The 71075-nt window shown below is 37.1% G+C and overlaps 7 protein-coding genes across 19 annotated transcripts; 2 read left to right on the plus strand and 5 right to left on the minus strand.

Moving 5' to 3' along the window:
• Positions 1 to 29: 29 nt before the first annotated feature.
• Positions 30 to 4271, minus strand: LOC126790619 (pentatricopeptide repeat-containing protein At3g20730). 8 transcript variants are annotated; one of them, XM_050516937.1, is made up of 8 exons: positions 3448 to 4271; positions 2339 to 3340; positions 1730 to 1802; positions 1424 to 1484; positions 1222 to 1276; positions 799 to 1123; positions 540 to 662; positions 30 to 456 (listed from the first exon to the last, which is right to left on the minus strand). In XM_050516937.1, the coding sequence occupies exons 1-3, from the start codon at positions 4130 to 4132 to the stop codon at positions 1795 to 1797; spliced, it is 1695 nt and encodes a 564-aa protein (XP_050372894.1). In that variant the 5' UTR covers positions 4133 to 4271; the 3' UTR covers positions 30 to 456; positions 540 to 662; positions 799 to 1123; positions 1222 to 1276; positions 1424 to 1484; positions 1730 to 1794. The 8 variants fall into 8 exon arrangements, with proteins under 8 accessions (XP_050372894.1, XP_050372895.1, XP_050372890.1 ...); XM_050516938.1 differs by having other exon boundaries at positions 1730 to 2911; positions 3086 to 3340; positions 3448 to 4269; XM_050516933.1 differs by having other exon boundaries at positions 2080 to 3340; positions 3448 to 4269.
• Positions 4272 to 4587: 316 nt separating this feature from the next.
• Positions 4588 to 11278, minus strand: LOC126790620 (uncharacterized). The gene is made up of 16 exons (XM_050516940.1): positions 11111 to 11278; positions 10859 to 11002; positions 10389 to 10480; positions 9544 to 9640; positions 8891 to 8934; positions 8355 to 8443; positions 7717 to 7808; positions 7487 to 7633; positions 6939 to 7086; positions 6732 to 6808; positions 6284 to 6355; positions 5983 to 6045; positions 5780 to 5907; positions 5525 to 5684; positions 5127 to 5337; positions 4588 to 4857 (listed from the first exon to the last, which is right to left on the minus strand). Exons 1-16 carry the CDS (start codon positions 11222 to 11224, stop codon positions 4811 to 4813), a joined length of 1725 nt encoding a protein of 574 aa, XP_050372897.1. The 5' UTR covers positions 11225 to 11278; the 3' UTR covers positions 4588 to 4810.
• Positions 11279 to 15112: 3834 nt separating this feature from the next.
• Positions 15113 to 26650, plus strand: LOC126792070 (probable polygalacturonase At3g15720). The gene is made up of 11 exons (XM_050518569.1): positions 15113 to 15336; positions 15760 to 15895; positions 23150 to 23290; positions 23483 to 23611; positions 23705 to 23872; positions 24310 to 24339; positions 24497 to 24704; positions 24778 to 24859; positions 25025 to 25136; positions 25225 to 25338; positions 26393 to 26650. The coding sequence occupies exons 1-11, from the start codon at positions 15113 to 15115 to the stop codon at positions 26648 to 26650; spliced, it is 1602 nt and encodes a 533-aa protein (XP_050374526.1).
• A 10492-nt stretch (positions 26651 to 37142) lies between these two features.
• Positions 37143 to 38519, minus strand: LOC126792071 (aspartic proteinase nepenthesin-1-like). The gene has a single exon (XM_050518570.1). It carries the CDS (start codon positions 38517 to 38519, stop codon positions 37143 to 37145), a length of 1377 nt encoding a protein of 458 aa, XP_050374527.1.
• A 3666-nt stretch (positions 38520 to 42185) lies between these two features.
• Positions 42186 to 43960, minus strand: LOC126792926 (uncharacterized). The gene is made up of 4 exons (XM_050519441.1): positions 43600 to 43960; positions 43404 to 43560; positions 43070 to 43270; positions 42186 to 42592 (listed from the first exon to the last, which is right to left on the minus strand). Exons 2-4 carry the CDS (start codon positions 43512 to 43514, stop codon positions 42557 to 42559), a joined length of 348 nt encoding a protein of 115 aa, XP_050375398.1. The 5' UTR covers positions 43515 to 43560; positions 43600 to 43960; the 3' UTR covers positions 42186 to 42556.
• Positions 43133 to 49328, minus strand: LOC126792925 (RNA-binding KH domain-containing protein PEPPER). Of its 4 annotated transcripts, XR_007671968.1 has the most exons (8): positions 48939 to 49328; positions 47070 to 47328; positions 46596 to 46744; positions 46232 to 46498; positions 45376 to 45570; positions 44690 to 44914; positions 43404 to 43480; positions 43231 to 43270 (listed from the first exon to the last, which is right to left on the minus strand). XR_007671968.1 is itself a non-coding variant. In XM_050519440.1 (7 exons), exons 1-6 carry the CDS (start codon positions 49284 to 49286, stop codon positions 44699 to 44701), a joined length of 1434 nt encoding a protein of 477 aa, XP_050375397.1. In that variant the 5' UTR covers positions 49287 to 49328; the 3' UTR covers positions 43133 to 43270; positions 44690 to 44698. The 4 variants fall into 4 exon arrangements, 3 of the variants coding, with proteins under 3 accessions (XP_050375397.1, XP_050375396.1, XP_050375395.1); XM_050519440.1 differs by lacking the exon at positions 43404 to 43480 and having other exon boundaries at positions 43133 to 43270; XM_050519439.1 differs by lacking the exon at positions 43231 to 43270 and having other exon boundaries at positions 43287 to 43480.
• A 16625-nt stretch (positions 49329 to 65953) lies between these two features.
• LOC126790500 (protein CHLOROPLAST IMPORT APPARATUS 2) lies at positions 65954 to 69639 on the plus strand. 3 transcript variants are annotated; one of them, XR_007671736.1, is made up of 3 exons: positions 65954 to 67708; positions 68497 to 68647; positions 69233 to 69639. XR_007671736.1 is itself a non-coding variant. In XM_050516750.1 (3 exons), the coding sequence occupies exons 1-3, from the start codon at positions 66623 to 66625 to the stop codon at positions 69293 to 69295; spliced, it is 1305 nt and encodes a 434-aa protein (XP_050372707.1). In that variant the 5' UTR covers positions 65954 to 66622; the 3' UTR covers positions 69296 to 69639. The 3 variants fall into 3 exon arrangements, 2 of the variants coding, with proteins under 2 accessions (XP_050372707.1, XP_050372708.1); XM_050516750.1 differs by having other exon boundaries at positions 68492 to 68647; XM_050516751.1 differs by having other exon boundaries at positions 68492 to 68647; positions 69238 to 69282.
• Positions 69640 to 71075: the final 1436 nt, after the last annotated feature.

The following is a 71075-nucleotide window of genomic DNA, read 5'->3' on the forward strand; positions in this document are numbered from 1 at the left end:
AAAGATATTACGTAAGGATCTCGTGTGTATGTATATATTCTCTTTTTTTATTAATTAAATATATTCATTCTGACAATAATGTCGTTTTTTTCAATAATTTTCAGGCACAATTATCAAAATTTGCACAAACTTGACGAAAACTGCCAATTGCATGCGTTCTGTTAAATTTAACATTTCAATCCAAATGAGTGTGTAATATGGTAAATCCAAAGAGTGGTATATCTTTTCTTCCTGACCTAATTCATCAATGTTCTTATCTCCTAGAATAAGAACTTAAGCAATAAGCACAAAGTTATAGCATATCCTCTAAGGACTATGATTGATAACTTGCGCCCGAAGTCATGTCTTGTACAGAGGGAATTCACAAGTCTGATCCAGCCACACAGAAATTAAGCTTCAGAACTCGATGCATTAGCCGTCCTTGATGGTTAAGCTGCCGTTCTGAAGTTTAATAAACTGACAATTAGGCTGATGTTAGTTATGAAAATGACTAACCTCAGAAAGCGTTCAAGTTTATCAGTCTAGATAGAAGCAAGCACCTTGATGGCACTTTTCTGGAGTAAGACTATCAATACGTATCAGAGAGCTAACTACATTGCAAAAAGTAGGGACCATTCATCTTGGAAGAACATCTGAAAAGAAAAAATCATGGAAGGGTGGATCTGCAAGAAGGTAATAGTGAAAGTCATGATTAAACAGGTGATAGTAAAATATCGACATATAGCCATGTAGTATGCATCTGTTTTTACAGACATCGAGAAAAATGTCATCTCGTGAATGGGGGTACTGTTTGCTTACCCAAAACTCTTGGTGGCTTAGGGAACAAGAAGACCTCAGACATGAATCGAGCAATGCTAGCCAAGACAAGCTAGAGACTCTTCCAACACGACTCAGGTTTGTGGGCTTAAATCTACTCTGCCAAGTACTTAAAGAAGATGTCATTATATGATGTAAATTATATGCCTCCGACAAATTGCTCATCCACCTGGAGAGGTGTTTCACACGGTGCCAAACTTCTAAAGCAAGGTTTAATATGGGTAGAGGGAGATGGGAAAAAAATGAAATTCTGGACACACTTGCCTTCCTATTGGTACCCTCCTTCCACAGGCTCTTTCAGGTACTTCTATGGATATTAATGATACTATCAGCCAATATAAAACTCAGCAATGGTAATAAGTGATAACATATACCAGACAGAAGCAAATTCTGTTTTATCCTTACCTAGATGAAAGGCTTTCAAACAGGAGTAGCTGTAAACTCTCACAGAGCTCACAAGCTGCATCTTTGTGCGATCCTCCACCCCCACCGTGCTCTCCAATAGCCCAGCACATTTGTAATGCCAACTCTTCCTATGATAAGTTAACTGATTTAGCAATAAGTAAGATACATGTCCACATTAGAAAAAGGGAGAAAATCAATTGACCTTTTCAGGGCTATCACAATCTAGTCCACTAAGCTTCTGCAAGCCTGTCCATGTTATGCTTCTGCAAGGATTGAAACAAATTGGAATTCTATCAATGAAGAAAAGTAGACAAAAGAAACTTGAGAGTAAAGGACTCTATTCTTATTTTTGCCCCTTAAACCGTGTAAGGTCTGAACTAAGACCAAAAAGAAAAATTCATTTCTTATAAGCCTTGAGTACCAAAGCAATGGTTGTTAATAGTTGAAAGCAGCACATATATACTATAAAAATTGAAACATATTATTAACATAAACTTTTCAACACTACCTTCAAAAGCGCAGTAGAATCTGGGGAGCACCTGAATGGCGACAAGCATGAATTCTTAAAGCCTCTCATGGACCTACGACAAAATTTATATTTTCACAGAAACAAGAATAACCTTGGAAGCTCTCATATGATATAAATTTACGATGATGACCAAAGTGACTCATAACTGAATAAGGGACCAAGTATTTTATGATCAGCTTTTATAGCATTTAGCAAGAAAATATTGTGAAATATACGATACTGACAATATCAATATGTCAAAGTTCAGTGCAGACTTATATGAAGCCCCTCCTGGAGCAGAAAAAGACACACGAATACGGAACTGCACAATTTTGAGGAAGTATATATACCTGATTGTTCAGAAATAATGAAACAGCTCCGCGTCATCAAAGAACAATAATATCCTAAGGGATACACTAACTCTTCGAGCATAGACAGAGGATCCACATGATCAGAGGGATAATAAATCAGTGCCCCTCTTTGCAGATTAAAAAGTAATTTAGCTAGTTTTACTGTCTTAAGATGGCTGAAGGAGCAATGATTTACAAGTTGTGGACTGTAAAAGGCTGTGTGCAGGTTCCTTTTTCATACTTCTCTTATCTACCATACCTCGTGTCTCCAAAGCATTGTCCCAAGCACCAGATGCAGCATAGATGCTTCCAAGAACAACATAGTCAACCGATTTCTCGGGATCAATATCACGAAGATGCATTGCTGCCACTTTTCCAAGTGACTTATTGCCATAGGTGCTACATGCCCCAAGAATGGCTCCCCAAAGTGAAGCATTAGGCTTGATATTCATATCCTGTATCAAATTATGAGCATCTTCTAGCAAACCTGCACGTGCACAAAGATCTACCAAGCAGGAGAAATGCTTAGCTCGAGGTAAGATGTTATATTTGCTAAGCATAGTGTTGAAGCATTCCCAACCTTCATTTGTCAATCCAGTATGGCTACAAGCAAAGAGAAGAGACAAGAACGTAACATCATTAGGCTTCAATCCCTCAAGATCCATCCTTTTATACAATGCAATAGCCTTTTCTCCACGGCCATTCCTTCCATATCCAGAAATCAGCGACGTCCATGAGATGACATTCTTTTCCTCCATCTCCTCAAATGCATGGCTGGCATCTTCAATTTCTCCACACTTTGCATACATATCAACAAGAGCATTTCCCATGGCTACATCAAGACAAGGTTGGTGTTTCAACATAAGTGCATGGATTTGTCTTCCCAAGATCAATGAAGCAACATTTGCACAGATACTAAGCATGGAGCACAAAATGACACCATCCAGTCTCATGTTCATAACAGTTAGTTCTTTGAAGAGGTCTAGAACAGCAACGCTGTAGTTACCTTCTCTTGCATATCCAGTAATTAGTGCAGTGCAACATATAATGTCCTTTTTTATCATACTCCTGTATATTCTATGAGCAGACTCTGCCTTCCCACATTTTGCATACCCATTGATCAGCGATCCACTTAAACTCTCGTGTGATCCAAAACCCAGTTGCATTATCAATCCATGCATTTGACTAATCCTCACCAAACCACTGTCTCCGGCCAAGACTCTCAAAACACTCCCAAAGGTGAAGCAATCAGGAAGCATGCCTAAAGGTTACACAAACGCAAATCAATAATATCAAACAAACAGAAAGAAGAGCACAAAAACAAGACTACCAGATACTGAAAACCCAACCAAAAGCATAAACATTCACCTTCTCTCATCATTGATCGAAACATTCGCAACGAGTCCTCACTAAAACCCTGAACAGCATACCCTCCAATGATTGCATTCCAAGAAACCAAGTCCCTCTCCGACATTGCCTCGAAAACACTAGAAGCATCCTCCATCTTTCCACACTTGGCATGTAAATCAACTAATGCACTTGTCACAAACAAGTTCTCAGCAAACCTCCCTTTCAAAACACACCCCTGTATCTGCATCCCTACTCTCAAAGCCCTCAAACCAGTGCATGCCTTCAATGCACTACCATACCCAAACTGATTAGCCCTCAACCCCGCCCGACGCATTTCCAAAAATACCCCCAAAGCTTTCTCATATCTTCCACTCTGAGCATACCCAGAAAGCATAGAAGTCCAAGACACCACATTTCTCTCAGGCATTTTATCGAACACTTTGCCTGCACTAACCACATGCCCGAATGTGCAGTAAAAGTTGATCAATTTGGTGTTCAAATGCAAACTTGAAGCAAACCCATTTGTTATCACATGGGTGTGAACCAAAAGACCTGGCCTTTCTACCCGTTCATCGATGCAGAGTTGCAGAATCTTCATGTACAAGCCATAGTAATGGTCTGAGTGAGTTGAGTTGGACTGGACAAGTCCCAGGGCTTCTTGAAGGTGACTCCTTTTCCATAATGCTTGCATAGTGTGTGACATTATGTAATTGGGTTTGTGTCACAATGGCTTTTAAGGGTTTTCGATGCTATATTTGAGTCTGACCATCTCACTTTTGGGGTTTTGTCTCCTGTCATGTGTCGTCTATTATATCTAGTCATGGTGCAAGTACCCAAAAGGCAAGGCTCCTAAAATAATGAAAATATGAAGGGCTTCACGGTTTGGCCTCTGAACACAGCTCTGATTCATCTACACAGATATTAGTGGCAACTGGCAAGACTCGATGCATTTGACGCCATTCCGAGTCACTTTGACTCCGATATCAGTTGTGTTCCATTCACTTTAAAAATTGAAGATGACCATTCTATGTCTAGATAGACCCAAACATGCTACGTTGTTTACACTTTCCTAATATTGTCACTCGGGAATTCATTAATCAAAGAACAAATCATGAAAACGAATACAGACCCCTCATGATATCTACCATTCACAAAAACAATTTCTTATTTCCTTGTTAATCGTGAAAACATCAAATTGAGTACTACTTACATCAAGGTATATGTGTATACAGCAAGTAATGAATAGGGATTAGAGAAGGTACTTTACAAGTTAAGGTACCAAGGCGCTTTACAAAGATAATGTACAGCACAGTATTATTTTGTAAATTAGGACTACCAAAACATACTAAAATTTCAATATGTTGCAAAATTTAGGCAACATTCACCTTGGAAGAATGTCTGAAAAGAAAAAATCATGGAAGGGTGGACCTGCAAGAAGGTAAAAGTGAAATTTGTGATGAACAGAACAGGTGATTGGCGAATATCTTGTAGCTGACTTGATGGTGAATAAAACTAGTACCACATGCTAGCTAGGATTCTTTATTTATTTCAGCATATAGTAAGGGGTGTATTTGTTTTCAGTTAGGTTGCAAAACCTATTAATCAGAAAAAGAACAAAGAAAAGGTGACATAGCATGTAGGATGGTTCCACTAATGAAATTAAGTAAATTGAAAAAGTTTTGATAAAAGATCCAGACCTTCTTGTTCACCAAGGATATAGAATGGAACATGTGCAATCATCTTTGTGGCGCCGTCGCTCCACTTGACAGTACCAGGCTTCTGCATTTGTCCATGTGATGGTCGTGAAGGCCCCAAAACAGACGAGGAAATTGCGGGTTCATTTATTAAACCCAAAAAATCAGAAGCTCGTCTCCAGACCCTCACATCTGATATCCGAGACCTAACTACCTGACGATACACAATTATGCATTGACTGTTGGTTAATGACAGATAATGTCAGCGGCATTTTCACTTGAAAAAGAAATTTCAACCCCCTCTTTAAACACACTAAAATTTGTATCTTTGTAGCAGAAAATATAGAGGCATTATTCAGGTAGGGAAAAGTTAGAGCTTGTGGTCAAAACTATGAATCAACCTTGCTCAAGGAAAAACGTGCCCTGGGCAACAATTCACGGTGATTGGTCGCCAGTTTTGCAATGGCCGTAATAACAAAACATAGAAGCCTTGATTGTGATGACTTTCTTGAAGTTTGATCATCTGAGTTTAAGGCAGAATCTTGCCGCAGGCCTACACGACTTCAAAGAGAACACGTGAAAAAAAAATCAGCCAATACACAACTCAGCAATAAAATAACATATACTAGACAGAAGCAATGTTGTTTTATCCTTACCTAGATGAAAGGCTTTCATACAAGAGCAGCTCTAAACTCTCAAAAAGCTCACGAGCTGCATCTTTGTGAGATGCACCACCCCCACCATGCTCTCCAATAGCCCAACACAATTGTAGTGCCAACTCTTCCTATGATAAGGCGACCGATTTAGTAAAAACGAAGATATGTGTCCACATTAGAGAACAGGGAGATTATTGACTGACCTTTTCAGGGCTATCATAAGCTTGCCCACTATAAGCTTCTGCAAGCCTGTCCATTATAGGCTTCTGCAAGGATTCAAATAAAATTGGAACTCCATCAATGAAGAACAATAGACAAGAGACACTTGAGAGTGACTATTACTTTTTTTGCCCTTTAACCATGCAAGGTCTGAACTAAGAGCCAAAAGAAAAGGGTATTTCTTACAAGCCTTGAGAACCATACCAATGGTTGTTAATGGTTGAAAGCAACACATATATACTAAGACAACTGGAACATATTAACAAAATAAACTTTCAACACTACCTTCAAAAGCGCAATGAAATGTGGGGAACGCTGGAAGGCAGCAAGCATGAATTCTAAAAGCCTCTTACGAGCCTACAACAAAATTCATAATTTCACAGCAATAAGAATCTCTGAATTGTGGAAGCTCTCAAATGATATAGATATATGATGATGATCCAAAATGACAAATAACTGAAGAGACCAAGACTTCTTGTGACCATTTAGCATTTAACGAGAAGACACTGTGAAATATTGGTATAAAATGAAGTACAATATACCAAATTCTGATTACTTTTACAATTGGATCATCATTCTCATCATCTTCCAGATTTGAAAGACATAAGTTTTTTGCACTCAAGACAAGAACAGATACTGGGTCCTATTTGAACATATATATATGAAATCAGAAGTATTACCACAAAAACAAACTCGCAGAAGAACACATAAAACAAATATTTAAAATACACACCTCATAAGAATAAACTTTGTCAGGGAAAATTGTACCATTCCTAGACATGAGTAGGGGAATCAATGCGCAGATCAAAGCTGGCATGAGAAAGAGAATTAAATATCAGGATACGATATAAATTAAGTAAACAATGAATTAAAAGCAGACTCGGAACTATATACTTCTAATTTCTTTTCCTTTTTCGGTCTGCGAGCTAGATTAACTTACAATTATTGACATCACGCAATGCTATAGCAAAGTACAGATCAAGAAGCCTCGGTCCCATCTTAAGTATATATTTCAGCCTATCAGATAGAGGGTTATTCATTGCAGCCTGTAAAGCTGCAACTATCCCAGGAGAGGTCAAGTGGCGCTCCTGAAATATAACAAATGCAATTTAGCATTTTTTAGAATATTTATGTATAAAATAACAATCCCATCACTGAGAAAAGCATTTGTATCTTTATTTGGATATTTCTGGCTGCTTCAAATGATGGGGACTCCCCTTTTCAACATAGTTCACAGTTTCACTCCACATTAAAAGTTGCATATAAATCCCCCAGCAAAAGTGTTAAAGATGTTCAGAACTTGACTGAGTTCCATTACAACCCATGATCTTATGAGACCATCTTTTATTTAAATTATGTTGAAATCATAAAATTAGTGTAAAAGATCATGTCCGAACTTTCATTAATTCCTTGTCAATACAAGGCAAGCAGATACAAATAGAGGCAATGCACTTTTGCTATCAAAGAGAGAAGAAAAACATATCTTACAGCAATGCCATCATTTTCATCCTTTAAAAGGTCGAGGAACAGAGGGTCAGCAACATCTATCGCATTGGTGTCCTCTGATTCAGAGTCTCCCCCTCCATCTGCAATTGTTGAACCAGTATAAGCTTCATCCATAAGCGCCAGCAGCATCTGCATCCGATAGGGGCAGGTTTTGTTAATTGCATCATTAATATGGGTGTGGAAAATCTCATGTAAGTTTATTGGTCACTAACCTCAGGAGCTGAACTCTTCTGCATTGAAGCTATACTATTTCCAACTAATGATCCTGAGCTCCTTTCTACTTTTTCCAATGCCACTACCAAAACTACCATAGTCGAAACAAAAAATCATGTCTGAAGTTTCTTAGAAAACTCAAGAAAACTAATCTATCAAATTACACCAACCCAAGACCAAAACAACAGGACATGCTGATTCGTTAGAGCTTTATCTTTTAATAAAAGGGAAGATAGAACCAAAAATTAAAAAGAAAAGTAAATCAATCAAATAACTGTGATCGAAAAGATATTTATACTAACTAAAGCACCTGTTTTTCATTATAACTAACAGCACTTGAAAAATCATAAGTTATTATTAAAGAATCAGAGTTGACAACTTTGTTGATGTATCTTAAATTTGATTGCCAAGATTTCTTTCATGGCCAGTATTTTGATCCCCTGCTAATAAAAAAAAGAACAGGATAAATGAACCAACTAAATCCACAAATTAGGGAGAAAGCCAACAAAGAATATATGCATTCATGATTCAAGCTGAGTGGAAGCTGTGCTAGGTAGAAAGTCAATATATGATGCACCTTCAAAGAATAACAGGAACCACCAAAGGATAAATGTGTAAGCAGAAAAATTAAACTCACTTGGCAAGTCCACTAAAGATGGAAATAATGGAAGAAATGACCCTGGAGACATCATTCCTGGAAACACCTTCAAAAAAGATTTTTCTAATCTGCAAGGCAAATCCCATATTTAAGAATTATTGGTTTCTCTTTCTCTGGATTTTTACATAGATAAATCATCTGTAAGCACAATTACTCCGCTGATTTCGTATTCACTAAACCATACAACAACTAGAAAGTATATTTGCAAAACATGCGTTTATGCATATGTCTGAGTCTATGTGCCATCAGATGACATCTTGGATCATATCAGGAGATGTGACACAACATTATCCCAGAAAATAAATTAACACACACACACACACTTACTATAACTATAACTACATGTGTGTGTGTGGATGTGGGTGTGGGTGTGGGTGTGTCTACATTCTAGAGAGAACTGTGAAGGAAATCTCTCTTGTAGATGTCCTCTTCAGAACAAGCTGTATGCAATTGTGAGTGTAAAACATAATATATCTTTCAGCACTAAATCAAATTACATATACAGACGAACTCACCGTTCCCCATTCCATGCAATCAACTTAAGCATCAAGGGAAAGAACTGCATTTCACAAGATTAATGTTAGATACATAACATCACAAAGCTATTTAACAATTTTCAATCCGGTACTTGCTGATACTTAAAGAATCAACGTCAACAGATCATAAAATACAAAACAGAGTTATTCTCGAAAAGTAAGCACAAATTAGAACAAGGAAAAAATATAAATGGAAAAGCACATGCAAGTGAAATATTTGACTACAGTGGCTTTGATGCTGTTTCAGTATATTTGAATTTCGAGAAGACTTACAATGATGAAGTTAATGAAAAGCTGCAAATATAAGGAACTATGCAGACCCTGAAGCAAGACATGTACCAATACATACAAGTCATGTTTATCAAATTTTACGACGGAAATTATGACAATGGTGATACAGTTTGTGTCATATACTCTCAAGCAATTGTGCATATATACACTTCAACTGATGGTTAATATATGTATGACTTGCCAGTAGCTGAAAAACGACTATGCAAATGGTATTTTTCATCCACCAGCTTTGTGTGGTCTCAGGAGATTGACTTCTTCATGCCTATATCGTAAGTTATCTCATCGGTTACATATGATACATATGTACTACTTTCTCGTACCCAAATGGCTAGAAATCATACCTGAGGCAGTAAGGTAGGGAAAGAAGTTGAGAGCTTTTTCTTGTTCACATTCAGAAAGTCAAGGGTCGCTTCTGCAACTACTGGATCTGCAAACTCACTGCAAACAAATTAGAAAATTTGAATGCCTGATGATCAACACGTCTATATTCAGATATTATACAGAAGAAATGGTAATTACATAAGCAACACAAAAACATCTCAACACAAAGTTCCAAGCTTTACAGATAATATTTCAATTAGGAATTTATTTAAATATGTAAACATATAACTTTATCATCCAATCAACAAAAGAATATAGAATGTAATTTGCAGGTCATTATGCTTGTTTGTTGACTTCCTCCTCTGGTGCCTGATTTAGCACTGCATAGACCCACACCATCTATCAACGGATATTTTTCGGGTCTGACATGATTTCTTGGATGACTATGAAGTTAAAAGGAACTATCCATTGTTTATAGCATTGAGACATGCAGAGAAGATGTTGATTTAGGTGGATGATGCACGTTAGCCTTCACTACCTCCATTATCAATTGACCCTAGTATTGGAGTAGCATATAAGGGACTGATATATGATGTTAACAAAGTTTTGAACCAGAAATTTAGTACATAAGAATGCTACTCATTCATTTTATGTTACATAATATCTAGTTAGCAGAACAGTGGGTTATAGAACTTATTTTCCTCTTCTGGAAGAAACTAACTGGTTAGGGATATATGGGCAACACAACCTTTTTTTATCTGATAAGACTGTATGTAAACTAATTACCAGGCACATGTCGTAAAAACTAAAAGAACAACATAATTTGCATCGAATATCATATCTGAAATGGAGAACATAATATTACCGGCTCAAGCAGGAACGGAAAAATGTCCTGAGACTGGGATCAGCATCGTGCAGAACCAAGTCTCCAAAATCAAGGCAAAATTGAAGAATGGCCTGGCAGAAAAATCAGAGGAAAATGTTTACTTTGCACACTACATTACACCCAATCCACACCGAAAAAAGAGGTCCACTATTTTATGGCTTACAAACATGCAAGTCCAAGAGACAAGCAACACATTTCCCATCCTACAAGGAAAAGTACAGGCCTATCATAACTCACTAAAAATCACACTATGGTTTCCCTTATTGCTAAATCACACAAAGCGCTATCGCGTCGGAAAATCAAATCAATATGAAACCTTAGGCATCACATACATAATCTGTTTAGTCTAATAACTCCACAAACACAACTAGATCAAGAGCACCCACATTTACTATTTACCGCAGCAGTAACAACAAGAACACAGTAAAAGGTAAAAGAGAGACACGAACCAGCAATAAGAGGCCATTAGAGGTGGCGCGAGATTCAGAGAGCGAAGCGACGGAGCGTTGAAAGAGCTTGTTAATCTGAGGATAAACCCTAGCCACCAGATCCTCTGAGTTCTCAGCTTTACACAACTCATATAGCTTCTTCACCTATTCCAATTCGCCAAAACACATCACAATTTCAATATCCAAATCACTCCTAACTATTACCGAGCTCACTACGGGGAGATGGAAGAAACGATGAAGAAGAGGACTCACGGACTGAAGAAGAGCGGGATCAGAAGCGGGATTGCCGGCGGCGTTGGAGTCCCTGGCGCTGTTTGATAGAGTTCTCAGGTAGAAATCCCAGTCGCGATTTTCTCCGTCGGCCATTTTGGCCTGGAATTCGAGAATCCAAAGAGTCGTTCTGGCTTCGCCGGAGCTAATCCAACTGGCTTTTCTCTTATACCATTAAAATGGGCAGTAACGATTTAGACGACATGTCGTTATTTTCTATAGTTGACGACAGATCACCAAGTCTTATAAACGACAGATCGGTGTATTTACTTAACGAAATATAATAATCTAATTCATAATTGTACACCAAGTTGAATAACATACACAGTTTTCGTACATATATGTCGTTATCAGGTTGCTCGTTAATTAGTTCATGGGGCAGCTTCTGGATCCAGTGATACGAGTTTGGTGGAGTTCTAGAAGAAGATCTGGTTTGCAGCAGTTCCCGGTAAGATAAAAGTTCATTTCTAGAAAGTTTGTTCTTCTATATTACTTACTATTGATGCGTTGCGTACCAAGAGAGTGTGTATACATAATGGTTGCTATTTCTATAGTGATGTTGATGAAACAGTGGAGCATTTGAGTAGAGATTGTTGCTTTGTTAAAGACTTGGTTTTTTCCTTCCCATAATTGAACTCGGTTTTCCAAGAGGTTTCTCCCCTTATGAGTATTATTAGTGATTGGCTGCTTTGGTGTGCTTCTGGTCTAAGTAGAGATTCTTTTGCTTTGTTGTAGATGTGGTCTGCTTGGAAGGAGAGAAATTAAAGAGTTTGGCAAACGAAGGCCAAGTCTTTTTGTCTCATGTGTACTTTCAGGCGAGAACTTATTCTCACCGTTTGTTTTTGATTCGGGTCCGGAAGGAAAAGAATGGTCGTCTGAGGCCGTTGTGGACTCCTCCTCTCGATGGGTGGTGGAAGCTTTGGCAGGTCGGTTTGCAAGTGGTTTTGCTAGGGAGGGAGGTCTGGCTCCAATTATTATTGAGTCTGACTACTTGAAGTTAGTTCGGGCTACCCAGAGTTCAGAAATGTTTGATGGCTCGGCGTTTAGTGTAATTGTTGATGATATTTGTTGTAATTTGGAAGGGTTGTCTTCCTCTTATTTTTCACATGTTTTTCGTGAGGCTAACGTGGTTGCTGCTCTTAGGAGTGGTATTTCTAACTGTTGGTTTGGGTATGACCCTCCCAACGTTGAGGATCTCCTCAACTCTATGTAATCTTTATCTGGTTCTAATATATCGTCCTTTCAAAAAAAGTCTTGTGTCATTATTCTTGGTTCAAAGAATCATTTAGTCTCTCTCTCTCTCTCTCTCTCTCTCTCTCTCTCTCTCTCTCTCTCTCTCTCTCTCTCTCTCTCTCTCTCTCTCTCTCTCTCTCCGACGACCCATAATTCATCTCTCTCCCTCCTCTGACGACTCACAACATTGGTATCCACCTCACTCTTATCAATTAACTCTCAGGATGTAGCATAAGAACGAGGTGACCAATATCTTTATCTTATGCAGCCCCAATCTGTCACGCCCCAAATTTTAAATAATAAAAAATTAAATTCGAAGACACGACAACTCGAATCAAAAACAATTATATTACACTTATAATGTTTACAAATCTTGAACAAATGGTAAAAGTACCATTTACAAGGAATTGATACAATACAATTTCTACAATACAACGTCCTACCCATGTATACTTCCCCGAACTCCCACACTGCAAAATATGGCGATCTTCACCTGCACATATAACCATACACTATGGATTGGTGCACTGGGTTATAAACAATGAACCTTGTAAGCTTTTAAAGCTCATATGAGTAAACTTAATATAAGGACTCAAGAAACACACTCGCACTAACTACATGATATAAATTAGTGAATCCTGCGAAAATCTTAATTCAGGAACTCACATAAATATACAACTAAATGAAGTGGAAAAGAAAAACCAACAACTCAACCCAAAATCATGAAACCAAGAAACTCACATTGGTTTATTTAAAACACCATATCCTTTTCTCAAATGGAAATACATCATGAAATCATAACTTTGGAATTTAACAACCAACAAAAACATATCGCAATTAAATTCCCTTTTAAAAACATGCACTCATGAGACCCAAATAACCCCACTTGGTTACCTCTCATGTCGTGCAACGACAGACAAACTAGAGCTATAACTAATTGTAACCAATCACCCAGCCAAAGGCTTGGTTCCCGATTTATTTACCTCATGTCACAACTGTGATCCAGGTCCAAAGACGAAAAAACATTTTAACAAGACTCAAATGTTAATACAACACGTACAATATAATCGATCAACCCATGATAATATTGTACAAAACCAAGCGACTCTCACAACATCACAATATGAACAAATCATACAAATAAACTAATTTACCGAAAAGATACATTTTCTTCCATTCCGATCTCATCCGCCAACAACACCCAATTACGCAACACTAACAATATAGAATATAATATAGCCATGTGTATATCCATATTGTTATTACCATTAAATATACATGTATAAATAGGTTATACTATATCATTAACAACATGCATAATTCAATTTCACACTCAACATTAACCGAAATCCAAAATCACCAAACCTTTTAAAATTATTTTATTAATTTTCATTTTTACTTACTCATAAACTGTAAACGATCAAGTTCATATTATTTAATATGAAAACGTATTTTTAGAGTAATTTTTACAAGTTATTGATACATGGACTATGTTAATAACTCAATATAACATTGTAATAAGTGAGTTTTACTCATCTTAAATCTCGTTGCGTCTTCTCTCATCATAAAAAATAAAACACTAAACACAGCAACCCACTCGATACCAAGCATCATCCACCTAGATCATATCAAGATCACTCCTCAATAACTTGAGGTATAATAACAATCATTACAACTTCACTTCCTTCTCTAAAACCAAAACTCGAAATTAAGCCACTAGAGACATACCTCCACTCGAGACTTATTAAAGTCTCTAACTCCCAAAGGTTACTATGTCGCAATCATAGTGAATTCCAATCAGATATACACGGATTAACCACCTAAGATATCCATTACCCAACTTAATTAGAATCGGAAACAAAATGACTTCCTCAAATTATAATTCTAAGTCTAACCTGAAGACTTGTCCTTTGAGACAATTCTTCCCCCGAGACCTACCAAGGTCACAGGAACTTTTGACAATATAACATAACCACCTAACAACCATTTAAAGTCTAGACTCTAAGGAATAGGAACTCGAAAATCTGATGCCCTAACATGCTCAAGCTACAACCAAATTCAACAATTTATATATCAAGGTACTTGGGCCGACGAGCGTGAGACATTAGAGCCACCAAAAGCTCTATAACAAGTTAAACTCGCTGCTACAAGCCACAACTTGGCCAAAGGCCCTCCCTCCACAACTTCTCACAATATTGGCTTATCACAAATCCAAGTATCCAACACTATATAATGCTCAACTGACTATCAAAAGCTACAATTATATATCTGCAATGCTTGTGTTGATGAGCATATGATTAAAGAGTGCATAAATACTCCAGAACAAGTCGAAATATCAACTCAAGCGATTTCACTCCCACTGATATCCAACTCCGAATTCATATGTCTCAACTCTCATCAACATGTACATCAAAGAATGAGAGCTTCGTACATACCTGGAGCCTCAACTCATTTGACCAAGGTCGTCAAACACTGCAGGTAAAGAGAACTGCAACATTAGACACCCTCTGCTCTTGGAATTAAGCTACAGGGTTTGCATCGATGAGTCAAATGGTGAAGTACCTCAACACATGGCTACTAGCTCACTACATCAATGCCAGAACGAACGTAGAGGTCGAGTTGTCACTATAGATCGTCAAAATAGTCAATGTGCCCAACACTGCCACCAATACTACAAGGTTTCGATTTCTAATGTTAGGTGAGAATGGAGGCCATAGGCTGATGCAGGAGTGACCAAAAGAAAGAGGGAAGATGTTCCAAGTCAGTTGCGCCACCGAAGACCACCGGAATTCGAAATCTCACAGTCGGATCAAAACCCCCCACTCTAATTTGTTGCTTCTTGAACAATTTGAAGAAAACCAACTCTATAGGGACGACGGCGAGGCGGAGGCGACTCGGTCAGGGCCAGTTGCGACCTCGGGCCACACTCAGAAGACGCCGAGAAAGCCTGGTTGGGTCGACGGGGTTCGGGTCGGGTCAGTTGCAAAATTTTGATTCTTCTGAGGCATGGCGTACAAAGAGAAAGGAGAGGAAAATAGTGTTGCAAAAATTGTGAGGAAACCCTAAGGAAAATTCCTATTTATAATCAAAATTTCTGAAACCCGAAAATTCTATTGATCATAGCTTCTTCATACGATCTCCAAATCACGCGTGCTGCATATTTACGAACTGGTATTGACGAGCGTTACGATTTTCGTGAACAAGGTTTTTTTGAGAAATCTAATGAATCAAAAGTTAACTATTTGATCACTCTTTAAAACGTTTTCGAGTAATTATTCGCTCGAACACTTTCACTTTCTCCCTCGTACCATATAATTAGACCACCCCAACTTAATAATATCTAAATATACGTAGAAATTGATTATAAATTTCCGAGATATTACACGATCGTTAAGCAGAAGAAGAAAAGAAGATGGGGAGCTAATTCTGATCTTAATGTTGGCCACTACGTACTCGGGATTGGGATTTCAGGCAGAAGGCATTCAATCACTGTTGTTGGCACCAATCTATGAAGGACTTAGTGATGAAGCAATGGTTCATCAACTCTGATTTTCTGGATGTATCCAGTAGAATATAACTAATACTCTTGTATTCAAGGCATATCTAACATTTGAGGACATTTGCATGCCAAGAGTAAAGTTTAACTTTTTGGAATTTGATTGGTGATCGAAAAACATGATTGAGGAATGAAATGGGAGAGTTTGGTGATAGAGGACTGAAAGTTGTGTCATTGGAGACATGCTCATACGATCACGTACACCCTCTCCTTTCTTTTCTTTTCTTTTTTAGAGAACAACGATATCACTCTCATAAGTTAATAAGGGTAATTATCAAACTAACCAAATGTACTTATCTTGGGTTAGATTATAAATCTCAAATACCATTATGATATTTTGTAAAGTAAACACACCTTAATTCTCAGTGGCCTATGATTCATGTATTGTTCATATTATTTTCTCTTTAATAAAACCTTACTTATATTGGAATATAATTAATCATAATGTGAGCAAGAGTAATGTGAGTAAAAGATGAATCGGTATAATTCTGGATAGTTGATTCCTATGCTCATCTCATCTCCTACGTAATCAAAATTTTGAGTATCCAGGATATATATACATAGACTCTGAATTCTCACAGGTTAGTGAACGTAAATATTTTTAACCACAATCATTTTGATTACTTTATGGACACTAATGTTATAAATATCGGGATATATCCCTGATATATCATTGATTTTTACAAAACGATACGATAAGTTGATTATCGGTCAACCCAATATATCAAGTCAAAGGGTAATATATCAGGTCAAACCGAGTTTGACCCGATATATCGGTGTTTTTTTTAAACGGCATCGTTTTGAAAAAATAAATGTAAAGGAAGGGAAAGAATCGTTGATAACATTCAATAACGAAAGAGTTCATGCATGATGAATGATCACCTCAATCTATTATTTAGACACTTACTTTATTAGTTAGTATTATTTATGTATTTTCATTGTCAAAATAATCAAATATTTTTCTTTTCTCAGGTTGATATGGTACAATTTGAAATATAAATTTTAATTTCTCAAGTTTATTTTCTATATTTTAAAGTATATTTTTATAAATATATTAAATTTAATTGAAATTAGAAAATCAAATAAATCTGATATATTCTAATATATCCCCGATATATCGTTTTTTTTCTCGCAACTGATACGATCCCAATAAACACTATTTAGACCATTGATGGACACGTTTACTTACTTGGAATGGAATTTACCTGGAATAAAAAATGGAATGAATGAGAGACGGAATGGAATTGTGTGTGGAGATTTAATTCCATTGAGACATTTTAGTTATGATTGATGTTGTTTACTTACCATAAAAATTAGAATGAAAACTACTTTTGATCACTAAATTACCTTTGATCATTTTAACCTGAGTATAAAAATTTATACTTTCAAGTAAATTATTGGATTGTGTCTTTGAATTTAAAAATATATTTATTTTCTTATGGTATACTATTTATATGGAGGAAAATATAACTAAACAAAAACACCTTGATGTATACCATTTAAATTAAACATGTAATAACTCGAATTTTCGATATCCATTTTTGTAAATTCTTGTAATTTATTAAAAATTGTCATAATAAATTCTGTAAAATGTCATCGTTAGTATAGAATAAGCAGAAATCGTTTTGTCCGGGGAATTGAAGGGAACTCTAAACTTTTAGTGTTAACAAATAAATGGGGGATTTAAGAATACTTTTCTAACTACTACGTAAAAATAAAACGTAAACTACTATTTACATGATTGACTCCTCTTTCGCAAAGTTTCACCAAAACAATCCTAACACAAAACAATTACGCATTTAGATTCAATTACACAGTCAGCACATATTTACATATTTTAGACACCGATACAACTAGAGTCTTAGCGGATATCTAGTCATGCAATATCTCTTTTGTATTTTAGGCTGAGTTAGCGCCTAACACCTAAATTATATGTAATCACATTCAAAAACACGTACCGTAGAATTGAAACAAGATCACATATAAGCACCAGATCTTTATCGGAGACATGTTAACATGGAGGCGTCACTCACCATGGAATACATGCAAATTTCCAGAAATTTAAACCCTTTTAATTGATACAAACCGAACCTACTTAGCGCATGATTCAATTTATATCAAAATGGTAGATAAAAATAGCACTGATGAGTGCTCAATTACTCGACATCAATATTTAACCATGTACACATCAGTAGTAGTATAAAGCAAGAGGGTATCGTTCACAAACCGGGGATCCAGCCAGGGCTTAGGATCACAACACTTAACAACGAATTCATAAAGATATAAAAGAGTTTGAGATATAAGTTTCGGATCAAAAACAGAAAATAAAACCTAAACTAATATATACATGTGATCAACCAACCAACACATAAACAATCACCAAAACAACTCACATAAAAGAATCGAAACAAGTTCTATGTCCATCTTTAGAATCATGCCGAGATTAGTCCATGAACAATTAAGGTTGGATCATGCAATCTAAGTTCAAAATCAGTAACCTATATGCATAGACACTTAACACATTCAAGTCTTACCACTCGGCTTCATTGAAATCTAACATGTTCATCTTACCATACAATCCTAAAGCCATGCATATCGAATTCATCAAGTATGTCACCTACTTAACCCCCAATCATGCAATTCGAAAATCACATAGAAAAGAATAAACATGTTCATAGCATAAGTCTTTAATCCAACAACCTAAATATCATGCTACAATCGTATACATAACACTTAGAAATCGAAATTGATCATCAATAAAACTCGGCAGAAACCAAAAACAGAAAATCTATAGAACCAAAACATGGATTCGAATCCTTTATATAAATTGAATCAAGTAGCTATTTCATAGACAAAATTGAAACATGATTACACTACACAAATCGCAAGCTCATCCAAGAACAATAAAACCCAAAAACCGAATTGAAACAAAGAGAGAATCATGGTTACACTTTATCAATCAATCGATCCTACAAGTGTAGCCGAGACTTCTATGGGATGGAACCTTCTTCACAAGCGTGCTTGAAGGCTATAGATAAAGGTGGGGAATGGTGGAATCGGTTTTAGGATTTCTTGGAAGGGTGAGGGATTGATTCGGCAGAGCTAGGCTTGTGCTTGTGTGTAAGGTTGATGATTATCTGAATGGAGAGGCCGAGCCTCTATATATAGGAGTCTAGGAAGCCCTCTTGCCGTCCTATAAGGAAGTAGAATCCAATTGGGAAGCTGAAATCTTCTTTGTTATGGATTTGATACATGTACTCCATATCCAACTTGATGTAGGAAACCAAGTCCAATAGGGAGATCACAATAAGGCTGCACGACATCTCTCTTGGTCCAACTAGGAGTAGCTAGGCCGGCCTCTTCTTCTCCTTCTTCAACTCGGATATGATTTCCTGTCTCACTAGGAATGCATCTCGACATCTCTACTTCCTTTCCAAATATGATTTGTCTTTCCTGAAAAGAATTCGACGATTAGGGAATAGGAAAGAATGAAAATAGGAAAGTAGAGTCCTAGTCGAGTAAGGAATCCTAGCTCAATAAGGAGTTCTAACACTTAGCACAATTTCATCATCAATTCATTCAATTTTGACATAGCTCTCCTTAGAACATACATATGACAAATATGAACCTAAAACAACTAAATAAGGAGTAACAAAGCATAAGAATAGGGCATATACACATTAAGAACGTCACACTATGTGCTCCTATCAAGCACCCAAACACAATCGTAGCGATTGCATTCAAGCTCTAAATTCAGTTGCACATATCTGAAAAGTACCTAAAACATATAAATGTAATGAAGAACACATGAATCGAATCACAAATAAAGAAATTGTTATAACATAAGGACTGTAAATTGTCATCTAATTATCAAATAAAATCTGAAAATCTATTAACAACATACAATACCAAAAACTAAACATAAACACAAACTCAAATCGTTCATAGGCAAACGAATATGAAACTACAAAGATCAACAGAACCATGGTGAAGGTTGCGAGAATCACACTTTGGAGTGGTTTTGGTGGGCTCTGTTCCAAAGGGACTACTAGGCGTGGATGTGGAATGTCACATTCTGTTGCTTAGCACTAAGGCCGTGAGGTGGTGGTATGAAAGGTGGAGAGGCTGCTAATTTTTGTAGGTGTGTATGGAGAGAATTGGACCGAATTTTGGCTTGTGTTTGCAAATGAGAAGTGATTCTCAATGTGAAGGAATGTCATGCTATTTGTAGAGGAATAAGGGAGAGGGACTGGTTGATTCTCTCTTTCCTTTTTTTCTTCTTTTCTTTCCTTCTTTTCTTCTTCTTTCATGTTTATGACCGGATGAATCTTCCCTCCTTTAAGGCTGCATACTTCTTCTTTTTTATCTCATTCAAAAACTAAATTACTTCTTTTTTTTCTTTTTTTTTCTCTCATTTAATTCTGAAAATAAGAAAAGAAAAGAATAAGGATAAAATAATTCACAAATGTTACAGAAATGTCAAATAATAAAACTCCTAACCCAACTAGGTTTTCTAGTTCGACAAAGAATGCTACTCTATATAGTACTCTCGATAATTTTTGCATTTTACACCCGTTTTAGCACCAAAATGCAACCAACGCCACCCTAGACTCCTAACTTGATTCAATGAATTTATACTATAATAATAAGAGCTAAGCAAAGTACAAATGGAAGTAAAAATATGTTAAGAACGTCGCACAAAGTGCTCCTATCATCTACGCCTTCTCGATAATTGACATTTCGAAACAGAAGTGTTTTCTGAATTCCAAAGTTGAAAAACGTTAAGTTCATTTGACTCAAGAGTTGACTTTTAATCCATCCCTTATCTTTGAAAACTTTAATCATGAAAGTTGTATAGCTCGTCAATACGAGTTCGTAGACATGCGGCACGCTTAAATTAGATGTCGTACGTGGATGTTGTTAGCAACATAAGTTTAGTTTCCGATTTTGGAATGGGTATTTAAGGACATTTTTAGAAACCTAAAAATTAGATATCACAATTAAACCAAAAGGCCGCACGACTTGCTACTGTTCACTCTCCTTCTTCCCCAAATCGACGTCGAACTTCTTCACTGTCAATCTCCCTTGTCCGACCTCCAATCACGTCGTTGCTGGTCTCATTAGAACCGCACGACCAACCGCTCAAGGTCTGGGGTAGTAATGCATAGTTTCACATCTCTTCAAAGCCGCACCAATGCTTGGAAGTTTTGCGTTTTCCGTCGCCGGTGAGTCCAAGGCTTGAGGCTACCTACAAACGATGATTCACAACTCTTGGATCACATATGCACGAGCTTGGGACGTCAAGTTGGGCTACAACCCAAGGCTGCAGCTACTGTGTCAAAGGAAGAGTTGCAACTGCGTCTCTAGCTCTTTCTGACCCTTGTGACAACCATTGCAGGTATAGAAACTCTTACACTCACTTGATTTATTGGTTAGGATTGTGTTGAGGCAGTGAGGTTAGGAATTTGAGGAGAAAGGGGTGCATGTGAGGTGGTGGTGGGCGGCAGTAGGTGCCATTGTGTTTCATGTTTATGTCATGTGTGTTGTTATGAGTAAGTAGAACTAATGCAATTCTCATGTTGGATCAAGTGAAACAATTTAGAACTATGTTGAGTTCACCTTAGTTTTGAAATTGTTAAAAATCCATGATTGTGAGCTAGTCACAACCTTGGTTTTAAGCAGTGGAGAAGGTTTCAGCAAGGGCTGGTTGTGAGCAGCTGTTTAGGGAGATTTTAGAGAGAGTTAGGTTAGTTAAATTTGACGTTGGTTTTATTTTACTAAGTGAAGAGTATTTCACTTAGGTATAGATGAGGCGAGAGAGCGAGCCACACTTGGTGTAGTTGAAGACGCAGCGGGAATAAGAGGTGAGTAAATCTCACGTTATTAATGTTACTTTTTTATCATTGACATAACGTAGGGATTTGTATATGTATATTTAATGGTAAATATGATATGCATATATACATTACTATATTATATGATGATATTGTCTCATTAAATATATGTGGAATATAGTGATGTTGTTTGTGGTTAATTGTTATTGTGGCGGAAGAGAAGAAAATGTACCTTCCGGTGGAAGTGTTGTTTCATGGTGAGTCTTTGTTGTTTTGCCTTAGTGGCAGCCTAAGTGGTGTTAGGCAAATGTCGGAACCACACCTTGGCCGGGTGTGGTGATGATTAGTTAAAGCTCTAGTCTTTATTGCCAATCTATTCATGGGGGCGATGATAGGGTCGTTGTAACCCCTAGAATGTAATTTTGTGAGTTGAATGGATATTTTTCATTCTTGTTGTTGTTGGTTATAGTGTTTTATAAGAGACTAGAACTAATGTAATTGAAGTTATTTTAGAGTTATTCACAACTTTGAAATTTGAAATTTTATCAAGGATTGTCACATTTCAATCCCAAACCCACCTCCTCCCTTTGATTTTCGAATCCGGGTTATTAAGTATTCAAAACCTGATGAAGAGGTGAGATCCACACGTATTACGATTCCATCACGTATAAGTAAACTCTGGAATTCTTTAAATCTATAATCATTCTCTCACTTTTTCATTATATTCCCCTTAAGGAAACATACCATATGTTTTCCGATTTACATATTTCTTATTATCAGTGATCATTCATTCTATTAAATTTGATTAAGTAAACATAGTAAAACACACTTATTAGAAGAAAGATGAATTGACCTTGAGAACAAGGACAAACATTTAAATTAATTGACTACAAATGAAATGAAAATTTCTTTCCAAATTGACAATTATTTAAATAGCCAAATCCCAAAAGATACAGTCCAAAATGAAGAACAAATTCTAAATTGTAGAATTTATATTTGACTGAAGATGATGTTATTGTAAATGTTGACTAATATTTATTAGAATTTAATTTACACATAGAACAATATTTATTAGAATTTAATTTTCATTAATTGTTTTTTTAAAACTAACTTAACATTAATCCCTAATACTAGAAAACATTCATTAAGAAACATGCATGTTAACTCTAGCGAGACTATAAGAAGGGTCTAAACAGAAAGAATTGTCTATTCTGATAAAACCTGATCATTTGGGTGCAACATACTGAGACAATCAACATTTACAATATATGGTACGTATATATACTATTGGCACTACACATCATTATTTTCCTCGATAATATTAACATTTCTTATTTTCTTTGCTCTTGTATCGAGAATATTAACATTTCTTCTTCTCTTTGCTCCATATATATACAGGGTCTTCCATCTCTACTCCACTCTATTGTTTTTATATGGATTATAACATCATCTTGTTTTATTATTGGGTATGGCCAAGATGGTATTCTTAATGTGCTTGATTTCGGTGCATATGGCGATGGCGTAGTAGATGATACACAAGTAATTAACCACGTACTTAATATTTTATTAAACTCATCATTCATGTTATTTATATGTGGTCTATAACAATAAAAATACATGAATTTAGAAATATTGTATAAATCGCTATAACTAATTGATACATTAAGCTTTCTATTTTTGAAGCCTAGAAAATTGTTATTATTGCAAATTGCTATTGTGATTCATATATAGGCTTTCATCAATGCGTGGACGAAGCTTTGTGGTACTGGCCAAATACTTAAAATCCCTACAGGGAAGACTTTTGTAGTGAAACCTTTCGAACTTGTAGGTCCTTGTAAATTCGGTAATATTGTAATTCAGGTAATCAGGTGTGTCATTATCATTAATTGGTAATTTCTTTAATTTTTTAATTATATGTTTAGCCAAATTAAATGAATAATTTATTATGATCAGATTGATGGGAATATTGTTGCTCCATCTACTATTCAAGGATGGGAGAACGTGTGCAAATTGAGATGTTGGTTATGTTTTCGAAACGTGAATGGTCTCATCATCAAGGGGATGGGACTTATAAATGGCAAGGGTTCAATTTGGTGGAACCAAAAAACCCAAAACATAAATGTAATAATTCTATCTTCTAATCAATTTTATCCAGCCCATTACAACTTAGAGTAAAGTAACAAATCAGTCTATTAGTTAATAGAATAATGTATGCCACAATGGTACGTACCACCACTAGAAGCTCAACTCTGATAAAAATATGTATGTGCATGAAAATCAGTTTTTTATTTATTTAGTAAAACCTATTAATTCGCCAAACTCTTACATAACTCACTGAAATTTGAACCTATGATCTTAATGTTATCCATTAGGCTATCTAATAATTCACCTAGAATAGGTCATCAACTAACTAGTCATTAACAAGATAATCCTCATTAGAAAGAGCTCATACGAACTATAGCTCAAAGATATGTGCATAAAAAGCAATCACTTTTCATTATTCATCATTATATATACTAAATAAAAATTGAAGATAATTTCTTATTCATTAATTGCAGGAGACTGACTTGAGTTGTGGAGCGCCCTCGGTAATTTTTATTATTAAATACTAATTGCGCTTTTCTTTTAAACTGAAATATTAATTAGTATATAAATAAATGATATTATGAAAACATTGACATGAGTACTCAGTTTAGCATTAGCTTCAAATATTCACTTAGAAGATCTATTTTTTCTTTAATACAGGCTATGCATTTCCACAATTGCAATGACCTTCAATTATATGGATTCACTTCTCGTGACAGCCCAAGAGAGCATATATTTATACACAGCAGCAATCGTGTACATATATCAAATATTCATTTGAATGCACCAGAAAACAGCCCAAATACAGATGGCATTGATATTTCTTTATCAAGCCAAGTAACTATACAAGATTCTTTTATCAAAACAGGTATTCAATTTGATATTACTCTAGATGTCCTCTTATTGAACCAATAACTTAAGTATTTTATTTATTACTATAGGTGATGATTGCATTGCAATTAAAGGAGGCTCATCTTTTGTAAACGTAACTCATGTGACATGTGGACCAGGTCACGGCTTTAGGTAGATAAAAACTTATTCTTTCGTGTCTATTATTCTAAACATAATCAAAGTTTTAATATAACCTAACTCTAAAATGTAATATGTTTTGGACATATACGGACTCATAACCTTTATCTATGTGTTTGCCATCTAACATTATTTCTTTTGTTTTTCGTTTTTGCTTAGTGTGGGCAGTTTAGGACAAGATCCAACTATTGCAGATGAAGTCGAACAAATATACTTTCAGAATTGTATATGTGAGAAAACTATGAATTGCGCAAGGATAAAAACATGGATGGTAATAACTTCTATCTAATGATGAATTACAAGTTTCATACACATAACACACATGTGTCATGCTGATGGTATTTTTGTTTTTCTTGAAGGGAGGATCCGGATATGCTAGGGAAATTTTCTTCAGACGAATGACCCTTATAGAGTCAAAAAATCCTATTTTGATTGATCAACACTACAGTTATAGTGCTAAATATCCAACTAAGGTAAGAAAGTTTATATATATATATATATATATATATATGCAGTCCCTATCCAGAGTGAATGTTCACTCTGAAGTTTCAGAGTGAAGTTCCAATTTTGGCACACTTTTCGGTCAATATTTTTTCACCATAAGCGATTCAATATTTAGATATGCTATTCAAGATCATCTCTACAAAATTTCATCTAATTCGGACATCGTTAAGGTATTGAAATTAGATTAAATCAATGAATGAATTAAAACTATTCAACGTGAACCGTTCGTGTAAATCTCAATTTTGAAAGCTCAAATCATTGTTAAATTAGATGAAACTTTATAGAGATGATCTTGAATAGCATATCTAAATATTGAATCACTTATAGTGAAAAAATTTGACCGAAAAGTGTGCTAAATTGGAACTTCACTCTGAAACTTCAGAGTGAACATTCACTCTGGATAGGGACTGTGTATATATGGAGTGGAATATGAATCATTATATTATCGTTATGGGTTTTTTTTATCAAATACACATGATATACTACAATGAGTCCATCTCACTTACAAAGAGATTATAACATTAGAGTTATTTGACCAAATGTTGGGGTAAAAGGTTTCACGAGACACGCCACATCATTATGGAATTAATATATACTTATATATAATGCAAATATGATCAAATGAAATATGTTTTTATTTAAAAATGAATTTGAATAGCTTTTCAAAAGAATATAAAGATATATTCCTTTATTGGATATTGACCATTAAAGAAATTATGCCAAGGGCATAAATATAAATATATTAATGAAAATCGAGACACAAAAAACATCATTTCAAAATAAATATTATGCTTTGTAGATACATGTATATGTAAGTAATTTATCAATAGAATGTTCATTCCATAGAGTATGACTCTATGAACTCATATTGTAATTCTGATTTCGAAGGATTATGTATTGAATAAATGCATGATTTGTGGTTACAATCAAGTTACTCTAGCTTCCATTTTTATGCATGATGAAGCGTCACAAATAAACGAATACATATGATATATTATAATATTTTTTACCACATTTATGCAGAATGGAGCAGTGAAAGTTAGTGCAATAACATTCATAGACTTCAGCGGAAGTTCATTGAGTGAGCAAGCAATAACATTAAATTGCTCAAATTTGGGTTGCTCGAATATTTTGATAGATCATGTTATCTTAAAAACTGCAACGGGAAAACCACTCTGGTCTCTATGCAACAAGGCTAGTGGCATTGCTAGGTTTACTGAACCTCATGTTCCATGCTTGTCATCGAAGCAATCTCCATCACCAATGATTGCACCAATATGAGTCACGCATTGAACCCAATTTATACTTAGAACAACTGTAACGCCAATAAAAAATTAAAGTTTCAAACTGTCATCTTTCAAACATTAGGTACCAAAATGTCTGATTGGTCAAACCTCAGGTCCCATAGAAGAAATTTACCTTTCACTATACTACTATTTTTCATTATTAAATATAAAAAAAATATATATTTTGAATTACATGTATTCGTATGTAGTAGGCACAGAAAAATATATTTTATAGTGAAAAATATAGCCACAAGAATGCAATTAGTGTTCTAAGGCATTCTCCAACCCATGGGCTGTTATGCCACAATTCCCACATTGTAGCATACTTCGTCTCCAACCCATGTGCTAGTGTGCTACAAAAGTGTGTCCGAGCTACTTCGGGTACACTAGAACACATGGGTCCCATCTCAAAAACTTTTTTTATTGTTAGTAAATAATTTCATAAATACATAACAACATTATTTAGTAAATATATATATTTCATTATTTGAAAAAAAATTATTTTTCTTTGTTAAAATAATATACTACAACACTAAACTCAAATTAAACTTGTATTTTTTAGTGTAATAACACTTGAAATATACAACAACAATACCGATATAAAACTAATAATTTTTAATGTACCAAGAAAAATCATTTATTAAAATTAACTAAATTACAAATAAAATCGACAAATAATAATCATTTAAAAAAGAACAAATAATTTCCAACTTTGCTTCTGTAAATAAGTATAATTAGAAATACATGCAAATAACTATTATTTGGATATATTGACTCATACACCGAATAATCATGAGTACTAGTATTTTTTACCCATTAAATATAATTTATGAAATTTAAATTAGTTTAATTTTCATTTAATTTTAATTTTTATAATACATTTATTAAATTTATTATTTATAAAAGTAAAGTTATAATTAAATGATAATATATAAATTAAAAGGTACATAACACCTTAAAAAATATTAAATGACTATATTATAGCACACTTGGGTTGAAGACAGTTGATGTCAAATCGATTAATATTACCGATTTAATGTGCTACAATATAACTGAGGGGCTACAAATAGCCTTTTGGGTGGGAGATGACTTAACAACAATGCATTGGAGATTTAGTGTTTTTGAGCTTATATAGATTCATTGATCCCGCACCATAGCAAAAGTGAGATTTGAAAACTCAAAATGTAGTGTATTTTTTTTAAATCAACGATAATGTCATATATTAAAATATAGGAAAAATAACAAAACATAGAACACCATCTAGGGCTTTGAAACAATTGAACCCTGCGAACCACTTAAAGTTTAGAAAACCCTAACTAACTTAATGCTAAGTAATCATGACATGAAATCATAGAAGTAACCAGAAGCTAGCCCTCGAATGTGAGATATCAATCACTTATTATCCAAAACCGGAGCCATCCTACTAAAAGGAGGTCACTCAAGAAGAATCCATAGAAACCACCCTCCTATCGAGGATTGTAGGACAAGCCTCCGAAGCTATTTTGTAGGGCCACCCTTTGACAGGAAAAAAATCAAAGATGCATCAGTCAGCCGCCGGGATCCTAAACTCGGCTCTGTACGGGCTTGAAGAACCAACTCTAAACCCTAAACTCAAGGCCTTTAAACCCTACCGCTATAACGTACAACAGATTAAAGTACCACAAAACCTTTTTTCTCTTGTACCACTGGGAAGTGCATAAGGCCCCGTCATGGAACTCGGAACCAAACAAATTCACCGACTCTGCTTAGAATGGAAGAACGAATCGTGTCACGACCCCAAATATAAATTGGGTCCGTCGAATTTCGTTAATCCACAACTGCGGAGTTATCCCATACACCATAGAATAGTGGCTAGTGTTGTCGAAATTCATCGTAATTTGTAACAAGAGGATTGATTGCATACAAATATGCAATGGTGTTTATAACAGGGTGCTGCAAAATTTACCCAGTAAATTTCTTGGCATACCCAACATACTTTGTACACCCACATAATTACTCGCTACACCCAATAACTTCCAATAATGCCATTCTTCTATCAAAACCGAGCAAAAGGGTAAATCACAGTTGAGATTCGTTCCATAAGCAATCATCTCCACTTCTCAGATTTCTTTCTCTTGCTAATTCAATAGAAAACCAAAAATTGAACAAATGTTATGAGGACTAGAGATATGAAAAACAATAAAGAAAAGGTTTTCAGACATTGAAGAACCCATAAACATTTAGATGAGATAAATTAAGGCATCTGCAATGAGTTCCCGAGTTCAATTGACAAAGGCAATCCTCTCTCTTTGTCTCTATTGTTAATTGATGATTCCAAATGAACCCAATAGTTCTAAATTGTACGATAGAAATTACAATGATTGACAATTATGTACTGTAAGATGAATACTTCCCAATAGTTGAATGGGTAAGCTTACAAAACAACAATTTGCATGAACCCAATATTAGGATTGTTATGTGAAGGTTCCAATGTTCCACAATTATCAATAGAGTTTGAATTTTGCTAGGTTTTTTTTTTTTGCCAAAGAAATTGCTGGGTTTATATTTCTAAGAGTATTCTTGGAATATAAAACCAAATTTGTTAGGACTGGGTATGCTAAGAAATTTGTTGGGTACATTTAATAGCACCCTTATATATATTATCACTAACTAGTCTTTGTTTATTTCATATTTGCTTCAGGATGAAATAATTGTGTATTATTGAATGATATGGGGGCCTATATATAGGCATTACAAAACCACAATCCCGTAGGATTCGGAGTCCTAATCTATTACGGAGATGCTAATCTATCTCATAACAGGAAACCTATTAGGCTAAGACATACACAAGGGTAGAATAGTAATTCTCCCGGAACACTCCCCCTTGTGTCGCATGCCTACGTTGCATGGTGCATACATCGTTGCCTCGGTAAAAACCTTGTCAAGCAAAATAAAAACCTCTTGGGTAAAAACAAAAGCTTGATCGAAGGGAAAAAGAGCACAACGTACCATCTACATTTGATAGCATCATGTGAGGTAGACTCCCCCTGAAGTCTACGAAACAACTCCCCCTGATTAGTGCCATAATCATGGAGTACAAAGAACAACGTATACAACGTTCATTACATGCTTCTCAAACATAGTCTTGGACCAATGATTAATCATTAATCTAGCCACAAATTCTTAGATCATATATGCTATACTTAGCCAAACTTAGATCTTAGGAAATAAGATTGCATAACAACTCAAAACAAGAGTTTGCAATGAAAATCAGATTCTCGGGTAGAATGACCTTCACTCACTTAAACGGCCATAACTTCGTCGTCAAAATAGGTATCAGCGAACCGTGAAATGTTCTGAAAAGTAGACACCCGTGGCTTTCCAGTGACATAAGGTTCACAACCTAATCTGATTGGAGCAGTTCACAGTGCTCTGTCGAAGTTGACTGACTTGCAAATTTCCGGACAGAACAGTCCTACTTTGCTAAAACGGCCATAACTCACTCAATATGTTAACTATGAACAAATGGTTGGTGTCCTTGGAAAGAAGACACATAGGCCTTTCCAACGGTACTAATTTCACTATATTTCATCGAGCGAGTTGTCCTGTAGGTCTCGTTGAAGTTGAACTACAAAACTGGACAGATTCTGATTTGCCACATTCAATGTGTCTTTCGCAAAAAGAATGGGGGAATGGACCAATGAAGGACTGATTTTGGTCCGAGATGGAACCGTACGCATCCTCTATGCTACCAGTGTCAACTACTACACCAAGGCGTACGTTGATGTTGCTGGAGCTGCTGGCGGCGTTGGTGTGGATAGGATTTGTGTTGGTTCACTAAGTGTAGAACTAAACCCATGTCAAAGAAGCAATGCAAGTCCAACGACAATGCATAGGCGCAGAGTTAATCACGTCATAATGAAAGCAATAGTGTCCCAACAACACTTACATATATGAATCTATAGCTCATTGAATCTCTTCATCATCTTTACTTAGACGGAATAGAGAATCAAGAATTAGCTTTCATATGAACACATATGGGTATGAGTTCTTACAACCGATTGTACTACGTTCTCTCGAACGTCGCAATCTGATTACATAAGCTCTCCGTGGTCTGGAGGCATTTAAAGTCCCTCGGACACTCTCATATCTGCGTCAAGATCCCTTTACAGATATTCTATGACCACTATCATATGCTGCAAATCAGTTTGGACACTACTACTGATCAAGTAGCGGAAAACAATTATGTCCAAAACGAGAGAATATAACTCATCGTAGTCAATACTAGGATAATGAGACAATCTTTGCGCCATAAGTCCTGCATATATCGCATGACTTCATCTTTCTCATTATACTTACGAACAACGACCAACATAACAAGTCTAGTTCAGCCTGTATTGATTATTTCCACTTTGGTCAAGTTTCTCATCGTTGATACTTTACAACGGAATAAGAGCATAAGCGAATACACCATCAATCATGGGAGATCGATCCATTAAACACACGCGAGCACTGTATACGATCAATTTGTGAGAATTCTATTCTTCCCTAACATCAACAAAAGGAGTCTGTAGCGTCCCACAGAAACTTAGTTAATACACATGTTTAGAGAATATCTCTTGATGATGGGCGAAATACTTGTGCCTACGCACTTCGCTTCTTTCTGGTTTTGATTCCAGAGAATAATGGTCTCCCCCTCATCTAGGTAGGAGCTAACACCGAAGCAATGACCCTTACTAGTCCATCTTTGCGTTTGCTGTCCTTGTTTTGTGGTACAATACCACGGGCGCCGACAACACCACAGCGTACGATGGTGCCATCGCCAGCTTCCTTCCCACTGTCACGGATGGTGCCAACGGTGCTAGGACCAGGTCATATGAAATTCTCTCATATTCTGAGAGTTCCAACCTTACCGGCACATCACAACATTTATGTGCGATCTCATCACTTTCGCAATATCGCTAAAGTCATTGAGCATCGAATCTTTGACTTTCTGGAGGTAGATAATGCGTTGCACATTTGCTCACTTTGAGTAGTACTGGATCTTAATGAGACATAGTGCCACACCACGTCAATTCCTGGCGTTAAAACTGGAATGGGAGCATTCCATATCTCCCCCTAACGACGGGAAGTATGTCTCATCGAAGTGACCGTCTGCTAATATCGCAAGATTGAGATCAACGGTTGTAGATTGGAAATAGCAGACAAGGGTTGGTGATTCATAAATCATAACCAACCATAATACTTAATCGTTTCAAGTAGACCCATTGAGATAACTACAATAGAGGCACATAAACAACTTTAACCAAATAGGCGTTTAATGAAAAGAACGTTGAGATTGTATCCAGTAACCATCTGGTATGCACTAAACGCTTGGCAAGTTGTGGGTCTAAAACGAATAAGTGTCGCCGCATGCAACATCATTACATATCTCCATGCAAAAATCGGCAGGTTAGTACCCATAACCAAGTCCGAGCTCTGTTAGATCGTGCAGTGAATGAACATGAGGAATAATATGTTCAACGACGATCCTAGTAGATATGCAAAACGAAATCATCAAAGTCGTGGAGGTGAACACTCCAACAGTATCCAATCAAATAGATTTGAGAGGATGAGAAGGGTGGTGAGCCCTTAGTATGATGATCATAGCTAAAAACTTAGCGAATGCAGCGTTTCTTGTGGAAAGCAAAGTGACGTGTGACCAACGCGTCGATGCTCTTAACCTATACTATAAAAATACCGAAAAATATCCGCATTCGGTTGGATATGGTCTACTAATGTCACCTTAAATACTTCATAAGAATGGAATGTTCTCGGTTGGAGCCTTAGCAAATAAGGACTTCCTTGAAATCTATCAAAAGAACAAGCTTGGCAAAATGAGCGATGGGCATCAGAGATTACCATGGAGGCATTAGAAAACACAGGAGGCATCACAAGCTCCTGTGAAGGAGGGGATGCCGCCACCGACGGCCTTAATGCCATGGAGCCGCCGAAATAAGCAGGCTCGGCCTCACCGTGTGGAGCATGGGTGAGGTGGTCCGCCAATCGCTTCGTGAACATGAAAAATATATGATAATGTGAATTTCAAAGAACTCGAATCATCATATCTTGTTCAAAATGACCAAAAAATGATCATGTCAAAACCGAGAAAACAGTAAAACCGAATCCATGATTCAAAGAATCTTGAGTTACATAAAGCTACTGCTGCAGGCAAGCAAAACTATGTTTGCCGGCTAACAAAGCTATTGTCAATGAAATCTGACAGATTTATTCCTCTCCATTCTTAACACAAATATCAAGATGAAAATCCATCATTGGCATGTATGGCCTTTAAAACTTAGCAAGGCACGAAGATATAGAACACAATCTCCGCACGAGATCCGTAAAACAACAACCTGCTCCGTAGGACAGTGTGGGTGGTTACGCAATTAGCAAGACACTCGATTTCACGGCGGGACATTCTCAAAATGAAGATTAAGAGAGTCAATGACGCGGTGAACTTCTCTACACAATACGCCGTAGGATATTGTAAGAGGGGGGATTGAAACAAATGTGCAATCCCATCGAGTGTATCACATGGCAATAGAACTACATTCTTCAATTTAAGAGTTAGAAAAACATGGTATTGGAGCAGTTGAATACCAAACAATTTGGGTGGTAAAAACCATCCAATTGGTGCGGGTGGTCACCAATAATAATAAAATCATTTGAGCTATGAAACGACTTGGAGAAAATCGGAAAATTAACCGGAAAACCATGTCAAATTAACTCAAAACAAGGTGAAATTTGGACTAGGAAAACGTGGCAGCAAGGACTGCTGAAATATGCCGGAAAAATGACGAGAAACGACGAAAAAATCGTCTGAAAAACTCGCCGGAAACCGGCGGTAATGATTGCCGGAAAACCGGCCGGCGGCGGCCGGAACTGGCCAGTATGGAGGCCGGAACTTCAAGTCCGACATGGGATGCCGGTAGGAACCGGGTGGCAGTGCCGGAAACGCCGGAATATAGCAGGAAGGCGGCGAATACGCCGGTAAAACGCCGGAAAACGTTCAGGAAACGCCGGAACAGTAACCGGAAAAAACGACGTCAATTTTGACGTTCCGAAGTCCGTTTTCCAAATTGTAAGGTCCAAAATCACAATGTAGTGCTATTGGGGTCCCATGTAACCCAAAAGTGGCCAATTTAAAAACCACATGAGTTGCAAACGTTGACCATGCATGCTAAGCCAAGGCAAATAAAATTCTCACAAGTCCATCTTGTAAACAAGAAATACGAGAAATTTTATTGAATGTGCCAATATTCAATACAACACAAACAAGCTTCCAATTCCAATAGATGACTTAAGCTAAAGTTGAGCAATAATCATGGCAATGCCAACGTCATACTTGAAAAATAGTAAGCAGAAAACATAGTTAAAATAGATTGACTAATCAAAAGTCCGTAGCAACAAAATCTTGCATATCGGATTGGGCGGAGCCTTAGCCTTAGGCTAAAATATGTGCTTACTTGACAGAGGAAGAATGTTACGTTTACATCTCCAAACTGCCCTCAAGAAATAGATACAGGTGCCAAAAATGACATGTGTTTCTCGGATGTGGAGCATGCTTCAAGGTCAACTCTGGTAATACAACGGCATAGACGTTTATTGAATCACTTTAAGTGTGTCCCATAGAATGTGTTATTTTTGGGATCTTTTGTCAGCAAATAGTGCTGCTTCAGAGTAATGAATTTTCAACTCAAATAAATGAGTACGTAGACCTTGAGATTATCGTTTATAAACATGAGTTTAAGAAAACTCAAACATTCAAATAACAGTCGTGATGACAACGCCTCTATAAGAAACGAGGGCTGTATAGGTTCAAATAATTGAAACTATTCAAGTATGTAACAGGAATTAGAAAGAGTTGTGATGTATATGGTCACAAAATAATCAATGCATATCGGCGATTCTCATGATCGCACCCAAAACAGTGGTTCACTCAAGCGACCACACGAAATCGATTTCTTCCCTTTAAATAATAACGTGACTCCCCCAGGACCGTCACACGAAAAACGTCGACCAAGAGGGGAATCATATCCCTCTTTGGTCTCATCAGCGTAATAAGAAGGCCGGAAAAGAAGACATGAAAAAGGCTAATAGCGCCCGATAATTTATATATATATGTTCAAAAGGAGCAACTTTAAGAAAAACATACTTGTTGGTCTGTCAAATAGACCGCATATAATTAAATTTCTCTGCAAATCGATCGTCATGCATGAAGTTGCTTGATGAATTCCTTTTCGATCTTCGTCAGATGACATAAAAATCTTGGGAGGATACGATCAAAATCGTATGTAGATGACAAAAGTATCGTCCATCTCGGCATGAATGTCATCACCATAGTACAACGAGCAATGATTTTACCTATATGAGCACGTGAAATATCATTAGAAATAAAAACGTGTCAATGAACATTTAAAGAATGAAATAGAAAAAAGGAAAAGGAAAGGAAAATATAGTATGAAGCCCAAAGGGCTATTGTGCTCGGCAGGCCATATGCGCCCAAAAGGGTAGAGAAGACGGGAGTAGCTTCTCTTGAGCGAAGAGTTTGCTTGTGAAGTTCGCGTTTCTTGCGTAGATATGCGGGAGGAGCAATTTTGAATCCTTTGATGCAGGGTCTTGCGGCGCAAAAAGATGTTTTTGCGGAACAAATGCGGAGGAGACCCTGCGGGGCTGCGTGCAGGGGTGCAGGGCTGCGTGCGGGGCTGCGTGCTTGCGTGCAGGGGCAGCGAGCAGGGCCTGCAGGGGTTCCAGGGCAGGGCTGTGTGCAGAGGCTGCAGGGGGTAGCAGCGGCAGCGAGCCGGGGCTGCGCCGACGAGGAACGCCAACGAGAAGATGTCGGAGGCCGGAAGTGGAGAAAAGAAAAAATTTCTAGGGCTCTAAAAGTTCAGGGTTTTAGGGCACAGTGCATTATAACGTGTTTCAGGATGAAATAATTGTGTATTATTGAATGATATGGGGGGCTATATATAGGCATTACAAAACCACAATCCCGTAGGATTCAGAGTCCTAATATATTACGGATATACTAATCTATCTCCTAACATGAAACTTATTAGGCTAAGACACACACAAGGGTAAAATAGTAATTCTCCCGGAATAATATTTATATAATTTGTACTAAACAAATGACTGCATTATTGAATGGAGTGTCTTGATCAAGTGATCTACGATAAAAATAGTAGAAACATATATTTGTACTGTGTTATGACCCTACGACCTCGACCAAATAATCTGACGAGCTCGATCTAAGTCATGTTTAGTTCACGGAATTATAGCCGGTATTTGTTTTCCAATGTTTTGAAGAAAATAAAATAGGGATAAGCTGGAAGTAAAAATGGTTCCCATTTATCAAAATAATTGTTGGGAAAGTGATTCCACATACCCACCCACCTAAGGAAAGAATTTCCCTCCCAAACCAAAATCATATATCCGGACTATATTCCTAGTCTTTTCAAACACTTAAATAAAAAATTGATGAAAAATAACAGGAAAAATTTAAGAATTGATTTCGTTTCCCTTTCATTTCATATTCCATGAACTAAACAAAATCTAAGAGAGCTATGGAGAACACACAGACTTTAAGTTGTGGATAGATCTGAAACACTTTTACCTAGAAGTTCCAAACAAGAAAAACAAAAGGACTAAGAGCTAGAACAGAAACCAACTTTTATAACTTTAGCAACAACACCTAAATCATTAAGAAAAGCAGTAGCAGCATGCAGAGGAGGGTGATCAAAACTGATCAAACCCAAGCCCCAAGGCATGTGTGGTACTGCATTTAGTCAAAACATCTCTCAAATACCGTTTGTGATTGGTGCATCATATGATTCATATATACATTTCCATCAAAACCAACTATTATATATATGGACTTCTACTGATATAATTAACTACAATATCCTTATCACTGAGATATAGCTTGAGCCAATCGAAACTCTTTTAATTAATCTTTCATATTATGTGGTTCAACCGGCTTCCTATCACCATATAACCATATAACAATAAAAAGTGAACCACATTCCATAGACAAAATGACATGCATTTTCGGACACAAGGGATCGGATCATTCGGATGGCCTAATTTGTTCCTTTATCATCAATTGTTCTACCGAACAATGCATTGCATACACCGGCCACTCGCACCCCTAAGTAATTGTTGTACGAATTTTCCATACGTATGAACCACTTATAGTGAAATACTGAGAGCATCCCTCATTTTACTGATTTTAGATACAAATTTCTGGTTAGAAAATGAAGTTCGACACTTCCCCGGTGCCCATGATCCAGAAAGATAAAACAGATATATAGTGGAGCTTACGCAACTTCACGCACGACCAAAGACATACAAAATGTTGCACAATATATTGAAGAACAAAACTCAGTTCCTAGATTTTCAACCTATCAAATTATTGATACTCGGAGTACGTTAAACAAGTCCTAACAATGAGAAGAAAATATTAGGAATCAAACATCATTAGAACAAGTCTCAACAGAGAACTGGAGCGAGTTAATGTTGCCGTTGTATGTGACCCTCATATTTTGTTGATGCCATGCTCCAAGTATAGTCTTCCCATTTCCAGGTATCAACGCCACACAAAAGTAGCCTCCTTGTTCATCATAAAAATTCACATATTTCGGATCCACAATATAATCCGCATCCTCAAAATGATATGTCATGCTGGTGAACATATTGAAATCTGGGGGATACTTGTAGCACAAAGCAAACCCTTGAGGCACTTTACCGATCCTCATAAGCTGCTGGAAAGAATTATAGTAGCTCTGAAATGCAGACATCACCTGTCTGTAGGCGTTGCATCCACCTACGACATTTTGATTTATCTGAGGAATCAGTGCGCCGGAGTCGATGATACAGCCACCTGAACCATCTGGCGCCGCTGCAAAGGTGCCCGGGGGAAACCCTAGCCTGCGAAATCCAACACTTATGTCCAACAAATTTAAATGAAAATAATGTGATCGGGGTGTTGGTACAAACGGAGTTATATAAATATTTGAAGATGGGTGGGGAATATCGTCCCCAAACCTCACAAGACTTGGTGCCTGCTGTGCTTGAGTGAAAGGTACCAAGCAATATGAGAAACGGTTCTGTGTCGTTGCACTCAACTGTGAAGCCAACGAATCCGGAGACAAGCTCAATCCCAAGACCCCTGAAATGGCACCACCTTTGGCAAATTGAACGTTTTGGGTATTCTTTGAGCAACCAAAAACAACTGGACCAAGACGTACAGTTGAGGCCGTGTCGACGGGGAATGTGAATGTTTCTATGGAAGCGATGCCTGAAGTTGATGCTCCTCCACCGTAGTTAATGTTGTAGACACATTCATTATTGACACATTTGTAGAGCGAACGGTCGCCCTGACATAAAGGGTGGCTGCAAGGAAGATTTTGATACGTGTTGGATTTACTCGAATCGAACATGGGAGTTCGTTGCGGGTAGCAATTTATGCAAGGCAGGCACTGCGTCCAAATTAGGCCACCGCCAGTATCTAGAAGAAGGTAAACTCCTGTGGTCGGAGTTCCAACACCTACCTGCACCATGTAGAAGAAGTTATCCCGAAGCAAAGTGAGACGTATGTTATCGGGGTGCAAGGTGGTTGCATTTGGAGACGAAGTTAGTTCTATATATCGAGCCCTAGCTCGAGAGAATTCAATGAGTCTTTCGATTCGTTGGAGTGTAGTGAGGTTTCCTGGGAATATTGGAGATTGGGGTGAGTCCCTGGGAATGAGCTTGAGGGTGAAACCATTAGGTTTCGAATATGATAGATGGAATGCAGAGATTGCAATGATGAAAAAGATTAAAATAGATCGGGGAGCTGCTGCCATTGTCGAATCTCTAAGAGTAAGTCTGTGAAAGTGAAGCATTTGGGAGCTGATTTATATTGAATCACTAGATACAAATGTGTAGAGGTCGTGTAAACACTTCCATGTCTTTTTTCCTTTGTGGTTAAACTATGTATAAGCTATGAAATCTTAACATTGAAGAGATTTAAGCGGTAATAGGAAACAGATTTAATATATTAGATTTTGGTATTTATGTCCATTTGTTATGCATGCATGTACACACATTTCCAGTGACATGCATGTACATACTTTTGTTTCAATTTGTGGTGTTGAGAAACATAACTTCTGTTCTCCGGCAAAAAAAAAATAGCGACATCATCTGCGTATTGGATTGTAATATCCCACATCGGCCAACGGAGAGGGGGTGATGCGCCTTATATGTACATACCCACCTCTATCTAACGCGAGGTTTTTTGGGGGCTCAACAGCTTCGGAGGAAAGGAGAACTCCAAAGTTAAGCATGCTTGGCCCAGGGCAATTCCAGGATGGGTGACCCACTGGGAAGGTGCTTCTGAGCTCCCAAAAAAAAATCGTGAGGGCTATGCCCAAAGCGGACAATATCGTGTTATGGCGGAGCGGTCCGGGTCGTGACATTTGGTATCAGAACCACTCTGCCGTGTGGTGCGAGTGTGCCGACGAGGGCGTCGGACTCCAAGGGGGTAGATTGTAATATCCCACATCGGCCAACGGAGAGGGGGTGATGCACCTTATATGTACATGCCCACCTCTATCTAACGCAAGGCTTTTTGAGGGCTCAACGGTTTCGGAAGAGAGGAGAACTCCGAAGTTAAGCATGTTTGGCCCTTGGCCCAGGGTAATCCCAGGATGGGTGACCCACTAGGAAGGTGCTTTTGAGCTCCCAAAAACAAAACCGTGAGGGCTATGCCTAAAACGGACAATATTGTGTTACGGCGGAGCAGTCCGGGTCGTGACATTGAGAGCTTTCGATATATATAGTAGGCTAGTAGCTGACTTCTAATTTACATATTGAGTATTTTCAATTTGAAAGTTGACTTGGTGCTTGTCATCCCGAATAGGGTAAATGAGCTGATATCGCCTAATCTTCTACGTAGTAAAAGTTAAATTTCGAGTATTGCGACTTGGGGACTATGAAAGACCTTGATTAATTTGGACCCGTTTTTTTTTAATGAGTTTAGTGGTAAAGGGATATATTAATTCTCTCGAAAATGATAAAGGAAGTTTCTTATATAGATAACATTTTGATGCATGCATCAGCATTAGTCCTTAGCATAAATGTGTGATAAGAAGATGCAACTTATGAGCAGGGTGAGCTCATAACGGAAGGATTGCATATCAGTGTAGGACTAGCTAGGGTTTGTTCTTGGGTTTTATAAAGCTATTAGCCCTCTTCTGTTAAATAAAAAACATACTTAAACTTGAATCGTGTCGAAAGATGATGGTGATCACGGGAATCATCAAGTAAAGGATGTTGCATCAACTACAATGAAACATTATTCGTAAGATTTAACTTAGTATCGAGAAATCTCAGATAACATTTTCGAAAACAGTTTTCAAGATAAAAATGAGAAAATGAAAAAGTAAAAATATCAAATTGATGTTTTGACTTTTCCTTTGTAAAAGATGAAAATATTGTGAAAATATTTCCAATTCTCATTTTTTTGTGTTTTGAGAATTATTTTAAGGAACACATTACCCTCTTTTCATTTTCAGAAATGAAAACATGGTTATGAAAACGTTACTGAACACCACATATATTCTTGTTTTCGTGTTTTCTTATAGTTATACACCAACTACAGTATATCCAAATTACACCAAAAATAAATCAAGCAAATGAGAGAGCGAGACAGAGAGGGTCTGTGTAATATTAGAACATTTTCTTTCCTTTTCAGATTTTTAAAAGGACGAAACTGGAAAGAAAATGAAAACTCTCTACATACAACAAAGGAGGAGGTAAGAATCGTTTCAAAAATAAAGTGAGGTATGAATTGAATTACCCATATGTTAACCAGAAAACCACTACAATAATAATTGAATGGTTCCAAGCACAACTTCCTTCTTGCTTGCTAATAGCCTAAAACCACGTTGGGAAAGAGTAGTTACTACTCGCAACCACCATGCAAGTGAAGAGATAGGCAAAACTAAATATTACTGAAAGATTTAAACACCAGTCACTTGTCAAGAACGCTCTAGCAAGGTAGGTCGCTTAAGGTAAGGTTCGTTGCTCTTCCCCAAGCCGTGAAACAAGGCTGCCAACGATCATGGACTCGTAGTAATACTCCCTTACTGAATTGTGAGTGTATGTATGCTTCAACGGAGCAATAAGATCACAGTATGAAAATGGAACCGAGTTTGTTTTGTTGGTTCGGTTATTTGGTAATGCTAGTTCAAAATTACAAACCTGAATCAACTTAATATGATGGCTCCAAATTTGATTCCAGTTCCACCATGTCATATCAGTACGATAAGCTTGAAGGGTAACAGAATAAGCTTATGATAAGTTTGGTTTGAAGGGTAACAGAAGAACATTTGTTATATCGATCAACATTAGAAAGAGTGAGCCTGATGACCATGAATTCCTGCCTTCCTGGAATATGACGGTGATAATATTTCTCATTCTATCACAGTAACCAGCAAAACTGCTGACTCAAGATCTCTAAACCTGTTTCAATATACTTTCATCTTCAGTTCTTCACCAAATACCACCACGGGAACTACTGAATATTGAAGCTCAGATGACTCCTGATCAAATAACTTCAGCATAGACTTCTTCATTTGAATAACTGAATAAAGGCTAGGTCACAATTTTCATACTGATTGCAATATCTAAACGAACAATCATGTATAATCAATCAGTAGAGATTGATAAGTTGGTCTATATTCTAATTCTTTCGGTTAGTGTATTAGGTTATATTATGCACGAGGTGTGCACTTAGATTGAAAAGCAACGTCCATATCCAGAGAAACAACTTGAACTACTAGCACCAAAACAACTAAGCAGCAAGGCCAGATAAACCCAATATATATGTTTCATGCAACAAAGAAGATGTATAAATGAGGCATCAGATACTGAAGACTGATGACTAATGGTATGTACTTTAGACTACTGGAGACTCGAGTTCCAAAGGTCGGCATTCAAAAACAAAACAAGTGATTGTGCTGACCTGAACGTGACAAAATTTGATGTAGAAACCGGCGCTATCTATTGATAGCTTGGTTTCAAGAATCTGCAATTGTTTGACTCAGCTTCCCATTAACATTCGGTCCTATGCCCCCAATATATAGAGATCAACTACCCATAGGCAACCAGCTCTTCCGGCAAATGCAATGGGCACGCTCTCATTAAGCAAAAACATGACATCTGAGAAAACATGAATACAGTCACTTTCATGATTAGAACTGCAGAACTCTACAGTTGGTTCAGTACTTTCAATATGTGCACACCCAGAACAAGAAAAAAAATGAAGACAAGAAAAGGAAGAGACTCAACGGACTCATGTTTGCCGATGATTCTGGGAACGGCTTTGGTAGCGTCCTTGAGAATGTCAGAGGCTATCACTGCATCTACTGGAACATTGGTGAACAGGTGCAGCGTCTGCATCTTCCTTTTGTTGTTCTTTTAAATTGAAATATTGAAAGCAGAGGAAGGATATGAAGAAGAAAGACTTGTGTTTAAGACTAGGGTTGATTGACTAGATTCCAAGAGCGGCGTGATAGATGACACATTATATCTTAGGTAGGGATGAGTTGCTGGGAGTGTTTTTCTTCAGTCACCATGCCTAGTGTTATTTCTACTGGTATCCACAGCCGCTATTGAGGTTCTAGAATTTTTTTTCTTATTGAGTTGTATGGAAATAACGAGGATAACACACGTTTAAATTCTCGTATGAACTCTCTCATAAAGATAACTGCTAAATATATAACATAGAAGAGTACACTTAACAGAATTGCTCCATCTAGAGAGAATTACTAAGGAAAAGAATAAAGCCACCGGCAAGCCAGTCTTCAAAATTCCAAAACATCCCCGAAGACGGTCGTAATCAGAACGTTGAGCCGTTAAAGCCAAAGAATGGCCGCTGCAACAGAAAAGATGAGAGCACCAGCTGATGAGTAAACAATAAGAGCAGCTCGGTACTCAAAAAGCATGGTACAAATAAGGGCTGAGTAACACTATCTATAAACATGGATTACAATTTCCATACTACTATCACCCATACAGGAACCAAATCTACTAATTAGAACGTATTGAATCAAAGAACTGAACTATTTAGTTATTCGTTTGATAATGCATTAGGTTTATTTACTGATTAGCACATTGAAAAGCAAACATTTATATCAAGTCAGCTAGTAAAATGCAGTTGAACAAGCTGTAAGCAGAAAATACTATTCGCAAAGCCAGAAGAACCCAAGTGTTTTATGCAACACGAACCGCTATATATATAGAATTTTGAAGGGCGAAACTGAGCAGTAGTGCAGCGGAGTAGCAACAGCTGTATGTGATTGTAGACTAATGCAGACTCATTTTTAAAGCAAAACGAAGTAACTGTACTGACCTGAACGTCATAAAACTTGATGTAGAAGCGGGAGCTATCGATGGAAAGCTTGGTTTCGAGAATCTCTGCAATAGTTGAACTCAGCTTCCCATTAACAGTTGGTCCAATGCCCCCAATGGAGATCAACTCCCCGTAGGCCGCCGGCTCCTCCGTGCCCGCAAATGCAATGGGCACGCTACCATTAAGCAAAATCATAACATACTGAAGAAGAACAGGGAGGTAAACATGGTGAGTACATAGTAACAGTATGATGTAGTTGGTTCAGTACTTTCATCGAACACCTTGTGTGCACACCCAGAAAGATAAAGAGAAAGAAGAAAGGGAGAGACTTAACGGACTCGGGTTTGCCGATGATTTTGGCGACGGCTTTGGTGGCGTCCTTGAGAATGTCAGAGACTATCACTGCATCAACTGGAACATTCGTGAACAGGTTCAGCGTCGGCATCCCTTTTTGGGTTTTCTTAGGTTTGTTTTGATTTCAAATATGGAGAAAGAAGAAGAAGAAGAAGAAGAAGAAGAAGAAGAAGAAGAAGAAGAAGAAGAAGAAGAAAGGCTGATAATTAAGATTGGGTGGTTTCAAAGGAGCGGTGTGTAGATAACACCATATATATCATAGGAAGGGCTCCTCTCTTGACTCTTGAGAATGTTGTCTTGTTTGGTTTGGTCACAGGTCACAAGTCACAACGGTGCTCTGGTGAACCTGGTTTATTTCTTTGTCTTGGCTTCTTCTGCTATCCCGGACATTTATTTATGATTTTTAACAAAATCCCAATACACTGATTTTTAATCGTTTCTTTTCCAGGTTTGAGCCAAAAGATTTATTATATAGAAAACTTGATTTTACCTCCAACGAATATAGCATTTGGTAAATGGTGCATGTCTATCAAGGCCATTTGAGTTTTCATTCAGGATAAGGTAAAGGAAGATCGAGATACTCATTTGGTATTTACTGGAATCCAGTTTCATCCAGTCAAGATTCAGTAGTAATTCCATTCTCTCTGGCTCAAGTTTATAAAACTATAAATTGAGTTCAACATGATTGTTGTATTCTTAGAGTGAGTTATGACCAAAACAATGATGCAGTTCTTGTTCGTTCCCATAATCTTCTACATTTCATTATTAGTTTGCAACTTTTCCACGTCTTATACCCAAAACCCACATCCATTTCTTTAACATTATTCGTGGTGGAGTTTAAGAGATATTATTAGAATTCCTGAATATTAAACAAATCTTTCTCTGATAAAATATTATTGGAATGGAGGTGGTAACTGGTAAGAATTCAGCAGTCTTTATAAGATTAAACTGGGAGATAAAGTTCAATTTAAGAAGAAAAAAAACAGGACTGCAAAATGCTCACTACTAACCTAAGCACACACTTTTTGAAACATGAGGAAAGTTTCTAGTGTTTTAGTACACTTTTTTCTATTATCCCCCCTTCAAGATTATCAACCTGAAAAGCTACCAACAGATCAAATCTGATGATATTAGATAACTGAAAGGGATCCCAACCCGCTCTGACACTTCACAAACACTACACCAAGGTGCATTAAATTTTCTCTAATCAGAAATAATTGGAAATAATTAGTCCAAGTAGAGAAGCCACCATTAGTGTTTCATTACCATTTTGATTCAAAGCCTGAACGTGCTGTAGCCTCCTCTCAACCCAGAAGATCCATAAGGTTGTTGTGATGGAACCGAATTTCCATACACATCATAAGGTAGTGAGGGTACTGATGAGGACGGGTAGGATGTAGAATCTAACTGAGAGTAGGATGACCTCAAACCGGTATCCATCCTGCCATAGCTGCTCGAAATTTGATCCTTGTTGCTGGTTGCTATAACTTCCTGCAATATATGGAAGACAGGACACTAAATGTTTAAACTGGAACCTATACTCAAATAGTTTAGTTGTTTCAAACTTGACAGAGACATCCACTCAGATAAAAAGAAATTTGAAAGCATATGAACTCTGCAAACCAGCAATGTCTAAACACAAGTTACACAACTGATATTAGTAATACCAGATTCGTACCAGTGTGATGCACATGTTGTTCATCACGCAAGTTATTAATGAATAAAGGAAAAACGCAGAACTTTAATTGCTATCACCTTTTTTAATCCTTTTATGTAATTCTGTTTGATAAGAAATGTGTTTTTGGCAAAACACATTTTGGTGAAACTTTTGAGTGCTGGCTTTAAAATAGTAAAGATGAGTGCTTCTGGGAAAGAAGGAACAGCTTATGAAACCTCCTTTTTCTTTAGGCTTTTAGCAAAATGAACTTAAAACGCCCCATTGGCAGTCATACCTGAATCAGTTGCTGAGCCGCCAGAACCTGTGATGAGGTGCCTTTTATTTCCACTGTAATTTCATCAGGTAGTCCCCTGCTCTCTTGTACAGTTAACAAGGCTCCACTACTACGACGAATATATTCAATACTCCTCCCTTCAACCCCAATAATATCCTCAGCATAAGACAGAGGAATTTGCATTGTTTGCGTAATCTGATTATAGAATGTGGAAGTGAGAATATTATTGACATAGAATAACAAAAAAGGCCCAAATAATGTCCTCAACATGGGACAGCAGGATTTGGATTGTTTGGGTTATCTGCTTATAGCATGCAGTAAGGACAATATTGTGTCCAAGAATTCATACATAGAACAACAAAATACAAGATTTCACTAGCATAAGCTCTCAAAGCTACAGGTTTCTTAATTCTCATTTCACGAACAACAACAGAAACAAAGAGTCCACACAGCCTGTTATGGCACTATAGTTTTTTAATCGACAATAAACTTTTGCAGCTAGCCCTAAATTAACATATTTGTCCTCAAATACACCGAGTCTTTTTTTTAACATACTTCATAGTGAGTGTATGACCCCAATATTAGAGCTTAAAGCGTGACGCATATTACTAATGATACTATGTAAATTAGATTTAGGATAGAAAAGCATAAAAAAAAGGGAGGAAAGTTGACTGGTTGTGTAATCGTGCAAGTCAAAACGTAATTAAGCATAATCAGGTTTAGGATAGAATAGCAAAAGCTAACGGAACATGGTTGACTGTGGCTGTGTTATCATGCAAGAGAAGACGTAACTTAGCTTTGATACTGCAATGTGAGAAGTTCAGGCTCACAAGGTGAACCAATTAGAGAGACGAACCTGAGTAACAATAGGAGCACCATGACGGCCCAGTCCTGAACCAAGTCCTGAAGATCGAAGTGAAGAAAGAGAAGCCTCTTGTCCATAAATGGAAAGTCCAGCAGATGGGAGTTGTGATTCCAACTGTGTCTCACGGCTGAGGAACAAAGAATCCCGTGTAGCTGTGAGAGGATAATTAGTGATACCTCCAGGTTGAGTTGTGGTATGAAGCAACGACTTGTCAGCCCAAGGATCCGGTTGACGTTCTTGAGAAATTGGAGCCGTGTACTGAAGATGCACCATTCAACAGTCAATACAAAACAATGCAAAGATATGAAAGAAAAAAAAGGATAAAAACTAAAATTATCGGAAGAACCTAGCTTACAGTTTTCTCAAATAGAGGAAGAACACTATGATCGACCAAAAACTTCCTCAGGTGAGACACTACTGCTTCTACAGCTTTAAGCACCTTTAAGGTTTCTCCCTGCATTTCAATGATCCTCTCATCAGCTGCAGCATAGAACGGAACCTCCTCTGCAAGAACAGATGTCAGGGAACAAATGCCTTGTTTAACAAAGAAAGAATATCATTCAAAGAGGCGATGAACTTCAACATGAACTGCAACTAGGGAAAATGGTATGGGAAGTACTGGATAGCAGAAAACAAAAATGAAAACTTGAATACAATGAGACATGATAAAGTAACAACATAATAAATTGTAGTCCCTATTGGAGGAAAAATATATATAAGACAGTACACTGATAAGACAATACACTGATAAGACAACAAATATAAGATGAGAAAACCACGGATTCTACTGAGACGAGAATCAATGATGTGAAGCACATTTTAAGCATACCTCCAGACAATACACGCACAGAAGCAGCAGTACTCTCCTGTATAGATTTAATTAACGACCCTTGTTTTCCAATCAAATTAATTGCTTGTGTGGATGCTACTAACATACGGATGGAACAGAACGCAACTCCAGCAGCACCAGCCAACTCTGCTTCGCCTGCATTCTCAGATAATCCAGAGACACGTTTGAATACTCTTATTACAGCATCCATTGCAGGGGAAAGAGGTGCCTCCAGCTCTTCCCTTCCAGAGATCAACACCTAAGAGAAAAATTGTTTTAAAACCATTGTGACATAATGATACCAACATTTACATCAGTCAAATTGCTAGATTTGGTGACATGTCTTGTGATGTCTGTAGGTCCATAATCAGTGATTATTTTCTTTTTAAACTAGGGACTCCAGATCTTTGACCCAACTAATCCCTAGGCTTCCCGCATTACCCCACAAGATTTGGGAACCTGGAAGCTCTAGGATTTTAAATTTTCCTACGTCAGTACCATGAGAGAAGATCGAACCCCAAACCACTTGGGAGCGAACCAAGTGACTGACCGCTAGACCAACAACTCTTTGGTCATATAACCGGTGATTTCACAGCAAAAGCATTAAGAAACCCAGTACAGATTTGATGGAAGGTTGCTAACGTGTCGTCTCGAACGCTAAGCACAAAAAAATTCAAAAGAAAGGAACCTTAAGCTCTTATTTTTTATAAACCCTTGAGAGAATTGCATATTTGTCAGATCTACAACCAGAACTGTAAATGATACTTTTGGATGGTATTCCCTTAACATAGAAATTCAAGTTAAAAAGTAAAATTATGACATATGTAGGCTAAATAACCTGTTTATACTAAGATTTATGTTGTACTTGTAACATTTTTGAGTGCCAGTATAATTTGATGATAAAGCCTGAAGTAAATACATCATAAGTAAACTAAGCAACTACATCATATGTAAACTAAGCAACTACATCATAAGTAAACTAAGCAACGGGCAAACCAGTTCAGTTATGACATCACATGAAATTGAATCCCAATTCCCAAGCAAGTTTAGAGAACTATAGCCAGAGAAACATTGACAAAACCACATTAAGGAATCAAGCTTACATGGGAAGAAAAGCATAGAGCTAGAGATTAGCTCAAGTCTGAAATCATGTGATAAAAAGAGATGCTAATTAGACAACTAGTCGTGGCAGCTACATTGGTAAAGGAGTTACTTTCCTAACACAATAATACGCCATGACAAATCTCTTATCAGGGGTTTAAATCTTTATCATTAATTTATTATCAATCAGATGGATCTCAAAAAGAAATGGATAGTTACATATGTAACTGCCCCTTTCGTAGTCAATATATCCATGTGCCCAATGCAAAGAACTCTATAGAACAATGGCACATCAGCATATATCAAATGGCATTAATGACCTTGATCTTAGAATTAAGATTCTCCACTGCTTCAGAATCTAGCTTTCCTAGAATTGATTAAGCATCTAACAAGAAAATACTAGAGTTCCCATCAACTTTTTCACATTATAACTCTATTATCCTACGGTTATAGCTACTGAGTTCCATAATTTCAATATAAATTTTCGATTTTTACGTACTCAGACAGGTCATCACCTCCAAAGCAAAATATAGTTACCTAAATCAATATGTTCATAGACAATGCTATAGCCCCAAAGCTTCATCCTGCCTAAATAAACCATCCTACTACCTAATAATCTAAACCTAAATTCAACTATACTCTAACTTCTGCTAATTTCAATCCTCATTATCAAAAATTATGCTAAGCAGGGCACCTGATTATGCATATAAACGAAGCAATTGATATATCAAACCCTAAATATGGAGAAAAAGGAAGCACGAAACTCACGATGCGATCAGCAGTCCCCGCGGCGCCGTCGAGGACGCGAATGCGAGCTCGAGTCTCCTCGCACATCTTCTTAATCAGCTCCCCCTTCCTTCCGATAATGCTCCCGACCTTGAGAACCGGCACGATCAGCCGGAAAACACAGTCGCCGGGCCACCCAGGCCATCTCTTATCGGCGGCGGATAAGGCGTCGCCGCTGGAAGTCGTCGCCGGAGCCTCGGAGTCCGATTTGGGGGCGGATTCGGAGTCTTGGTTTGGATTTTCGGTTGGGGCGGAGTCGGGCGCCGCGGCGGATTCGGGTTGCGGGTCGGGTTCGCGGGTGCCGTTCTCGGAGGGTTGGGCGGTGGCCATTGGATTAGGGTTTTAAGGTAGAGAGAGAGAGAGAGAGAGAGAGAGAGAAATCGGAGAAAGGGGTTTTGGTAAAGAGAGCGCCCAGTTTGTATTACAGCGAAGAAAAAGAAGACTTATATAGTATGAGGGGGAGTTGTTGGTAACTGTTTAGTCTCTTTTCCTATTTTTTTCCTAGAAAGGCAATGAGATATGTAGGACACGTCACTATAGTGCTTCCTGTATAAGGTACACTGTCCTATAAGTCTATAACATTATGAATTTATGATGCTTTTTGCAAAAATTCTAATGCGGCGCAATGTGAGATAAGGCCTTGATGACTTCATTTGTTTTATATGATGCTAGTTGCGTACCTGTTAGGCCGGATAGAAAGAAAAACATTAAAGTTTGTATTATTCTTATAAGAAAATCTTTTTATGTAATCATTTGTTTAATTTTTACATAATTGTCTCTATGTTTACTTGTAAGGCTAAAATATTTAAATCTGTAACATCTGGCGAGCCATCTATTGTCACGTACATTCTTATTATCTTAACTAGGCTTCATACACAGTGTCTATTTTGAAATCGTTAAAATTGTTCAAAATCATAAATTAAACGTTTTGATTCCTGCATAAGCATGTCTTACCATTCCTTTTTCAAATTCGGTCATAAACATACAACCACCAAATACAGACGATGATCTTGTGCTTAGGTTACAAATTTTGGTCATAAATTGTATAACACCATCAAACAATTACTTAGCATCACGTCACAAATTTACCAAAACTTATCTCACTTCACTTATAATTATTAGTTTCACTCAATTTAAAATTTCATTCATAATCCTAACGCGCAAATTACACCACCAAAGTAGCATAAACAAATACATGTCAATTTCAAATAATCATATAAGGGCACCACACTATGAATTAACACATACATAAAATCAAGAGTTGCTTGGAAACATACCTAGGCCGGTTTCGCTTCATCATCAAATTTGTCAGACCAATCTCCATTACTATTAGCCTAACCACCAACTGATCTAATCCCACCTATGTGCCATTGATACTCTCAAAAATGTATGTGGCCCGTACTTCATGCAGCAATATTGATGCCAATATGATCGTGTCACTTGTGTGTGCCTGGCTACCTGCCAAGAATCCATACAACAGTCATTAACACAGTCAAACCGAGAACAAAAATATATACAAAACCCAATATAAAAAAATGCAGACAAAATGAGCATGTAAATCAGAATATGAAAATATCCATTTGGATATCAAGTATGACCCCAAATGAATAATAATTTTCCCGTTCTTTTTGCTATTGAATTCGCTCTGGTGCTATGTTGATTGAGAGGGGTGAGTAATTATGTTCGTGTTGAATAATAATTACTCTCTATCTAACAGTTTTAGAGACTTAAGAAAAAATGATGTATTTCTCTCTTTGTGCAGCTCTATATGCTGGATGATATGAAAGGCTAGATGCAATTATGTGTATAAAGGTATCCCTTTATCTCATATGTTCACCATCAATCAAGCAATCAAACTTGCTACTGAGTACATTGAAGCTAAAGTCATACATGTACCTCATCCAATAGAGCAAGAGAGAGTGTATCTGAGATCATGGGCTCCTCCACCTCCTGATTATCTGAAAGTTAATTATGATGTTGCCTGGAGTAAAGACAAGCTTGCTGGTCTGGGTGTTGTCGTTTGTGACGAGTCGGGTCATTTTATTGAGGGATTAGCTGCCACTAGTTCTTGCCTCTCGTCAGACCAAGCGGAAGCTGAAGCTGTACTGATGGGTGTCAATTTGGTAGTCTCTCAAGGAAGAGATAAATTTGTTATAGAATCTAATTCAAAGACTGTGATTGATGGTTTAAGGTATAAGTCAAACAATTGCTGGAGAATTTACCCTATTCTTAGATGAATTTGGTCTCTGAGCAATGGAATCAGTGATTGCATTTGGAGCTAGGCTCCCCGTGAAGCAAATGGCGCTGCTCACCGAGCTGCCATGCTTGCCGACGAGACTGTGGGTCTGAAAAGATGGGTTAACCGACCACCACGGCTTCTTTTTTCTGTGTTGAGAAATGATGGTATGCCAACTCCGCCGATGGCATGATTTGTTGTTAAAGTTTCATTTTTGCTTTTGTTCTTACAGGGATTGATCTCAATCACTAGTCTACTTATCCTAGTTGAGATTTTTACCCTTGTTGTTTGTATTTTGTGAGTCCCAGGTTTTCTGGGTTCAGTTTAGGCTTTTGCCTTAATGAAGTTTCTTCATTATTCAAAAAAAAATGTTCGTGTTGAGATCGTGCGCTAACTGCCAACTCTCGTAATCCCGTGTAAATTCGTTTCAAGAGGAAAAGTTTTATCTTCTTTTCTTTGTTGTGCTATTTCCCCATTTATATCATTTCACTCTTGTCGTTGTATTACATAAAAGACCTTGTTTAATATTTTTACCTTTTGTACTCTTTGTATCCGTGGGAGATAATTTGGGAATTTAAAAAAAATTGGTGAAGCTGTTGATATAAAAAGAGGGTTTTCAATTATAATAGTGGAGATTTGAAGATGTTAATTGAAAATACTTGTTATTTCTAATATATTTAATCTTATTATTGTTTCTTTTCTTATAATCTTAGTATTTTTAATAGGGTTCTATTTGCACCTCTAAAATTAATGTGTATACCTCAAATATTTCTCTATTTCTATTTGATTTTTTCAACTCACATAAAAAGACCGATAAGAAAAAACAAATAAACATAGAAAAAAATTATTGTTTCATCTCTTTCTTTGTACGTACAACTATCAAGCTTTGATCTATGATTAAAAAAAATTTAAACTTGTTAATCAAACTGAGTTACAAAATTCAACTGGATATATATTCAAAAGTTTCTACTGTACCCAAGAATACGAATATTGCTCCAGGAGCCTAGTCATATTTCTCTCCCATAATGGAATAGTTGCGTCTCTCCCATATTGGGGTGTTTTTGGGACTCACCAAAGGTTTTAGCACAATATCACCCAAAATCATGGAAGCCACACGAACAAGGTAATACAATTATACAAAGCCTCGATCTCCCAGAATGAACCGACTTGAACCATCCCCAGCATATATATTCCTTTAATAAATCATTAAAAATAATTGAGCCTTGTCGTTGTTGTGTTTAGTCTGATTCAGTAAAATGACCGCTTATAATGGAGATAGATATAGCTGAAGGAGCGAGGGGGTAATTGCAGCGGCGGAGCCAGAATTTTTAGTTTACTGGTGCACAATTTCTTCAGACAAATAATAATGAAGATGATTATGAAAAGACTTGAAGTAATTTATTTACAAAATGTGTTTTTTTTATGAAACAATTTTAAAAAGTTACGAACTTCATTATGTAAGATCTTCAATAAAAAAACTAGAAGAAATATATTGGTATTCATCAATATTGAAACAAAAAAAATCAAATAAAGATACTTAATTAAAAGAAACATGAAATGAAATGAAAAAAAAAACCTTTGCTACCACAAGGATTTGAACCAGTGCACCAATAGCCTAGAAGAATAGATAAAGGAACCCAACCATTATACCAAACCATCATTTATGTTGACCGTAGAAGAACTAATTAGATAATCTACTTGTGCATGAGAGGTAGTAGGCACCAACGTGCCTCCGCCTCCGGGTAATTGGGTAAGGAAAAAGAGGTGTACTTAGAGTTTTGAGTTGAAAAATAATCAGGAAGTAATGGAGGTGCACATATAAATTTTAAAGGTGCAAATAGAATCCCCATTTTTATCTTTAAACAAGATAAGAACAAAGAAAACATAAAAAGTGAAGTATACAACTCATCTCTCTTGTTTCTCTCCTTCTTGCCCTAGCTTCCAATCATCGACGGGAGTGGGTTTTAGGGATTTGGCGACAAGCCTTATGAGAGTAGTACTCGCTGGCTTCAAGCATCAAGAGGGTTTTCCTCCTTCTTTTCTTCTTCTGTGATTGTGGAGGGAGGATCATATCTAGTATTTAGACCAGAGTTGGGTGGGGTGATCCATGAAGATTTTGCAACAGCGATGGAGGTTGTGATCTTGGGGTCGGCTCCTCTTTCGACGACTTTTGTCTTTGAAGACGGCCATGGTGGTTTTCTCTTTAGATTCTTCATGGGCGGTAGAGGCATATCCGACAAACGTTGGGCTGGTGTCGTGGTGTTTAAAGGTGATGTGGGGGCTGCTTAACCAGCAGCCTTGAACCTCATTCCAACACCAGCGATGGTGTACTACAGATGACGGCTCCCAGTGATGGTATAGTAGCTAGGTCAAAGTCAATTCCCTTGGGCTGATGAGTTGGCTTTGGGCTTTGGGCTTTGGACTTGGTCAGGGTTCTAGGGTTTTTCTCAGTGGGTTTTGACCTTGTGGATGCCCTTTCTACGTAGGATGGTCTCGAGTTTCTCTGAATAAGTTAGTCGTGTTTATAGGGCATTGTTTCTGGTTACATCTGGGCTGACGTTAGAGACTCATCATTGAGATGTTTAGTTTCTAGCTATATATTTTATAGTATTTCTAGGGTTATTGCTAGAAGTTAGTCATTTCACATACTTTCAAGTATCGTGACTTCCAAATTTGGAGCAGAAGTATGTTCATGTTGTTTTGTAAATCTTCCTTATTAATATATGACTTTTCGTCGCTTAAAAAAAATCTTTTAAACGAGGTGAAGAACACATGCACACTATGTTCAAATTAAGAAGAGCCAAATAACTCATTTCATGATGACATAATCTCTTAACATGATATTTTTTATCAGATACAACAACTATTATGTTACAACGAATCTGTTGTGAGTCGAACTCACGACCTCTCATTTACGAGGAGATATTTATGCCACTATACTAATTGGTACCGGGCATCTCTCTTAACATGATTTACTTTGATAATTTCTCATCTAAGTTTCAATTATAATAGGAAGTCATCTTAAATAATTGCAAGATTTCACATTAACTAGCCTCATACTTGTGCGATGCACGTGTTTTGATCGCATGACTTTGTAGAATTTTTTTTTTGAAGTGTATTCTTGAAAAACAATCATTTTATGTAATTTTGTTTCTTATGAAAGATAGTTTTGGTAAAATATATTGGTGAAGCATTTGTCTTTTTACAATATTGTCATTTTGTCTATATGTGAGGATAAAAATAAAAAGAGGTAAATCTAGCAGTTCACAATTTGGTAAACTTTTTGAGTGCTCGCTTAGTAGTAGAGATTAGCTTCTAAAATTGAATCAATTTTTTTATAATTTAATTCGTTTCATATTTTCCTAATTTGGTACATATGATTTTTTTTATAAAGGGCTTGTGCGACTATCCTCAAGCTTTTATTAATGAAAATATTAAATACAAGGGGGACATGAAGCCCAAACCCTTTATTATAAAGACCTAAATAATATCAGTAATCTCTACAAGCAAGTACTCAACAAAACATTAACTATCAAAGAGTATTACTTTAATTGCAACTTAATTTGCTTTGAAACAATAGTGACATAGTTAAAGCAAGTATAGATATGTAACCCTATAAAGCATATTCCCAACTATGTTGCCACCGGAAAATAAATCCGACGACATTTAGTCTCACCCTGTCACTAGGCGGGAACAACCATTTGACGAAACAAGTAATTTGTCATCTACCTAGAGTAGAAAGGCACATTAAGCGTACACACATACACGAAGCCTGACTATCCCCATGTAACTAATGCAGGGGTTTATTAGAGATATAAATAATTAAAGACAATAAATAAATAAACTGGTTAGAACCCACACCATGAGCCTAGCCCTTATTACCAAGCTAAAAAGGCCCAACATATGCTCAAAGGCCCACAACCAAACAAAAGCCAAGAAGGCCCAAAGAGAAGACCAGCCGTTGCAACGTCGTTGTACACAAAACACCACTGCTCCATCTGCCAGAACTTCGTGCTGCCACTGAACTTGGTCCTTGACTGTCGTCGGAGGTATTCATCGACAGAGAAACAACATACATCCTCCTCCACCGCCAAACCCACAAGACCCAAGTGCCCAGATCTTGAACAAAATCCATTAATGATCGGACGTGCAAGGTCTCTTTGTCTAGATCCCTCACTGACCTTCATGCCTGCTACTATAAGGACCAACAATCCAATCGTCGTCACAACATCATACCACCTCCGCCTCCACACACACTCGTCCCATGTAGTTGCCGCCACAAGCTTTGGTATAAACTCAGACCTAGTCTACTCCAATCTCTGATCACGAGCCTGAAGCATAACATCTACATCCCGCCCAATCACATAGGGCGCACGCCAGTGATGCTAGAGGCCAGTGTTAACACTGTCGTGCAGCCGGACGAGATACACAAAGGAACGTGACAAACTTCTCTCTAAAACCTAGCACGTAGGGCACATTCTAGTTTAGAGAACCTTTTTTTGTTGATGCAGGGTTGAGAAGGGGTATATATGGTTGTTTAGTCATCTTACATGACCACAATTTTCTTATTTTGAATTTAAAATATTATGGATATTTATTAAGTAATTTAGGGTACATGAAAGAACAAAATTAGGAAGAAAGGAGAAAATAAAATAAACGACATGAAGAAAGTAAAAAACATAGAGAAAAGGTAGGGTGGGGAGGCGTGATTTGAACCCCGAATCAACCCTACCATGGTGAAAAATGATATCCAGCCTGATACTTTGCCAACTTAACCAACTCGGGTTGCATTCAAAGTATCACATATAGAGATTCAAATGCCAAGCTAATTTTCGTCCGGACTGGCCTGCAACTTGGTTCCTCATATGTCTAACCATGGTAGAGTTCATTGATCATCTTCTCAATCTTATTTTAGTTTTACTTTGGTATGTCAGTAACAGGTCCGGCTCTTAGCATGTGCAAGAGGAGAACACTAACCATGGTAGAGTTCATTGATCATCTTCTCAATCTTATTTTAGTTTTACTTTGGTATGTCAGTAACTAGGCCGACTCTTAGCATGTGCAAGATGAGAACACGCACAAGGCCGCACATCTATATTTTGGGACCACATATATACACCTAGTATGTACTTCAATATGTAAAAGGGTATCTTTAAACAAACCTTCAACGATTCAGTTGGCAAGGGTTCGACTCACATTACTTCATATTATATTTATTTATTTCTTTTATCCTTTTAAGCCCTATTTTCTTCCTCATTTTTCTTCATCAGTTTTGTAGATCTAGATATCTCTATGACTTTGTCCATTTATGTATTTTCATCATTTTTTTTGTATTTCCTTCATACTTTTTTCTTGATTCGTTGGGAATAAGGGTCATCATTTGGCCCGCGGGCCTAAAAGTCCGTGAGTAACCCAGCCCAAGGCCCGGTCAAAGCCTAGCCTTATGGGTATAAGGTTGGGTAAAGGCCGAGGGTTCAAAGCTTCAGCCCAGCCCTAAAAAGCCCGCCCAAAGCCCATTTATTTTTTAAATTAATAAATTTCTATGTATTTATTTCTTGTATGTATTAATTAGTTAAATTATTTAGTTATATTTCTTTTTTTATACTATATTTAATTAAATAATTATAATATCATATTTTGTTTTTTTAATATACATTACACATAAATATAATAAGCTTGGCCCATAAAATCCCATAAGGTCCGAGCCCATGTGTAGCCCATGGACCTTGATTTTATTAATAAGCTCGGCCTGACCCTAAAAGTTTTAAAAAATGTCGTCGAGGCCCGGCCCATTGTCGACCCTTAGCTTGGGAGATATACTACTTATTCTTGATTTTTTCATATTTTTTCATCTATTTGTTTTTTTAATTAATATTTTCTTAAAAAGAAAAAGGCTATTGTTAAAAAAGAAAAAGCTATTGTTGTTAAATTCTAAATTTATATGTTTAGTCTCAAATTAAATAAAAATAACAAAAATATTGTATCTATTTGCTTGTATGCAACTAAAATTTGTAATGATAATTGCAACTAATTGTTTTTAATAATATATTTAGGCATATATTTATGTAATACCTTCCAAAAATGCTTTGAGACTGCCTTGGTCAGTAAATTGAATAATAATCCATGAACAGTTTACATTAGACGCTTTTGTACTTGATAACGATCTGTATGAGTTAATTAACCTATCTAGGCATGCATCTACTTAATGGAAAAATACGGACTTTGAACTAGGGTTGAGTTTGGTACAATACCACTCATATTTTGGTGTTATCATCTACCAACCACTGGTTGGTTTAGAGATTTTCACTACCATTACCACCCACCGAAGTCGGTATACCACCTTCTCGATATACCAACATGTTTAGTTTGTACGGTTGGTAATAGGGTTGTACCAACATATATTTGTCAATCATAAAAGCTGGAAATGTAGAACTGGAAACATAAAAGTAAGAACTATTGAACTATAATCAAACATTCAAACATTCAAACATAGTGAATTATAATTATAAGTATAAGCATAAGCATAATTTGAAACACAAACATCGCATCGAGTTCAATTACAAAGATCTAATGATCTAGTACAAACACAAACCAACATAATCATAATTTGAAACACAAATATCTAGTTCAATTACAAATTAGCTTGTCCCAAATAAAAAGTACAACTACAAATCAGCTTATCCATAATTTGAAACACAAATGACAACTTCAAAGTATGAGATTGAACAATTCTAAAAGTCTGAAACACAAGTGCACATTCATAATAGTACAAGCAACAAATAAACAGAAAAGTTTTCAAATGAAGTCCAATGGCAGATGAAGCAAAATGACATATCTTTTAGGTTGCACGACTGCTAAACAATAGTTTGGTTGGAGCTGCCAGTGTTGGTTGCTACATATGCTTCCTCAAGGCCTTGGTTAAAAGAGTTCTCTGTAAAAGAAAAAAAAGTTGTTAAAAGCACATAAATCTTCAATTCATATAAAATCTGTAAAAGAACAAAAAAGATGTACAAGTCTCAACCTTTTTCAAGTTCCTCCAACTCATAGTAAATCTTCAATTCTTTTTCAGTTGGGTCTTTGTACAAATTAGAGGGATCAGCTCTTAACCAATTACTGGTGCAAACAAGAGGTTCCACCGTTTTTAGTGTCAATGAAGCTCTGAAAGGATCAACCACTCTTGAATCTAAAACTGAATGCATTCTCAGATGGCACTGTTGAGCATGGAATAGCAAATATATCATTTGCTACCTTTGATAGAATTGGATAAGTTGCCTCATTGTCTTTCCACCACTTGTGAATTTCAAAGTCCTTGACAAAGAGACTGACATATCTATTAGTTAAATACTGATCAACCTCATTCCTTATGCATTGAGACTGCTCAGCCATTCTTTCCCTTGATATATCTCTGCTGATTTTCATCAAGACCTTCCAAGTCCTCTCCTTCTAAGGTTAATTCAGTTGTATTTAGCTCATCAGTGTCATTTGTCTCACATACTTTATATTCTTCATACATCTTCATCAATATCTTCTTCAAATCAGCTTTTATTGAAGAAATTGTCTGAGGACTTACGTTGACTTTTTGCATCGCTGCTTTAGCTCACTGTAGCTTGTACCTTGGGTCAAGAACATTAGGTATCATGATTACCTTATTCACAGTCTCAAAGCTTCCCCAATACTTGTTGAACTTGACATTCATTGAATTAGCAACCTTCTTTAACACCTCATCTCTTGAAAGACATGCCCTGTCAATTTCAGTTTGCAATGTTCTCATCTTCACAAACAATATGTTTGCAGTCATTGATATCCATGCGCTCAACTTCATAGTAGCATCATAAAATTTCTTCAAGAACACACATAAAGCTTTTGCATTTCTCCAATCATCATACTCTGGAGGTCCAACCTTAGTGTTCCCATTCTTGTCTTTCTCGTGGAAATATGCCTTAAATGCAGCATCTTCATCAGCCATCCTTGCAAACATAGTTCATACTTAAGAGTAGCTTCAAGCATTATAAAAGTGATGTTCCATCTAGTGGAACATTAGCATTAGCCTTGCATTGCTCCAAAACAGCAAACTCCCTGAACTTATCAAGCCTAAATGCTGAACTCCTAATATATTTAGCACAATTCCAGATAGCTGCAACCCCATCCTCTAACTCCTTCATTCCATCCTTAACTATCAAGTTAATAATATGGCAGACACACCTTAAATGCAAATGATCCCCATCAAACATCAAAGTCTTGTAACTCCTCAACCTTCTCTTTATATAACCCACATCAACGTCATTAGCACTAGTATTGTCTACTGTTATGATAAAGACTTTGGTGATCTCACATTGCCTCAAACACTGCTCCACTATTCTGCCAATATCCTCTCCTTTGTGACTGGTAATTATACAAAAGAATAATTGTACAAAAGTTTATGATTCTTTTGTGCAATTTCCAGTCATTGTCCAAAAAGTGGGATGTTAAGACCATGTAGTTAATGTTTTGTATCGATGTCCACGTGTCAGTGGTGATCGATATCCTAGTATCATTGGCCTTTAAACCACTCAATAGAATAGCCTTTTTATGATTGAAATTGTCTAGCACACCCTTAGAAACTTGCTTTCTATTCAAAATGGGCCATTCAGGTTCTAATTCATAACAAAATGCTATAAAACCTTCCTTCTCCACAAGCCTAAATCACATCACATCTCTTTTTGTTATACTTGTGGTATTTCTTTGCTCCAGTCACATTATCAGTATGCAACTTGGACTGTTTGGGATCGGTGTTCACGTAATTGGGGTGTAAGAGACATTTTCTAGCATGACTCCACATTGAACTAGTCCCATTTTCTTGGTTAAACACAACACTCTCTCATGACAATAGTTACATGTGCACCAACTTGGGTCTAATGTTTCAAAATTTGGGATCTTACATCTAGTAAAAGTATCCCAAAGAGGGCTTTTGTTGACAGGTTGTTTCATTTTCTGCCCAACAATAGGCTCAAATCCTAGATTTTGTTGTTCGGGTTCATGTGGTGCTACACTAAATAGAGGCATAGGGGGTGGGGATTCATATAAGGCTGCTACTGTTTCTACATTTGGTGCATATGGGATAGAAGGGGCTGAGCTACTAGCATTCATACTTCTACTCTGCGAAGTGTTTGAATCCATAGCTAAAAATAAAAAATAAAAACGAATTTCAGAAAAACATAAGAGAGAAACACCATGAATCCAATCAATCCATGATACACAAACGCATAAGAAATCAATCATAACAGAGATCTTCAAGACTCATAGTATCTAATTCAATGATTACAAAGCATATACAATTTGAAACAATTGCGTACATTCAATGATTCATAGTTTCATATTATCTATCAGATCAGACAAACATCATTTTCACTCGATTTTGAAGAGTAGAGACAATAACACCAACAACCATGAAAGAAAACTCACCATAATTGGAGAGTTGACCTTCGATTTTGAAGAGAAGAGCTTTGGGAGGCAGACTAGTCTCTTAGTCTCAGACTAATTCGAGTGTTCGAAAAGGAGGTAGAGAGAAATGAGAAACCCCAATTGGGGGAGCTAGGATTTAGAAAAAATCAACATGCAGATCTAATATTACATATATTCATTAAAATCTAACGACTGATATCTATGTATGAAATACTTCGGTACGGTACGAGAATAACATACTCTACGAAATACAGTACCACTACCGTACCACCTACACTGTTTCGGTTTGATATTGCCATACCGAGAGTTCGACTACTGATCATGGTGGTTCGGCTGGTACCTCGGTTGGCTGGTTGTGATTGGCAGAAATTTCCAGCCCTACTTGGAACCCGGCCATGTCCCCTTTGCTATTAAGGTCGTTAACTCGCTATGTGTTGTTTTGGAGAGGGAAATGTCTTGTCAATTTCTTGTCGAAATCTACATGTTAATTAATTGTTGAATGTTATGATCCCTTCATGTATATTCGGACATGGTCTCATTGTTGCAAGTCCTCTTAGAGCAAATGCAGCAATGGTCCACTCTGATGGGGTGGAGTGAGGGTTGGGGCAAAAAACAAATGCAACGATGATAAATTACTCCAGACTAAACATGGGACCTACATGGGGCCTACCAACCCAGGCCAAGAGTTGGGTCAATCCTTAGACCATGGATTAGTTTGGGATGAGAGATTTGTGGAGCCCAATTCTTTTGCATGTGCAACATCATAACATGCACAATGGGAAGAAAAATTCCAAATAAAATAATCATCTTTAAATTTAGGTCTCTAGATTTAAATCAATGGTCACAATTTTGTATTTTGATAAAAAAACTATTTTTTAATAAAATGTAAATAGTAATTGGTCATCGGATTGATCCCATTGGTGTATTGTTAAACTAAGGAATGAGGACCGATTTGACTGAATTGTGGATTAACCCGGGTTGAGGATTAGTCCAACCCACCCAAAATGGGTGCATTTGCTCTTAAAGACATATAGAACTAACTAGGCCTTTTAGTACGGGTTTACTTTCATTTTGTAAACGGGACTTGGCTAAAATTTTAGCAAATTTCGACGAGTATATTTCTACTAGAGCTGGATGTCACACCCCGCCAAACTTAGTCAAATTTTTCCTTGAGCATTTTTGAAGCAAACATGGCTCAATGAAGGTTGCGGAGAACACTTGAGCATTCTAGACACATCCGAAATATGACGGAACTCTTTAGAACTCTTTGGAAGTTCATAGAAGGTCCTAGAAAGCGTTGGAAGTCTCCAGAAGAATGGGAAAATCTTGGGACATCTCCAGAATTCTCTAGAACCTAGGAGAGGCTAATGATCATAACAACTCCATAAGTCTCTAGAATACTCAAGGTATCACTTACTTGTGTAGACTTGTGTAGAATTCTCTAGAAGCAACTATACTTGTACATAGTCCTAGAATTCTCTAAAACTATAGAGGTAGGATGATGAGGCCTATAAATAGCAAGACACCCCTCACATTTTGAGGCATCAATTAATAAGCTTTCAAGCATACTTGTAAACACACTTGTAAGCTTTTTTTGTTTAATACAAGTTCTATTTTATAGATATTCTCTTTGCCTTTCAATTGTTCTAGTTAGGTGTTGCGAGAGTTAGACTGACTTAGCATAAGAGATTTGCTAAGACCGCATGAGTAACATAGAAAAAGAGTAAGCTCGTGACATGAAACTTGCTACTACAATACAAATAATGCAGGCATCTATTCTGTTAGTCTTAGACTCTTAGTTTGTTTTTTAGGTGACTATTGCACACAGAGTAACTTAAAATCTTTCATTTACGAAAATATTAGGGTAGATTGCCGATTAAATTACCAAACTCCAACCAAAACACATGTTGAATATTAGTTAAACTAATTACAATTTCTACGTACCCGTCTTAAGATTAGAATTTGTTTGGAGTACGTATGATAGAGACAAGAGAGATTTGAATGTTTGATAGAGACTATAGAGATAAAGTGATGGTTATTACCATTAAGGAAAAACAAATTAATCAAGGTGAAGTGAAGTTGATGAATTCCGTGAAGACATTTGCTCGGTATATCGATCGTTCTCCATCATCATGTGTTGTTGAAGACAAAAACTGTTAAAGAGAAAGATAAAATGAATGCCTGAGCCATTTGAACTGGGTACAGTAGGAAAGGGGAATGATTCATAGGTTTTGTTTCGTGAAATTTCTAATCCTAAAACCCTTCAGCTCCCTGCTCTGTCTAGTTGAGATTTGTGTTTATCCGATTTCAAGGGCTCTGGAAATTCCAAGTCGGATTGCTAAGATAAGGTGTGGTCAGTCATTCTTTCCATCGAGAGGATATCATATGCTCTCTCATGTAGAGGTCAGAAAATCATGGACGTTCTCTTCCCCCTTTGGCATCTTCTTCCCATCCTCAAACCCTATTCTCTCGTTTCAAACCTTACTCCTTTTTCATGCTCTACCTAGCTAAACCCTAGATTGCGGTTTTTTCTTTCGCAAGTCGAACTCATACTGGAGCAAAATTTCATCAAAATGTAAATCGAATGTCTATGCACAACATTTTAGCTTAGTTCGCACATTGACTTGTTGAGTAACACAACTATGTAACTCCTAATGACAAGAAGTACACACGATATTTTGATTTAGTGTAAAATAGTAATTTTTTTCAAGTTTAATGGTAGGACTGTAGGAGAAGTGAAGAAACTTGCTCTCTTAACCTAGCTTTAGTTTGAAAGACTATGCTGCCCTCCATTATATTGACTTTTGGTAACTGTGTGCAGGGTGAATGATGGTCTTTGATTTTTAGTGACTCACTCTAGGACTTTAACTGATTGCCAGAGAATCTAGTGGCCTACTAATAAAGGGGGGCAGAGGCCTTTCTTACATTGCAGAATGAAGATGGCAGAACGAGAATTCTAGGTTTCCTTTTTTTTAACTGAATCGATATTTATGAGTAAAAAGTGAAAACTATCTACTAGGTATTCTTCAAGTGATGGTGATGAATGTACCTGGATATTTTGGGAAGTATCTCTGAAATGATCGATTATCTGAGAATCTGAGATACAGTACGTACAGATGATGAGGAAATCTACAAAGAGCCATAACATGTTGACTTCTGTCCTCCATCATTTTTGAAAAATCAAAAATATAGTGAAAGAGTTAAAAGTCCATTTTTTATTTATAAATATATATTCATTTATTTTATGAACCGTCTAAGTTTTAAGTACTGACGCCCCGGCCTGTGGTCATAGGCATTGGTATCGGCCTCGCCCAAGTTTATTTTTCAGAATTGAAAGTTTGAAACTAATATCAATAGTGTAAGTTGTTGATTTATAAACGTAATCAATTGTTGTTTATCTTATTATCCAGTCAGATACATGTGTGTGTGGGAAAATTATAGAAACCTAAACGGAGAGTCCATCCAATGATATGAGATAGTTGTGACAAAAACATGGTTTGATATTCTAATCTTCAAGTAAATGAACCTAATAAGCTCAACGTATGAATGCCATCTACCGCACATAGCAACCCAAAAGACACCAAAAAGGTTCAAATCATTGCACCATATGAGAGAGAGTTGGATCCAAAAACCCACCTTATTTCTTCTTGATACACGTGAATATCCTCCAGCCCATAAACCCTAGAAAATCTACATGCTCCAATGGTCTATTGCCACCTCAGCAGATAAGAAACCCTTTCCACAAAATCTCTAGTAACTTTGCAGGCTGGTATGGCTAAGGATCCATCCAAACAACACATCCATGCTTGTCCCATAGTTAGGATGAGAATATGTGGATCCACCTTTCACCACACGATCGATTCGATCAATCGAGTATCTTGGGTTAAAAGGACATTTACATTGTAGCATAATAACCTTAAATAGTAATCATCAATCGTTTTACGTTAAAATGACATTTACATACACGATCTTTTCTTCTGAATCTGTCTTAATTTATGGAGAAAACTTGCAAATTCTTGATTAATATAAAAAAAAAGAATATAATTTGACATTCGGATAGAAGGAATAACATTAATAAACATTTAATGCCATGCTTAACATACTTCTTCCCTTTTCACTTATTTGTAACTATTTTTCCTTATCCTGTTTCATTTTGTTCTTCTTACATGAAGATCTGAATCTAGAAAACGTACCATCATCTTATATATGATAAAAGTCTCATGGACCACTTTCACGGTACATTATTGGGTACTAGAATTGTTCCATATGCCCCCAAGTACTCGAATGAGTGAATGACTGACTGTAATTATGTACGTTACTTGTTGGTTAATATCTGTTAGACTCATAACTACACTGACTACGGGAGTACGGGTGTAGGGATCCAATGATCTATAGGGTTATCAGACAATTTACCAAAACAAGATAAAATATAGAAAGAAACACTAGAAAAATAGACTGGGAGAATAATTTGACAAAAATAACTAATGGGATGAAAAATGGCTTCAAATAATTAATTGAAAGATTAGTGAATTTTGTGAATGAAATATCACTCTCAATGATTGAGAGATTATAACAATAAGAGATGTGATCAATGAACACGCTTATACATTCTCAAAGAAAAAAGAAAAGAAAAGGGTGGTTGCATACTTGCATGTGAGTTGTAATCTATATATTCCAACCACAAGTGGAGACTGTGGAGTGAGACAAATCCAAAAGAAATTAAATTTGTATGGTTTTGTTGTGAGGGATTTAAGACCAGAAATTAATCACCAGGCACAACAAGTAATTAAGTAGTGAAATAACTCAAAAGGATGATATTCAATTAGTACTAATTGTACCCTAAACTTCATCAAAAAATTTGTATGCCATGTTTACCTTCTGTGTTTGGTTACAATCTTTTTGTAATTTGTTTTTGATGAAGGTTTTTCGTATTTTTATTGTTAAACTTTATAATATAATCTTTCCGGTCGGCAAATATGATATGAAATTGTAAAAAGGATGATTGAATGGAATAAAAAAGAAAAAGAAGATAAAATGATTGAAGCTTTGAAGAGGTAAAATAAAAAGAAAGAGAGAATGCTAAAGGCTAAAAGGGAAAATGGTCCCACGCCCAGAACTGCCGAAACTTGGCATTGTCTCTTCCCCTGTCTCTCATCTCCTTCACTCATACTTGGGCACTTCCCAGTCTGGAGACACAGCAAAATCTAGAGAGGGAAAATCCCAGATTCTAGAGTGAGAGTATCTCTTCCATATATTTACAGACTCCCCCCAACGGTTCTTTCTCCCTTTTATTTGGGTCTAGTTTAGCCTCGCGCCCTCGTGACCTCTTCCCTCGGCAAAACCCATCCACCCCTCTCTGCCACCCCCTTCCACTGTTTTTTGCTACAATTACTCCCTCCCCCGTTTCCTGTATTAGGCAACTTTCCTTTCTGAGATATTTCCCATTCGATTCCCCCAATTCCCAGTTCTCTTCCAACTTTGAATTCCCCCGAGTTCTTTCTTTCTCTCTTCTTGGTTTTGGGACTCCTCTGTTTCTCTGAGAAACTTGATTTGATTGGAGCCTGGTAGCGTGTTGTACTAAGCTGTTGACATGGGATTTTGATTCCTTGTTCTTAATTGCCGAGTTTCAAAGTTCGATTACTCTAGTGCCCCTGTTCCTGTTTCTATTATATTCCAAAAGCTTCTGGGCTTTGGCCTTTTCCCCAAGTTTCCCCCTTTATTTTTTCTTACCTAAAATTAAGACCCTTTTGGTTGGTGTACTTTTCAGTTCAGGGTTTAGGGTTTTTGTACCTATTTTCTTCTCCTGTCCTCCTCTAGTTACAAAAGCTTCTGGCTTTCTTGACTTCAATTTTCATTGAGTGAGTTTTAGGCTTCAACTCTTCATCACAGTTCAATGAGTTCAAGTCTTCTGCTTTTCTGGGCTTAAGGTCAAGTTGAATTTGGATACTAATATTCAATTTCGATTAGTGTTCCTTGAAATCACCCCCAAATGTCTTCGTGTTTTAGCGGTGGCGGAAGAACCTATGCATTTGAGCTTGACATAGTCAAATCCCCTTCTACTTCAACCCGGACATCCCAAACATCTTCACCTTCCTCCACCCTCTCGGAATCAAGCAATTCCGCCCTCGCAATCTCAACCCGAAAACCCCGAACCCCTCGGAAACGACCCAACCAGACTTACAATGAAGCCGCTGCATTACTCTCCACTGCTTACCCCAACATCTTCTCCACCAAAATCCTCACAAATCCTCGCAAATCCGCAAAACCCCACGACCCCTTCCTCGACTCCTCATCCTCTTCCGAACTGCTCCTCCCTTTTAGACTCATTGACAATTCCGCAACTTTCCTCCTCCACAACCCAATTCTCGAGAAGCCAAGCTCCCGATTCGAGCCCAAAGCCATCAATCCGTTCGAGAAGTCGTGCAATTCTCCCGGGGAATTCAACTCCCCGGTGAATTTCGACTCCAATCCCAACTCCTCCATGGAGATATGTGACGATTTCGACGCCGAGTCTATGCTGGATGAGGAGATTGAGGAGGGTATTGATAGCATCATGGGGAGTAGTACTACTAGTATGAACATAGATTCAGTCGATGATTGTTCTACTACTACTAGTAGTGACCAAATGATGATGAAATCCTGCTATGGCTACCCAATGGGGTTGGGATTTGGCGGGAACTTCGGGTTCGGGTTCAGAGGAGGAGTGAGGCCATTGAGGCAAGTCGACGATGGCGTGAACTGGTGGAGCTTCCCCACCGTCGACGTTCTTGAAATCTCGCCCAGATTCAACAAATCTCGGCCGTCCGTTCCCTCAACGTCACCGCCTAAATCTGCCGGGAAGAAGAAGAAGAAGATGGAGAAGCTGGCGGTGGTGGAGTCGAAGCTGACGCCAGTTAAGGAGAAGAGTCAGAGTCCGACGAAGAAGGAGAAGGAGGAGGAGGAGGAGCCGGAGTCGGAGCAACCTGGGCAGTTGATGCTGAAGCTGGACTACGATGACGTTTTGAGTGCTTGGTCGGATAAAGCATCGCCGTTCCCGGAGGAACTTCAGGGCGGCGGTGATGGGAACGATGTCTCTGTATGTTTCTCATCTCTCGCCAGCAAACCTTAAAACAGTTGTTGTCTTCGAAGTCTTCAAAGCCTTTGAAAATAAGTTCGTGTGTTTTTTTTGGTTCTGTTTTGTCGAAAATAACGAATAAAGTTGGTTCGGTTTTAGCAATTAATGCATGTTTTATTTACATAATTTTCTCTTAATTTAACTCTAAGTTTCAAAGCAAGCTCAAAACTTTTTATGTAGTGCAACACTGCAACGTTTATTCAGCGAGACTTAAGGGTAGTGATATCGGTCATTTTTAGTACAAATTAAAACTTTGATAACAGGGAGAAACACGTCGTTTATATGTTATAGTGTTTGTAAAAATCGTGTTTCTATAAATTCGAACTTACATTTTCTTCTTCTTTTATTCATATTCCATGAAATTTTTTTCTTCACTACAAGTCAACATTTCGATTTTCATAAAAAAAAAATATTTTTTTTTGTGATTTTGAACACATTTTTGAGGTGTAATAGTGGTACATGTGTCATGTTTTAAGCGATCCAAACTTCTTCTCAATCGGCAAAACAACAATATTTGTCACCAACCATAGTTTTAAAATTAAATTATCTATATAAAATTGAATATTTTTGTCAATTCAGTTGCTATTGCCGTGATGTCAAAAGCATTTATATCCAGTTCTTTATTAGTTTGGTCTTTTTCGTAGTTGCTTAATCTGACCAGTAAAATGACATAATTGTCCCTGTTTGGTGTTAATTTGTGGATCACTGAATGATTAATTTGTGGGTGTTTTGTTTTCGGGGCAGGCCAGGCTGGCACAAATTGATTTGTTCACAGACGCCGGTGGGTTGAGAGAGGCCAGCGTCCTCCGGTACAAGGAAAAGCGGCGTACGCGACTCTTTTCCAAGAAGATCAGGTACCAAGTCCGAAAAGTCAACGCCGATCGACGGCCAAGGATGAAGGTATTTTTTTGTGCAAATTATTTGTTTCTATTTTTATTTCATTCAAATTTCCGAAAAATGAGTTTTTCTTTCTTTCTTTAGAATGATTGAACAAAGCCAATTTCATTTTGAAAGGCATCTTAAGGATTGCTTGATGCTAGATGCCATGACAAACTTCGAATTCTGATTGGGAAGTATAAATAATACATGACAGAATCAATTAGAAGGGGGCATGATAGATGTGACCGTTTATAACACAAGTCACATGTTAAGTTGTCATATATGCAATCTCTTTTCCTATAATTTTGTCGGATATTTATATGTGCATCATGAGCAAACAAAATATTCACGAGTGAAACTTTTTAGGGTCTAATTAAACTGACGAGGTCTCTAAAGTTTAGAGTGGATCTTTTCTTGTTAATAGTATCGGCAACAAAATGTTCATAGTATCAGAGTAGACATATAATCAGACTACTTAGTCTTTAGAATTTGCAAAAAGGAAAAAAAGAAGGAAGTTATTGTTAGTCTTAAGGCCTAGTTGTAAGTTTTGGTGATTCTATGGTTTACAGTCTCACTCATATGGGTGTGTTCCTTGTTTTGTCGCAGGGTAGATTTGTGAGAAGGCCAAACTCTAGCACAAATGGTCAAAGAGACAAAAGGAATGAATGATCTTAGTTTAAATTGAGGCCATAACACACCTCTACACACCCTGCAAGTCCTCTTTTGTTGTATCATCAATTAGTTTTTCCAGTTTTTTGTCAATTTCTTCTCTCACTAAAAAAAAGCCAAAGAGGAGATGGAGACTAGCTATTTCATCAAGAAGAGGAGCATAGAGAATCCAACAACTTTTGGTTTTGGTTCTCATTTTTTATATGCTTCTCTTCTTGTTCTTCTAGTCTTTAAGCACTAGGACACTTAGTTCTAAGGTCATGATCGATACCTTTTTGTAGGTAGGGAGTTTTTGTTGGAGGCAAAAGTAACCATAGTTCCATATATGAAGTAATGTTCATTGAAAGTCATCATGGGTTATGTTGTCATGAAACTCTCTTACCTTTTCTTTACTCAAATTATCCGTAACACACATATCAAGCTCGTATAATTCAACTAAAGGTTTTGTTGGATTGAAACTTGACTTCAAAAATGATCAGATTATGTAATATCTGCTATGAAGTTTGCTACTCTGATGACATGCTCACTGTTAGCATTTTTGGACTGAGGAGGTAGGCAGTGAGTGATAATTCGAACAAGGAACTTGATCCACCGATACACCTGCATTACACCTCCAAAGAACTTGATAGCTTCCTTAATGTTATCAAGGAAGCTAAGTTAGCTAACCAAAGCTAAGAAATAAAAGAGTTGTTTAAAATTTTCTCCATTGATCAAGAATTTTGATTTTTGAGAATTCAGCGGTTCGAGTCCGTTTATCTCTAACTTGCGAATTTAGCGGATATAAAGCTATATAATAACACACTATTAGATAGGGGTGGACAAATTGACCCGAAAACCGAAAAAAACCGGACCCGAACCCAAACCGAATCCGAACAAACCGAAACCCGAATCAAACCGAACCGAAAATAAAAAAACCGAACCGAACCGATTCTATTTGGGTTGGGTTTTGGGTTCAGTCCCTTAGAAACCGAACCAACCCGAACAACCCGAAGTCAATGGTCAATGTTACAAAACGACATCATTTTGTCATATTTATAATTTTACATTATTATTATTTTTTTAATAAAAAAAAATAGTGTGGTCGGCCTCACAGCCGCACATAATTTCTAACCTAATTGACCTAATGTATAAGAGGCGCATTATTTAGCCGTTTTGCTTCCTTCATAATGCGATAGTTTTATTTTAAACCTAATATAAAGGTTATGATACAATGATACATTTGTTGACACTTAGGTGATCGTCAACTCTAATTCGAAATATGGTCGATCGACACCAGCAGATGTGATTAGTATATATATTTAGGGACCCCGTAAAAATTTCGTCCATTTTGGACATGGTTTGACCGTTCGTACCTACGGTTAACTAAAAAAGAGACGTTTTCACATATTGAAACCCCATTGACCGGGGCTTTGCCAAATATATTTCTTTAGTGCGACCGCGCATGATAAGTAATAACAATTAGGTGATTTCAGATATGCAAATGGCTTTCGGCGTTCGCATATTTGTAATAGGTCCTCCCTTATGGCATAATAGTGATGTTTTCGATTTACCAAAAATTCCGACGGTTAAATGAGGTCCGAATTGGATGAAATTTTTATAGGGTCACTAAATATATATAACGATCACATCGGTTGGTATCGATCGATCCCTAGACGTTTCCTTCATATAGTCGCTTCATAATGCGATAGTTTTATTTTAAACCTATTATAAAGGTTATGATACATTAGTTGACACTTAGGTGATCGTCAACTCTAATTTGAAATATGGTCGATCGACACCA

This window comes from Argentina anserina, chromosome 4 (assembly GCF_933775445.1).
Source record: "Argentina anserina chromosome 4, drPotAnse1.1, whole genome shotgun sequence".
NCBI lineage: Eukaryota > Viridiplantae > Streptophyta > Magnoliopsida > Rosales > Rosaceae > Argentina > Argentina anserina.

Bases quoted from the DNA above. Each gene is read 5' to 3' on its own strand.
- LOC126790619 (XM_050516933.1), bottom strand. From the start codon at position 4,132: ATGTCACACACTATGCAAGCATTATGGAAAAGGAGTCACCTTCAAGAA. The intron at 3,341-3,447 runs GTGAATGTTTAT...TGTAACCTTTAG, and splicing joins TCGATCAATGATGAGAGAAG to GCATGCTTCCTGATTGCTTC.
- LOC126790620 (XM_050516940.1), bottom strand. From the start codon at position 11,224: ATGGCCGACGGAGAAAATCGCGACTGGGATTTCTACCTGAGAACTCTA. The intron at 7,087-7,486 runs GTAAGATATGTT...GTTATATTTCAG, and splicing joins ATGAAAATGATGGCATTGCT to GAGCGCCACTTGACCTCTCC. The intron at 5,685-5,779 runs GTAAGGATAAAA...TTCTCTTTGAAG, and splicing joins TATGAAAGCCTTTCATCTAG to TCGTGTAGGCCTGCGGCAAG.
- LOC126792070 (XM_050518569.1), top strand. From the start codon at position 15,113: ATGTTCCAAGTCAGTTGCGCCACCGAAGACCACCGGAATTCGAAATCT. The intron at 24,705-24,777 runs GTATTCAATTTG...TTATTACTATAG, and splicing joins AGATTCTTTTATCAAAACAG to GTGATGATTGCATTGCAATT. The intron at 24,860-25,024 runs GTAGATAAAAAC...GTTTTTGCTTAG, and splicing joins GGACCAGGTCACGGCTTTAG to TGTGGGCAGTTTAGGACAAG.
- LOC126792071 (XM_050518570.1), bottom strand. From the start codon at position 38,519: ATGGCAGCAGCTCCCCGATCTATTTTAATCTTTTTCATCATTGCAATC.
- LOC126792926 (XM_050519441.1), bottom strand. From the start codon at position 43,514: ATGCCGACGCTGAACCTGTTCACGAATGTTCCAGTTGATGCAGTGATA. The intron at 43,271-43,403 runs GTTAAGTCTCTC...GTTCTTCTTCAG, and splicing joins TCATCGGCAAACCCGAGTCC to TATGTTATGATTTTGCTTAA. The intron at 42,593-43,069 runs GTCAGTACAGTT...TTTCTGTTGCAG, and splicing joins TCAAGTTTTATGACGTTCAG to CGGCCATTCTTTGGCTTTAA.
- LOC126792925 (XM_050519440.1), bottom strand. From the start codon at position 49,286: ATGGCCACCGCCCAACCCTCCGAGAACGGCACCCGCGAACCCGACCCG. The intron at 47,329-48,938 runs GTGAGTTTCGTG...TTTTTCTCTTAG, and splicing joins CGGGGACTGCTGATCGCATC to GTGTTGATCTCTGGAAGGGA. The intron at 46,499-46,595 runs GTAAGCTAGGTT...GTGCATCTTCAG, and splicing joins TTCCTCTATTTGAGAAAACT to TACACGGCTCCAATTTCTCA.
- LOC126790500 (XM_050516750.1), top strand. From the start codon at position 66,623: ATGTCTTCGTGTTTTAGCGGTGGCGGAAGAACCTATGCATTTGAGCTT. The intron at 67,709-68,491 runs GTATGTTTCTCA...TTTTCGGGGCAG, and splicing joins GTGATGGGAACGATGTCTCT to GCCAGGCTGGCACAAATTGA. The intron at 68,648-69,232 runs GTATTTTTTTGT...GTTTTGTCGCAG, and splicing joins ATCGACGGCCAAGGATGAAG to GGTAGATTTGTGAGAAGGCC.